The 70,842-nt window shown below is 44.0% G+C and overlaps 3 protein-coding genes across 4 annotated transcripts; 2 read left to right on the top strand and 1 right to left on the bottom strand.

Annotated features, from left to right (window-relative positions):
* Positions 1-15,931: 15,931 nt before the first annotated feature.
* On the top strand, positions 15,932-42,453 carry LOC139396982 (complement C4-like). The gene is made up of 41 exons (XM_071143927.1): positions 15,932-16,430; positions 17,669-17,858; positions 17,980-18,145; positions 18,470-18,540; positions 18,719-18,810; positions 18,984-19,066; positions 19,260-19,347; positions 22,777-22,903; positions 23,090-23,231; positions 23,356-23,468; positions 23,565-23,726; positions 23,894-24,064; positions 24,601-24,792; positions 26,858-27,001; positions 33,803-33,932; positions 34,287-34,358; positions 34,488-34,700; positions 34,888-34,999; positions 35,088-35,158; positions 35,267-35,406; positions 35,510-35,725; positions 35,838-35,898; positions 36,000-36,089; positions 36,170-36,376; positions 36,505-36,580; positions 36,724-36,916; positions 37,271-37,378; positions 37,589-37,751; positions 37,846-38,057; positions 38,706-38,864; positions 39,005-39,067; positions 39,141-39,231; positions 39,336-39,513; positions 39,737-39,827; positions 40,306-40,380; positions 40,470-40,569; positions 40,999-41,088; positions 41,367-41,462; positions 41,573-41,656; positions 41,802-41,934; positions 42,053-42,453. Exons 1-41 carry the CDS (start codon positions 16,363-16,365, stop codon positions 42,192-42,194), a joined length of 5,175 nt encoding a protein of 1,724 aa, XP_071000028.1. The 5' UTR covers positions 15,932-16,362; the 3' UTR covers positions 42,195-42,453.
* Positions 42,454-49,091: 6,638 nt separating this feature from the next.
* On the bottom strand, positions 49,092-61,921 carry LOC139396984 (C-type mannose receptor 2-like). Its single transcript, XM_071143931.1, has 5 exons — positions 61,126-61,921; positions 60,390-60,764; positions 58,089-58,427; positions 57,305-57,417; positions 49,092-50,417 (listed from the first exon to the last, which is right to left on the bottom strand). Exons 1-5 carry the CDS (start codon positions 61,166-61,168, stop codon positions 50,409-50,411), a joined length of 879 nt encoding a protein of 292 aa, XP_071000032.1. The 5' UTR covers positions 61,169-61,921; the 3' UTR covers positions 49,092-50,408.
* A 2,238-nt stretch (positions 61,922-64,159) lies between these two features.
* On the top strand, positions 64,160-69,897 carry LOC139396983 (retinoic acid receptor RXR-beta-A-like). Of its 2 annotated transcripts, none has more exons than XM_071143929.1 (7): positions 64,160-64,332; positions 65,274-65,470; positions 65,697-65,841; positions 67,727-67,906; positions 68,570-68,593; positions 68,972-69,129; positions 69,450-69,897. In XM_071143929.1, the coding sequence occupies exons 2-7, from the start codon at positions 65,330-65,332 to the stop codon at positions 69,657-69,659; spliced, it is 858 nt and encodes a 285-aa protein (XP_071000030.1). In that variant the 5' UTR covers positions 64,160-64,332; positions 65,274-65,329; the 3' UTR covers positions 69,660-69,897. The 2 variants fall into 2 exon arrangements, with proteins under 2 accessions (XP_071000030.1, XP_071000029.1); XM_071143928.1 differs by having other exon boundaries at positions 68,969-69,129; positions 69,450-69,674.
* Positions 69,898-70,842: the final 945 nt, after the last annotated feature.

Raw genomic sequence — 70,842 nt, 5'->3', positions numbered from 1 at the left:
ATTGTGAGCTAAAGATGAAAACCTTTCCTACGAGTATTATTATATTATTTATTGACTGACTATGGCTTTCCAAATCGCCAAACACTGCTATTTGTAAGATTAATTTTAAGTGCATGTTGTTATAAGCTACATAGGGGAAATACCAGAATAAATGATATATTGATTCTGTCTCTTCGCTGCAAAATCTACAGAGCTGAGATTGTTGTATGCCCCATATATATAAACTCAGCAAAAAAAGAAACGTCCCTTTTTCAGGACCCTGTCTTTCAAAGATAATTTGTAGAAATCCAAATAACTTCACAGATCTTCATTGTAAAGGGTTTAAGCACTGTTTCCCATGCTTGTTCAATGAACCATAAACAATTATGAACATGCACCTGTGGAATGGTCATTAAGACACTAACAGCTTACAGACGGTAGGCAATTAAGGTCACAGTTACGAAAACTTAGGACACTACAGAGGCCTTTCTACTAACTCTGAAAAACACCAAAAGAAAGATGCCCAGGGTCCCTGCTCATCTGCGTGAACGTGCCTTAGGCATTCTGCAAGGAGGCATGAGGACTGCAGATGTGGCCAGGGCAATAAATTGCCATGTCCGTACTGTGAGACACCTAAGACAGCGCTACAGGGAGACAGGACGGACAGCTGATGTTCCTCACATTGACAGACCACGTGTAACAACACCTGCACAGGATCGGTACATCCGAACATCACATCTGCGGGACAGGTAGAGGATGGCAACAACAACTGCACGAGTTACACCAGGAATGCACAATCCCTCAATCAGTGCTCAGACTGTCCGCGATAGGCTGAGAGAGGCTGGACTGAGGGTTGTAGGCCTGTTGTAAGGCAGGTCCTCACCAGACATCATCAGCAACAATGTCGCCTATGGGCACAAACCCACCGTCGCTTGACCAGACAGGACTGGCAAAAAGTGCTTTTCACTGACGAGTTGCGGTTTTGTCTCACCACGGGTGATGGTAGGATTCACGTTTATCGTCGAAGGAGTGAGCGTTACACCGAGGCCTGTACTCTGGAGCGGGATCAACTTGGAGGTGGAGAGTCCATCGTGGTCTGGGGCGGTGTGTCACAGCATCATCGGACTGAGCTTGTTGTCGTTGCAGGCAATCTCAACGCTGTGTGTTACAGGGAAGACATCTTCCTCCCTCATGTGGTACCCTTCCTGCAGGCTAATCCTGACATGACCCTCCAGCATGACAATGCCACCATCCATACTGCTCGTTCTGTGCGTGATTTCCTGCAAGACAGGAATGTCTGTATTCTGACATGGCCAGCAAAGAGCCCGGATCTCAATCCCATTGAGCACGTCTGGGACCTGTTGGATCAGAGGGTGAGGGCTAGGACCATTCCCCCCAGAAATGTCCGGGAACTTGCAGGTGCCTTGGTGGAAGAGTGGGGTAACATCTCACAGCAATAACTGGCAAATCTGGTGTGGTCCATGAGGAGGGGATGCTCTGCAGTACTTAATGCAGCTGGTGGCCAAACTGTTACTTTTGATTTTGACCCCCTCTTTGTTCAGGGACACATTATTAAATTTCTGTTTTCCACTTGCCTCCATTTTTGTGTTAGTGCTGCAATCAGTTGTTTGTAAATTTGGATTGAGCAGATATTCCCATATATTTTCGACAGCTGCATATGTGACATAACTCCTCCGTTTCTATTCATAATATCATGAATAAATATAATACCATGTAAAAAAAAAATCCATAGAGATGTTTTTTTTTATTAATCAGTATGTTTGAGTTTAACCATAACATTTGTTGTAATACTTGCTTTATCTTTTATGGGGGATAAAACTGAAATTGTAACCATCTTTGAATGGCTTGTTTAAGAAAGGCCAATACTTTAAACAAAATGTCATTTTCAATTAGTCAGAACCCCCCCTGGGTTGTGCCGTGGCGGAGGTCTTTGTGGGCTATACTCAGCCTCGTCTCAGGATGGTAAGTTGGTGGTTGAAGATATCCCTCTAGTGGTGTGGGGGCTGTGCTTTGGCAAAGTGGGTGGGGTTATATCCTTCCTATTTGGCCCTGTCCGGGGGTGTCCTCAGATGGGGCCACAGTGTCTCCTGACCCCTCCTGTCTCAGCCTCCAGTATTTATGCTGCAGTAGTTTATGTGTCGGGGGGCTAGGGTCAGTTTGTTATATCTGGAGTACTTCTCCTGTCCTATTCGGTGTCCTGTGTGAATCTAAGTGTGCGTTCTCTAATTCTCTCCTTCTCTCTTTCTCTCTCTCGGAGGACCTGAGCCCTAGGACCATGCCCCAGGACTACCTGACATGATGACTCCTTGCTGTCCCCAGTCCACCTGGCCGTGCTGCTGCTCCAGTTTCAACTGTTCTGCCTTATTATTATTCGACCATGCTGGTCATTTATGAACATTTGAACATCTTGGCCATGTTCTGTTATAATCTCCACCCGGCACAGCCAGAAGAGGACTGGCCATCCCACATATGCTCTCTCTAATTCTCTCTTTCTTTCTCTCTCTCGGAGGACCTGAGCCCTAGGACCATGCCCCAGGAATACCTGACATGATGACTCCTTGCTGTCCCCAGTCCACCTGACAGTGCTGCTGCTCCAGTTTCAACTGTTCTGCCTTATTATTATTCGACCATGCTGGTCATTTATGAACATTTGAACATCTTGACCATGTTCTGTTATAATCTCCACCCGGCACAGCCAGAAGAGGACTGGCCACCCCACATAGCCTGGTTTCTTCCTAGGTTTTGGCCTTTCTAGGGAGTTTTTCCTAGCCACCGTGCTTCTACACCTGCATTGCTTGCTGTTTGGGGTTTTAGGCTGGGTTTCTGTACAGCACTTTGAGATATCAGCTGATGTACGAAGGGCTATATAAATACATTTGATTTGATTTGAAATGAGAAGTTGTAATGTGTATAAAGGCAAAAATTCAATTTTTGAACAAAGGATGAGCCTTTCTTAATAATCTACTGGAGAACCATTTTGGGTTTAGTATAATTTAGGTTTGAGTGAAGCTTTTAATGAGAGGTTTAAGCTTTAATGTTTAATCATTTTAGCCCCCCAAACTCAAATTCATTATATAAATAGGCACGTTTCATTTTGTCTGGCTTAGCATTCCAAATAAAATGAAATATTTTCTGCTCATATGATTTAAAAAACGAGTCTTCTAGAGTAGGCAGTGCCAAAGAGTTATTCAATGTGTTTTTCCATAAATAGACAAGTATTTACATGGTTGCAGAATTGTATCTATTTTTGCTAACTTTCTATTGAAATTGATTGTGGAAAGTTTTTTTTTTGTTGAGATGTGAATACCAAGTATGTCTACTTCTCCATCCGCCCATTAAAGTGGTAAACTACAAGGTAGTGTAAACAATGTATTTTTTAACGATCCAATACATAATATGGTACACTTGTCATAATTAGGTTTTAGTCCAGAGAGGCTAGAAAAGTGATCAAGATCTTAAATGAGACTGTGCAGGGATCCAGATTGTGGACTTAAGAAAAAACTTGAGTCGTCGGTATGCATTGACACTGTTTTTATCCCCTGGATTTCTAACCCTTTGATGTTCTTGTTGGATCTCATTTTAATAGCTAGCATTTCAATGGCCATTATAAATAGATATGGAGACAACGGACAGCCTTGTTTTACTCCTCTTAAAGCTCAATACTTTCTGAGAAGTAACCATTATTTACTATTTTACATCTGGGGTTGCTGTACATAACTTTAACTCATTGTATAAGAGATTTGCATTTATTTATAAATTCTAGTCATACTTTATCAAACGCCTTTTCAAAATCTGCTATGAAGACCAGGTCTGGCATCATTGATGTTTCATAATGTTCAATTGTTTCAAGTAATTGCCGTATACTATCTCCTATATATCATCCATTTAAAAAAACCTGTCTGATCAGGATGAACAATATCTGGTAAATCCTTTTTTATTCTATGTGCTATGCATTTCGCCAGGATTTTCGATCACAACATTGAAGTGTAAGAGGCCTCCAGTTTTTTAAATGGGTGGAATGTAAATAATATACATCAAACTCATGATTTCAATTCTTTTGTATTCCATTCCATTTACTCCGTTCCAGACGTTACTGTGAGCCGTCCTCCCCTCAGCAGTCTCCACTGATGCTTAGTACAGGGCAGTACAGTTAAAGAGCTTGTGCAAGCAAGGGAATATCTGGAAAGCATTTTACACATAGACATCGATACTCTGATGACAGAAATAACAAATATTTCTCTCACTGGATGGCTAACTCCAATGGCTGATTAAATGATAAGGCCAGGTCACCTCCTAGGCTAGCAAGTTACTTAATTTTGGAGTGGGAAAAGGTAGGAAAAAGGTGTCAGGACTGGGAACTGAGACCTAGAGGGTCCTGCTGTCCTGTCGGTGGTGAGGCTGTGCAGAGGTGGAACAGAGCCTTACTGTATGCTGCTCACTGTGCGTCTTTGACTAATGAATGTCTTACATCATATACACCCGCGCCTTATGAAAACCACCAGGAGAAATATGCTCAGATTAAATGTATTTCTTAAATCTCGGGAATTAATTGAATGAGGAAGCACATAGCTATGCAGTAGCTAGTACATTAGGAGCATACAGAGCATCTGTAGTATAATTACATTTATGAAGGGTGTGCACAACTACTGTGTTAAATAAATGATTTATTATTTCACAATCATTTATAGATTGTTTCTCATTTTTTTGGGACAGTTTTATGGCTACTGATAAAGCGTTACTAAAACACCCAGACTACAACCATGCTTCTCACCACTATTCATGTGTTGATGTTCCATTGTACTGTACCTCAACTAATTACATGGACAACTAAGTTCTGAAATTAGATTACAACTCGTTAGTAAGTACATTCACTTTTTGTAATTGGAGAACAATACTAGTAAATTCATGACTATTAACATTAGTACTGACTTGGAATGATGTAGATCATTGATCATTCAGCACTGGCCTCTCTTCTCACATACCCCACAGATTTAGGAACGTAGACTGATGATGACCATATTTCATTGTATTTCAAATGTAGTATTCCTATGACTTTATTTAACTATAGATGCTTGACTCTATGTTATTTTAATTGTTCATTCATTAATAAAAAAACGTTTGAATAACATGATCATCCATAAGTTTGTAGGAAAAGGTGAAACTTACCTGGACAATAATTCCCTCCTGTGACTTAGTGTGTATCAGTCTTTTGCACCTCATATAGACTTCTGCCCAGGCATGAAGGAGGGAGGAGGAAGGGAGAGAGAGAGAGAGAGAGAGAGAGAGAGAGGGAGAAAGGACCACCACTAGAAAGAGGGTAAAGTCTGCTCCTACTTCTATACCCCCATACTTGACCATACTGTTCATGCTACTCTACACTACACTTACATGTACATAAACACAGTCAACAGGTGTTGTTTTTTACTCAACATCATCAGACCTGATGTATTACAGCCATCAATAACAGAAAGCCTGATCCAGACACCGTCCTCTAGTCTCTAAGACTAGAGCCTTGTTCAGTCAGAAACATGTTTAGCTAGAGTGTGAAACAACAACACTACTGCATATTTAGCACACACACACACACACCCTCTCCGCCCCCCAAAATAATAATACTCATGCTTTTTGTTTGGGGGGGGGGGGGGGGGTTGTGGTCCCCCCAGATAGCAAATTAACAGGTCATAGGCAAAGCAATGTTTTTTGAATTACAGGAAATTTGCTTTAAAACTGCAAAATGTTCTCTGTGTTGAATAGCAGAAAATGAACCACAGGTATTGGCCGGCGAGCTTGTGCCACAGACCTGCAGTACTGTCTGTGTGAATGGCGTTTCTGTTGGAGGTAATATGATAGAACTACAGGGGTGTTATGTAAGTGACTGAATAGCTAGCAGATCTAACAGATGCTGTATGAAGGAGGCATTGCGTCTTTTACCCACATTACCACCCACCAGCCCACCTTTTGTAAACCACATACACACACTTCACGTGCGCACGCCTGCACACACCCGTATTTGCACAATCAAACACATTTGCGTACGCAGACACACATAAACACACACAGACACAGCACAAAATGGGCACAAACATACACAAATACCCCCCACACACCAACAGCTGCACAAACCTGAGTGGTTATGGTACAGTACAATGGATCTTTACACCTCCCTGCCTCTTGAAAACACTCCCGACACCAGAATGTCCCCCGGACCATTTTCAATGCCTTTATCTCAATGACCTGCACTGAAAACACACTGGAAACATACTGGAAAACTACAGCCTCAATATAATATCCTCCTTTTCTGTCATGTCCCCTATGGGTGAGACATCGCTACGTCCCTAATGGCACCCTCGTCCCTATGGGATGCAGCCAATGACTCCAGTGATAAAATTTACTGGGTCAACCTCACACACGCTCCACTTGGGTGGTCTGTTCTCAGCAGCACCTCCATCTGGTGGCAACTTCCAACAGCGACTCCGCCCTCTTTCCCCATCTCTCTCTCACTCTCTCCCCATCTCTCTCTCTCGCTCTCTCCATCCACATCGTTCTCTCTCTCCCCATCTCTCTCTCGCTCTCTCCATCCACATCGTTCTCCCTCTCTCCATCACTCTCTCTCTCACTCTCTCTACATCTCTCTCTCTCCACATCTGTCTCTCCTCTCTCTAACTCACCATGGACCACCCGCCAACTGCTGACCTTGCCTTGGCATTTGGAGAATGGGTGAAACCAGACAGGCATGGCTGAATGCACTATAGACTACATCACAAGCATGTCCCGTGGTTCTGGTTCAGCAGTCGACTGCACTTTGGGAATCTTTGATTAGAGATCTTGTGGTGAAAGAAGATGTCGGTCGTTTTATCTGTACTGACGTCATTGTTATTATCGAGTCCTACTGAATGGCACCAAAGACTACTCTTAATTGTGAATATGCCTACTACTTTGTTCTTGGCCTAGTTATTGGGAATCCATTTTTGTGTGGAATGTTTATACAACTAATGTGGATACAGCATCATCCTACTTCTGACACACACCAAACAGTCTGGCATTGTATAACATGTGAAGAACCACAGAGGTTTGATCAAGGTCATAAGGATAATTGACAGTCTATGTAGATGATATTGTATATAGAGAAACACACACCAAACAGTCTGGCATTGTATAACATGTGAAGAACCACAGAGGTTTGATCAAGGTCATAAGGATAATTGACAGTCTATGTAGATGATATTGTATATAGAGAAACACACACCAAACAGTCTGGCATTGTATAACATGAAGAACCACAGAGGTTTGATCAAGGTCATAAGGATAATTGACATTCTATGTAGATTATAGTGTATATAGAGAAACACACCTTAGCGTTTACTGTACAGTAGCATAAACACAGACAACACAGACAGCCTGGTGGATGCCAGGATGCAAATTCTAGATTCAAACCATTTAGGAGAAAAAAATAAACATGTATGAATTTGAGATGTGCTGAAGGTGTTAGTCGAGAAACCGCCAAATAAGGTTTGTCTGAAGTGAACATGTGAGATGTTGAGGTATGTGTGTATTTGCTTACCCTTTATTGATTCACGTTTAATGAGAAGTCTAATGGCAAAAACAGTACGGCCATTGACCTGGCTATGATTGAAGTGATGGCCAGTACTCCCATGCTGCTTACATTGGAACGGGGTTCTGACATTAAAATAATATCAGCATATAAACCCTGGACTGTTCCTCTGCAGCTCCACCCATAACCCTCCTTCTTCCCTCCCTCTTTTCTCTCTTTTCTCTTCTCTCTCTCTCTTTCCCTCTCCCTCTCTCTCTCTCCCTCTCTCTCTCTCTCTCTTTATCTCTCATTCACTCTCTCTCTCCACCCCTCCTTTTCCCCCTCACTCCCTCTCTCCTCATCTCAATAAAGGATATCTGAACTGTTTGCTTGCCTACCTGTATGTCAGTCCCAGTGTTAGGTCTTGTAAGTTAATGATTCATCCACTGACTGACTGTCAATACAGTAGTGTGCTAGCTACCCCACCCTGACCCGAGATGCTGGGAAAGGTGGTGGGTTTGGCAGGGGGTGGTAAAGGGTAGTGGAGGTGCGGGGGGGGGGGGGCTTACTGTGAGTACAGAGCTCTCTCTCTCAGGTCCTCAACTGCCTCGAGGAGAGAGAAAAAAAACTACATACAAAATAAGCATGAAAGGGAAGGAGAGGGTGTACATGGATGGGCCTTTTTTCCCCTTCACTGTATGCAGTATGTTAGAGGTAGAGTTTTTACTCTCCTATGTACAGTATGTTAGTGGTAGAGTTTTTACTCTCCTTCACTGTATGCAGTATGTTAGAGGTAGAGTTTTTACTCTCCTATGTACAGTATGTTAGTGGTAGAGTTTTTACTCTCCTTCACTGTATGCAGTATGTTAGAGGTAGAGTTTTTACTCTCCTATATACAGTATGTTATAGGTAGAGTTTTTACTCTCCTTCACTGTATGCAGTACTCTCCTATATACAGTATGTTAGTGGTAGTTTTTACTCTCCTATATACAGTATGTTAGTGGAATAGTTTTTACTCTCCTATATACATTATGTTAGAGGTAGAGTTTTTACTCTCCTTCACTGTATGCAGTATGTTAGAGGTAGAGTTTTTACTCTCCTTCACTGTATGCAGTACTCTCCTATATACAGTATGTTAGTGGTATAGTTTTCAATCTCCTATATACAGTATGTTAGTGGTATAGTTTTCAATCTCCTATATACAGTATGTTAGTGGTATAGTTTTCAATCTCCTATATACAGTATGTTAGAGGTAGAGTTTTTACTCTCCTTCACTGTATGCAGTACTCTCCTATATACAGTATGTTAGTGGTAGTTTTTACTCTCCTATATACAGTATGTTAGTGGAATAGTTTTTACTCTCCTATATACAGTATGTTAGAGGTAGAGTTTTTACTCTCCTTCACTGTATGCAGTATGTTAGAGGTAGAGTTTTTACTCTCCTTCACTGTATGCAGTACTCTCCTATATACAGTATGTTAGAGGTAGAGTTTTTACTCTCCTTCACTGTATGCAGTACTCTCCTATATACAGTATGTTAGAGGTAGAGTTTTTACTCTCCTATATGCAGTATGTTAGTGGTAGAGTTTTTACTCTTCTTCACTGTATGCAGTACTCTCCTATATACAGTATGTTAGAGGTAGAGTTTTTACTCTCCTATATGCAGTATGTTAGAGGTAGAGTTTTTACTCTCCTTCACTGTATGCAGTACTCTCCTATATACAGTATGTTAGAGGTAGAGTTTTTACTCTCCTTCACTGTATGCAGTACTCTCCTATATACAGTATGTTAGAGGTAGAGTTTTTACTCTCCTATATACAGTATGTTAGAGGTAGAGTTTTTACTCTCCTTCACTGTATGCAGTACTCTCCTATATACAGTATGTTAGAGGTAGAGTTTTTACTCTCCTTCACTGTATACAGTACTCTCCTATATACAGTATGTTAGAGGTAGAGTTTTTACTCTCCTATATGCAGTATGTTAGAGGTAGAGTTTTTACTCTTCTTCACTGTATGCAGTATGTTAGAGGTAGAGTTTTTACTCTCCTTCACTGTATGCAGTACTCTCCTATATACAGTATGTTAGAGGTAGAGTTTTTACTCTCCTATATGCAGTGTGTTAGAGGTAGAGTTTTTACTCTTCTTCACTGTATACAGTATGTTAGAGGTAGAGTTTTTACTCTCCTATATGCAGTATGTTAGAGGTAGAGTTTTTACTCTTCTTCACTGTATACAGTATGTTAGAGGTAGAGTTTTTACTCTCCTTCACTGTATGCAGTACTCTCCTACATACAGTATGTTAGAGGTAGAGTTTTTACTCTCCTATATACAGTATGTTAGAGGTAGAGTTTTTACTCTCCTTCACTGTATGCAGTACTCTCCTATATACAGTATGTTATAGGTAGAGTTTTTACTCTCCTATATACAGTATGTTAGAGGTAGAGTTTTTAATCTCCTTCACTGTATGCAGTACTCTCCTATATACAGTATGTTAGAGGTAGAGTTTTTACTCTCATATATACAGTATGTTAGTGGTAGAGTTTTTACTCTCCTATATACAGTATGTTAGTGGTAGAGTTTTTACTCTCCTTCACTGTATGCAGTATGTTAGTGGTAGAGTTTTTACTCTCCTTCACTGTATGCAGTACTCTCCTATATACAGTATGTTAGAGGTAGAGTTTTTACTCTCCAATATGCAGTATGTTAGAGGTAGAGTTTTTACTCTCCTTCACTGTATGCAGTACTCTCCTATATACAGTATGTTAGTGGTAGAGTTTTTACGCTCCTATATACAGTATGTTAGTGGTATAGTTTTCAATCTCCTATATACAGTATGTTAGAGGTAGAGTTTTTACTCTCCTTCACTGTCACGTTCTGACCTCTATTTCCGTTGTTTAGTATTTATTTAGTATGGTCAGGGCGTGAGTTGGGTGGGCAGTCTATGTTTGTTTTTCTATGTTTGGGGCATTTCTATGTTTTCGGCCTAGTATGGTTCTCAATCAGAGGCAGGTGTCATTAGTTGTCTCTGATTGAGAATCATACTTAGGTAGCCTGGGTTTCACTGTGTGTTTGTGGGTGATTGTTCCTGTCACTGTGTTTGTTGTCACAGGATAGGCTGTATAGGTTTTCACGTTCCGTTTGTTGTTTTGTAGATTTGAGTTATTTCATGTATCGTTCAGTTTTCCATTAAAGAACATGAATAACCACCACGCTGCTTTTTGGTCCGCTTCTCCTCCTACAGACGAACGTCGTTACAGAATCACCCACCCACCAAGGACCAAGCGGCGTGGTAAACAGAGGCAGCAGCAACAGCAGCAGCAGGAGAAGCGACTGGTACAGCAGGAGCAACAGCAGCAGCAGGAGAAGCGACTGGTACAGCAGGAGCAACAGCAGCAGCAGGAGAAGCGACTGGTACAGCAGGAGGAGCAACAGCAGCAGCAGCAAAATCAGCAGCAGGAGGAGCAACAGCAGCAGCAGCAAAAGCAGCAGTGGGAGAGGCTGCACTACTTGGAGAGATGGACTTGGGAGGAGATTCTAGACGGGAAAGGACCCTGGGCAGAGCCAGGAGAATATTGCCGCCCCAAGGCCGAGCTGGAGGCAGCAAAAGCAGAGAGGCAGCATTATGAGGAACTAGCACGGCAGAGCGGATGGAAGCCCGAGAGTCAGCCCCAAAAATTTATTGGGGGGGGGCACAGGGGGAGTGTGGCAGAGTCAGGAGTCAGACCTGAGCCAACTCTCCCCGTTTATCGTGAGGAGCCAAGGAGGAGCTCGGAACCAGAGCTGGTGTTGGAGGTGAGCGAAGCAGAGACTGTGAAGGAGTTAATGGGGAAATTGGAGGAGAGAGAGATGAGGGACTTGCTGGTTTGGTGCATGAGGCACGACATTCGCCCGACGGAGCGTGTCAGGGATTTAATGGCTCCGGGGTCAGCTATCCATACTCATCCTGAGGTGCGTGCGAGGGGTCTGGTGAAGACTGTGCCAGCCTCACGCACCAGGCCTCCTGTGCATCTCCCTAGCCTTGCACGTCCTGTGCCATCTCAGCACTACAGTGCTCCTAGCAGTGCTAACTGTGGCGGGCATGGTGCTGGTCAGGCACCGTGTTATGCAGTTGTTCGCACGGTGTCCCCAGTACGCGTGCTTAGCCCGGTGCGCTACATCCCAGCTCCCCACATCTGCCGGGCTAGGGTGAAGATCCAGCCAGGGCGGTTGGTGCCAGCCCTGCTCTCAAGATCTCCAGTACGCCTTCACGGTCCGGTCTATCCGTCACCACCTTCACGCACCAGCCCTCCGGTGGCAGCCCCCCGTACCAGGCTGTCTCTCCGGCCCATCCTTACAGGGGCTTCCTCCTCTCCAGCGCTGCCGGAGCCTCCCGCCTGTCCGGCGCCTCTGCCGGAGCCTCCCGCCTGTCCGGCGCCTCTGCCGGAACCTCCCGCCTGTCCGGCGCCTCTGCCGGAGCCTCCCGCCTGTCCGGCGCCTCTGCCGGAGCCTCCCGCCTGTCCGGCGCCTCTGCCGGAGCCTCCCGCCTGTCCGGCGCCTCTGCCGGAGCCTCCCGCCTGTCCGGCGCCGCTGCCGGAGCCTCCCGCCTGTCCGGCGCCGCTGTCGGAGTCTCCCGCCTCTCCGGCGCTACCAGGGCCTTCCTCTTCTCCGGCGCTGCCGGAGTCTCCCGCCTGTTCGGCGCTACGAGAGCTACTCAGTCCAGCGCTGCCGGAGCTTCCCGTCTGCCCAGCGCCAGCTGAGCTTCCCGTCTGCCCAGCGCCAGCTGAGCCTCCCGTCTGCCCAGCGCCGCCAGCGCCGCCCGTCTGCCCAGCGCCGCCCGTCTGCCCAGCGCCGCCAGCGCCGCCCGTCTGCCCAGCGCCGCCAGCGCCGCCCGTCTGCCCAGCGCCGCCCGTCTGCCCAGCGCCGCCAGCGCCGCCCGTCTGCCCAGCGCCGCCAGTGCCGCCCGTTTGCCAGGAGCCGCCAGTGCCGCCCGTTTGCCAGGGGCCGCCAGTGCCGCCAGTCAGCCAGGGGCCGCCAGTGCCGCCAGTCAGCCAGGGGCCGCCAGTGCCGCCAGTCAGCCAGGGGCCGCCAGTGCCGCCAGTCAGCCAGGGGCCGCCAGTGCCGCCAGTCAGCCAGGGGCCGCCAGTGCCGCCAGTCAGCCAGGGGCCGCCAGTGCCGCCAGTCAGCCAGGGGCCGCCAGTGCCGCCAGTCAGCCAGGGGCCGCCAGTGCCGCCAGTCAGCCAGGGGCCGCCTGTGCCGCCAGTCAGCCAGGGGCCGCCCGAGCAGCTGCCCCTCTGTCCAGAGCAGCTGTCGCCCCTCTGTCCCGAGCAGCTGTCCCTCTGTCCCGAGCAGCTGCCGCCCCTCTGTTCCGAGCAGCTGCCGCCCCTCTGCCCCGAGCTGCTATCGTCCCTCTGTCCCGAGCAGTTGTCCCTCTGTCCCGAGCTGCTGCTTCCCCTCTGTCTCGAGCTGCCCCTCTGTCCCAAGCAGCCCCTCGGTCCAGTGGGGTCATTGAGAGGGGTGGTCATGGTGAGAATGCCACGGAGGCGGACAATAAGGCGGACTAAGACAATGGTGAAGTGGGGTCCGCGTCCCGCGCCAGAGCCGCCACCGCGGACAGACGCCCACCCAGACCCTCCCCTAGAGGTCAAGGTTTTGCGGCCGGAGTCCGCACCTTTGGGGGGGGGTACTGTCACGTTCTGACCTCTATTTCCGTTGTTTAGTATTTATTTAGTATGGTCAGGGCGTGAGTTGGGTGGGCAGTCTATGTTTGTTTTTCTATGTTTGGGGCATTTCTATGTTTTCGGCCTAGTATGGTTCTCAATCAGAGGCAGGTGTCATTAGTTGTCTCTGATTGAGAATCATACTTAGGTAGCCTGGGTTTCACTGTGTGTTTGTGGGTGATTGTTCCTGTCACTGTGTTTGTTGTCACAGGATAGGCTGTATAGGTTTTCACGTTCCGTTTGTTGTTTTGTAGATTTGAGTTATTTCATGTATCGTTCAGTTTTCCATTAAAGAACATGAATAACCACCACGCTGCTTTTTGGTCCGCTTCTCCTCCTACAGACGAACGTCGTTACATTCACTGTATGCAGTACTCTCCTATATACAGTATGTTAGTGGTAGAGTTTTTACTCTCCTATATACAGGATGTTAGTGGTAGAGTTTTTACTCTCCTATATACAGTATGTTAGTGGTAGAGTTTTTACTCTCCTATATACAGTATGTTAGTGGTAGTTTTTACTCTCCTATATACAGTATATTAGTGGTAGAGTTTTTACTCTCCTATATACAGTATGTTAGTGGTAGTTTTTACTCTCCTATATACAGTATATTAGTGGTAGAGTTTTAACTCTCCTATATACAGTATGTTAGAGGTAGCGTTTTTACTCTCCTATATACAGTATGTTAGAGGTAGAGTTTTTACTCTCCTATATACAGTATGTTAGAGGTAGAGTTTTTACTCTCCTATATACAGTATGTTAGAGGTAGAGTTTTTACTCTCCTATATACAGTATGTTAGAGGTAGAGTTTTTACTCTCCTATATACAGTATGTTAGAGGTAGAGTTTTTACTCTCCTATATACAGTATGTTAGAGGTAGAGTTTTTACTCTCCTTCACTGTATGCAGTACTCTCCTATATACAGTATGTTAGAGGTAGAGTTTTTACTCTCCTATATACAGTATGTTAGAGGTAGAGTTTTTACTCTCCTATATACAGTATGTTAGAGGTAGAGTTTTTACTCTCCTATATACAGTATGTTAGAGGTAGAGTTTTTACTCTCCTATATGCAGTATGTTAGAGGTAGAGTTTTTACTCTTCTTCACTGCATGCAATACTCTCCTATATACAGTATGTTAGAGGTAGAGTTTTTACTCTCCTTCACTGTATGCAGTACTCTCCTATATACAGTATGTTAGTGGTAGAGTTTTTACTCTCCTATATACAGTATGTTAGTGGTAGAGTTTTTACTCTCCTATATACAGTATGTTAGAGGTAGAGTTTTTACTCTCCTATATACAGTATGTTAGAGGTAGAGTTTTTACTCTCCTATATACAGTATGTTAGAGGTAGAGTTTTTACTCTCCTTCACTGTATGCACTACTCTCCTATATACAGTATGTTAGTGGTAGAGTTTTTACTCTCCTATATACATTATGTTAGAGGTAGAGTTTTTACTCTCCTATATACATTATGTTAGAGGTAGAGTTGTATCTGTGTCTGGCCAGAAATTAGTGATATGCAATGCTGGTTGCACTTTTATCCAATTCAATTATTATGTGACTTTATATGGGGCGGCAGGTAGCGTAGTGGTCAGAGCGTTGTTCTAGTAACCGAATGGTTGCAAGAACAAATCCCCGAGCTGACAATGTAAAAATCTGTCGTTCTGCCCCTGAACAAGGCAGTTAACCCACTGTTCCTAGGCCGTCATTGAAAAAAAGAATTTGTTCTTAACTGACTTGCCTGGTTAAATAAAGGTAAAAAAACATATATACACCACGGCCTAGGACAGGATAATGTCAACAGGTTTTGTTTGTTGCACAGACAGATGCATTGCTCAACTGATGTTGCTCAGTTTTTGCAGCCATTACAGGCCTGTGATATTGACAGTTATAGGGTAAAGGTATATTTACACTTTAGACAGACGGAGTTTGGCATTCACCCGACTGGCATTTGTGTGATAACAGCAACAGACAAGTGAAAGTTTCCAGAGTTTGTCATTGGATGAATCACATAATCATAACCAGAGCAGATACACACTTGTTTTTAAATGTAATGGTACCGGGAATCTAAGAACACACATACTGTACCATACAAACACAATAGCCTTAACTAACATAATTAACAGGATTGGCTTTTGATTCATGTAAATTGTAAGGTATTGTGGAATTGAATAAGAGAATATAAAACAAAACCCACCAAACTGTTGATCCTAAAAGTGCAACTACTGCTTTACTTTGCCTCAGAGAATATTATTATAATGGCACTGACTAGAACACAGAGAATAGTATCATGCTGGCACTGACTAGAACACAGAGAATAGTATCATGCTGGCACTGACTAGAACACAGAGAATAGTATCATGCTGGCACTGACTAGAACACAGAGAATAGTATCATGCTGGCACTGACTAGAACACAGAGAAAAGTATCATGCTGGCACTGACTAGAACACAGAGAATAGTATCATGCTGGCACTGACTAGAACACAGAGAATAGTATCATGCTGGCACTGACTAGAACACAGAGAATAGTATCATGCTGGCACTGACTAGAACACAGAGAATAGTATCATGCTGGCACTGACTAGAACAGGCCTCAGAAATCTAAGAAATCACATGATCTCAGGGAAAACCACAATTGCACTGACCAATGGGAGCATAGACTGTCATTGTGAAATGGAAGAATCCCTCTCCAAAGTTCCCCAGGTTTTGACTGCTTAAGCCAAACAGTTAAATAAACTGCTCTGTTTGTACCACCAGATCTAATCCTGTGAAGAGTATTTTGAAGAATAATATCCCAAAGAGGACTTTCTTATTTTAGTTGTAATCCTTTTTTGCCCATCTTGAACCAACCAGTTGAAGAGAACTATAGAACAGTTGTCTTTTCAATGAAGTTGTGCCAATTTCTTGATTATTGATGATTAACAGTAAGTGGCATCCTGCCTCAATCAGGCAGTGACTACAAATTACATAACTTTTGTCTCAGAGGGAGAGGGGAAGGGAGGAGCATAAGAGATTGACATGGGGATTGAGAAAGAGAGAAAAGGGAGAGATCTATCTATATAAGCTGAGTGAATAAAACTGTGAAGATAGGGTCTGTGGACAGAGCAGGAGGAGAGACAGTGAACAAGAACCATGGGCTCTCCCGTCTGTCTTATGGTGCTCTTCATTTTGGCTGCTGAGTCTGTACATGGACAGGACAGGTAAATGTTTCAACAATATCTTCATGAAACATTTCACCATGCAATATCAGTGCCTTCCTGTGTCCTGTATGTGCATGTAGCTTTAACTTGAACTGACTTGTACTTATGTTTTAGCATGGTCACATACACTGTAAAAAAGGATTCAGGTGGTTAGTCAATTATACTTCAAAATATCATTGTTTTGACATAAAAAAGAGAAGTGGTCATCTTTACTTGAATATAATTAGTACTTTACATTACTTGTTCAATCAACCAAAAAATACTATTCCCAAAAAATAATGAATTCAGCAGAAGATAAATGCAGCATCTACACAACTGTTTGTGTGTAAAAACAACTACAAGGAAAATTGTGTTTAACTTACTCAATTATCATAGTATTTCCTTTCAACTAAAGAATTTTAAGTTCTTCCAACAACTTGTCATGTGGCTCTTTTTTTAAAAACTTTACGATACTTTTACACAATGTTGTTTGCAAAAAATCCCATTTCTACGTTAGTATCAAACAGTTTGATATGCTATGAGGTGTAATGGATCAAGATGAACGGATATCCAAACCGTAGGGCAAATTGACATTCAATTATGTGACCACCCATTCTCACTATTAGTTAGATCATGCTACAATGCTTACAACTTTACCTCCAGTTAGTGCTAGTGGAATAAACTCTGCTCTCAACAATTCCTGTTTCAGGAGATAAAGATGCCAAGCGATGAAAAACAGACATATTTAACACAAACCCTGTTTAACACGATCAATGAAAGTAACTAAACAGAAAGATTAAGTAGATCAAATGAAGTTGTCTCTTAGTCATTAGTTGTCTCTTAGTCACTAAGTTGTCTCTTAGTCATTTTTATACTGGACTTAATATATGAGTGTTTGTGAAACACTAAAATGTAAGTATATTATACCTAAAAATACCTCATGTTGGAAATCCTCAAAAAGCTGATGGAAATAGTTGCCTACATTTTTTAAAGTGGAACTAGCACAATATGTTTTACAGTGCGAGACGTTTATATTAGTTGTATTCTAATCTAATGTTTCAACTCAGATTAATCTGAGTACTTCAATGCCTCTGAATGACTTGCACATTTAGCCTTTTGATATACTGGTGTTCGACAAACATAAATAAAACATCTTTAGGTTTTTGTCTCTGATCTTAAAGTGATACTTTACATTCTAGACTTTTAAAAGTATTGGGTGGTAGATACAGTCTTCTAAATGCTACCTTCTCTTGGCTCAGGTTCTTTATCTCAGCTCCCAATGTGTTCCATGTGGGGGTGAAGGAGCGTGTCTATGTCCAGCTGGGTAAAGCCCTCCTGAATAAACGTGTTACCCTTTACCTGGAGCATGAGGAAACTTCACATCTGATGTCTCAAAAGAGCAGCACTGTGTGTTCTGAGGAGGGACAGATCCAAACTGTGGAACTAGAGGTATGACTTAGTGAGACTTGCCTTGATAAAAGGAATGACCATACAGACTATATCACAAACAAGAAAAAGGAGATACACTAGGTCTTATTGGTTTCATTTCAATGTTTTTCCCACCTTGCAGGTAGAAAGGGACAAGCTGCCCACCTTTGGGGATATTCCCTATCTTCTGCTGGTGGCTGAGATGGATGGGGTGACAGACAGAAAGATGGTGAGGGTCCTAGTCTCCCAACACAGAGGCTACATCTTCATTCAGACTGACCAGCCTATCTACAACCCTACACAGCAAGGTACATCTACAGTCTACATGAAATAGAACCCGATCTTAAAGGGATACTTGGGATTTTGGCAATGAGGCCCCCTTATCTACTTCCCCCCCCCAGAGTCAGATGAACTGGTGGGTATCATTTTTATGTGTCTGTGTCCAGTATGAAGCAAGTTAGAGGTAGTTTCACGAGCCAATGCTAACTAGCGTATCTGCTAAGACACCTATAGGCATCTGACTCTGGGGAAGTAGATAAAGGACCTCCCAGTCAAAATGCCCAAGTACAACTTTAATATTGGTCAAAGGTTTACAATTAAGATATTATATTAGGATTATTTTTTTTTACCAGTGAGATACAGGATATTTACCCTCAACCACTCAATGAAGCCCCATGATGACGTTTTTCAGATCTCTATTTTTGTGAGTACAAACTTGAAATTTTTGACCACATTCCGTTGTTACATTTCATTTGATGAAGTGTTGAAATGTTTATCATTGTGGTGGAGATCTCTGATGCGAAAAAGCTTGTTTTGATGTTTGAAAGAGTTGTGAAATAGTAACTGATTTGTATTGTAACTGATTTGTATCTCCTTGGTAGAATGCTGCGGGCAACCGGATAATGAAGACTCTTAAGAGAGCTACGGATGGAATATTCACCAATATCCCTTTTAATATCCCTGATGTCTCAGAGTACAGTCATATATTATGTGCTATGGAAATTTCACAATTATTCAATGTTAGCATCTATTAATTGACTGATATTGTGCAACTATCCTTATTTGATCAATCGATGACATGATTTACTTAAACAATAGATTATAATAAGACAACCTAATATCATACCTGGTGTGTTTTTATTTTAGAATGGGTGTCTGGAGGATCGTGGCTCATTACCAAGGAGATGAAAAGAATGCTGTTACTCGAGAATTTCAAGTCAAGAAATTTGGTTCATATTTTCTCTTTTTATCTCCTTTGCTCAACTTACTCTCTATTTACCATTTGAATATTTCAAGTTTAAAGCCAATCTTTCTTAAAATATTTTACTGAAAATGTATTCATGCTATTATTTATACATTTTCTTACACATGGAGAAAGGATAAGAAATGTTTTGTTGTTCTGAACATGTTTTTTTGTTTCAGTGCTGCCGAGCTTTGAGGTGACCGTCATACCTAAGCAAAGCTACTTTCTATTGAACACTGAACAGTTCACCTTCACAATTTTAGCCAAGTAAGATTTAATCCTGATATCAACTGTTTCCCCCTACAACATCTAGCTCCTTACAAAGTGCTGAAAATAAAATGTCAAGTCAAATTGTATTTGCCACTTGCGCCGAATACAACAGGTGTAGTAGACCTTACAGTGAAATGCTGAATACAACAGGTGTAGTAGACCTTACAGTGAAATGCTGAATACAACAGGTGTAGTAGACCTTACAGTGAAATGCTGAATACAACAGGTGTAGTAGACCTTACAGTGAAATGCTGACTACATCAGGTGTAGTAGACCTTACAGTGAAATGCTGACTACATCAGGTGTAGTAGACCTTACAGTGAAATGCTGAATACAACAGGTGTAGTAGATCTCACAGTGAAATGCTGAATACAACAGGTGTAGGTAGACCTTACAGTGAAATGCTGAATACATCAGGTGTAGTAGACCTTAGAGTGAAATGCTGAATACATCAAGTGTAGTAGACCTTACAGTGAAATGCTGAATACATCAGGTGTAGTAGACCTTACAGTGAAATGCTGAATACATCAGGTGTAGTAGACCTTACAGTGAAATGCTGAATACATCAGGTGTAGTAGACCTTACAGTGAAATGCTGAATACATCAGGTGTAGTAGACCTTACAGTGAAATGCTGAATACAACAGGTGTAGTAGACCTTACAGTGAAATGCTGAATACATCAGGTGTAGTAGACCTTACAGTGAAATGCTGAATACATCAGGTGTAGTAGACCTTACAGTGAAATGCTTACTTACAAGCCCTTAACCAACAATGCAGTTTTAAGAAAATACCAACAAAAAAAGTAAGAGATAAGTAAGAATAACAAATAATTGAAGAACAGCAGTAAATAACAATATGGTGCTATATACAGGGGGTACCGGTACAGAGTCAATGTGGAGGCTATATACAGGGGGTAAAGGTACAGAGTCAATGTGGAGGCTATATACAGGGGGTACCGGTACAGAGTCAATGTGGAGGCTATATACAGGGGGTAAAGGTACAGAGTCAATGTGGAGGCTATATACAGGGGGATACCAGTACAGAGTCAATGTGGAGGCTATATACAGGGGGTAAAGGTACAGAGTCAATGTGGAGGCTATATACAGGGGGTACCGGTACAGAGTCAATGTGGAGGCTATATACAGGGGGTAAAGGTAAAGAGTCAATGTGGAGGCTATATACAGGGGGTAAAGGTACAGAGTCAATGTGGAGGCTATATACAGGGGGTAAAGGTACAGAGTCAATGTGGAGGCTATATACAGGGGGTAAAGGTACAGAGTCAATGTGGAGGCTATATACAGGGGGTAAAGGTACAGAGTCAATGTGGAGGCTATATACAGGGGTAAAGGTACAGAGTCAATGTGGAGGCTATATACAGGGGGTAAAGGTACAGAGTCAATGTGGAGGCTATATACAGGGGGTACCGGTACAGAGTCAATGTGGAGGCTATATACAGGGGGTAAAGGTACAGAGTCAATGTGGAGGCTATATACAGGGGGTACCGGTACAGAGTCAATGTGGCGATTATATACAGGGGGTAAAGGTACAGAGTCAATGTGGAGGCTATATACAGGGGGTAAAGGTACAGAGTCAATGTGGAGGCTATATACAGGGGGTAAAGGTACAGAGTCAATGTGGATTCTATATACAGGGGGTACCGGTACAGAGTCAATGTGGAGGCTATATACAGGGGGTACCGGTACAGAGTCAATGTGGAGGTTATATACAGGGGGTAAAGGTACAGAGTCAATGTGTCAATGTGGAGGCTATATACAGGGGGTAAAGGTACAGAGTCAATGTGGAGGCTATATACAGGGGGTAAAGGTACAGAGTCAATGTGGAGGCTATATACAGGGGGTAAAGGTACAGAGTCAATGCGGAGGCTATATACAGGGGGTACCGGTACAGAGTCAATGTGGAGGCTATATACAGGGGGTAAAGGTACAGAGTCAATGTGGAGGCTATATACAGGGGGTACCGGTACAGAGTCAATGTGGAGGCTATATACAGGGGGTAAAGGTACAGAGTCAATGTGGAGGCTATATACAGGGGGTACCGGTACAGAGTCAATGTGGCGATTATATACAGGGGGTAAAGGTACAGAGTCAATGTGGAGGCTATATACAGGGGGTAAAGGTACAGAGTCAGTGTGGAGGCTATATACAGGGGGTAAAGGTACAGAGCCAATGTGGAGGCTATATACAGGGGGTAAAGGTACAGAGTCAAAGTGGAGGCTATATACAGGGGGTAAAGGTACAGAGTCAATGTGGAGGCTATATACAGGGGGTAAAGGTACAGAGTCAATGTGGAGGCTATATACAGGGGGTAAAGGTACAGAGTCAATGTGGAGGCTATATACAGGGGGTAAAGGTACAGAGTCAATGTGGAGGCTATATACAGGGGGTAAAGGTACAGAGTGAATGTGTGGGGGCACCTGTGTCAAGGTAATTGAGGTACTATGTACATGTAGGTAGAGTTATTAAAGTGACTATGCATAGATAATAACAGAGTAGCAGCAGCGTAGAAGGAGGGTGGGGGGGGGGGGGGGGGGGGGGGTCTGGGTAGCCATTCAGGGTAGCCATTTGATTAAATGGTCAGGAGTCTTATGGCTTGGGGGTAAAAGCTGTTTAGAAGCCTTTTGGACCTAGACTTCGTGCTCCGGTACCGCTTGCCGTGTGGTAGCAGAGAGAACAGTCTATGACTAGGGAGGCTCTAGTCTTTGACAATTTTTAGGGCCTTCCTCTGACACCGTCTGGTATAGAGGTCCTGGATGGCAAGAAGCTTGGCCCCGGTGATGTACTGGGCCGTACGCACTACCCTCTGTAGTGCCCTGCAGTCGAAGGCCGAGCAGTTGCCATACCATGCAGTGATTCAGCCCATCAGGATGCTCTCGATGGTGCAGCTGTAAAACATTTAGAGGATCTGAGGACCCATGCCAAATCTTTTCAGTCTCCTGAAGGTGATTAGGTTTTGTTGTGCCCTGTTCACGACTGTCTTGGTGTGCTTGGACCATGTTAGATTGTTGGTGATGTGGACGTCAAGGAACTTGAGGCTCTCAACCTGCTCCACTACAGCCCCGTCGATGAGAATGGGGACGTGCTCGGTCCTCCTTTTCCTGTAGTCCACAATCATCTCCTTTGTCTTGATGACGTTGAGGGAGAGGTTGTTGTCCTGGCACCACACGGCCTAATGCTGTTGTGTCATCAGCCAACTTAATGATGGTGTTGGAGTCGTGCCTGGCCGTGCAGTCATGAGTGAACAGGGAGTACAGGAGTGGACTGAGCACGCAAATGTAACTTTAGTTCGGGCTATGTGGTTCTCATTGAGACATTCACCCAAGTACAAGTCCTCTAAATGTTTATCAAATCTATGAATATGTCATAGAACTCTGTCAGTTGGTCTGACCTCACTGTATTTCCCCCTCAGGTACTCCTATGGTAAGAGTATAAAGGGAGCTTTCCACTGCCGGTTTGGACTGAAGGAGAAAACACAGGGGCCAGATGGTAAAAAAGACAAGATTGTCTTCATCAGAGGATTGGAGCTGACTGGATCGGTGAGAGGATAAATGTGTCATATTTCAATCAAAACATCTGTACTCTTCGATCAGAGAAGAAGACTAAAGTTCTGGGAGCTCTGAAGGACAACTGACCTATTTCTACATAAAGTTACAACATTTTGGTTTAAGCAAAGCTTGAGTTATGGTTTGACCAAAAACCTGTCGCTTGCCTTTTTCTCTCAGATAAAAGATGGAGAGGGGTCGGCGGTTCTCCAGGAATCCAAGCTCCGAGAGCAACTCAAATCCAACCTCAACACCACCCTCTCAGACGTGGTCCTGAGCGAAGCACAGCTTTACATGGCCGTGTCTGTCACTGACATCATCAGTAAGGCATCAGTTGTTGTTCTTAGTTTGAACAAAAATAGGCTTTTGAAATGTGGTACAGTCATACAGTAGGTACAAGACAACTAAACGATATTGGTAGTGTACTGACTTTATCCCTTCACCAGGTGGTGAGCTACAGGAAGCAGAGGTGTCTCTTCCTGTTGTTTCCCAGCGTTACACTGTAGACCTGTCCCGTACCCGCTCTCACTACATCCCTGGAGTTCCTCTCAGTGTAGTGGTAAGCCTCAATTTGGATGACAGAGATACGTTAGATTGAACAATGTCTATCTGTGAAATGATGAACTGTATATTGTTTTGTCCGGTGATCTGTTAGGTGGTGGTCCGTCTCCCAAATGGTTCCCCAGCTGTTGGAGAGCCAGTGAGAATGCGTCTGCCAGAACTCCAGGATGGAGACCAAACTGTAAAGACTAACCAGCAGGGCGCAGTGTGGCACGATTTTAACCTTCCCAATCTTGATCGTGACATTACTGTGGAGGTAAGTATAACAAAATAGTCCAAATAAAACTGTAGCTTCTAGCAGTAGCTTCAAGCAATACAGCAATGGGCTGTGAACTAAACACTGAAGGAATCATATGAAACTAAAGACTTTGGATTGGTTCTCTCTTCTTTTATCCCTTGTTTTCCCCTCTCTGTTTCCATCAGGTGACTGTAGATGACCAGACAATAACCAAAGGCGTCAAACGTACATCATCTCCTGGCAACACCTATCTGAGCGTGAGCGTGAGCCAAACGTTTCTGACGCTGGGTCAAACCCTTTCCGTTGTATTCAAAGTCTTCAATGGGCCACCAGAGGATGGGTTTATTTACTACATGGTGAGAGATATATGCCCAATGTATGACCATATTAGAGACACATATTTCCCTCAGATTACACAGATCCACAAAAAATTGAAAACCAACACGATTTTGATAAACTCTCATATCTACTGGGTGAAATACCACAGTGTGCCATCACAGCAGCAATCTTTGTGACTTGATGCCACAAGTAAAGGTCAACCAGTGAAGAACAAACACCATTGTAAATACAACCCATATTTATGCTTATTTATTTTCACTTTTGTACTTTAACCATTTGTACATCATTATAACACTGTATATGTACATAATATGACATTTGTAATATCTTTATTCTTTTGGAACTTCTGTGAGTGTAATGTTTACTGTTCATTTTATTGTTTATTTCACTTTTGTATATTATCTACTTCACTTGCTTTGGCAATGTTAACATGTTTCCCATGCCAATAAAGCCCCTTGAATTGAATTGAATTGAAATCACAAGGAACAGGACATGGTGGAAAAGTTCTATAACTGAGAGGAAAAACAATCACTTCTCTGTTTTTAATCGTCAGGTTTTCAGCCGTGGAGTGCTAACAAAACAGGGTTCTGTCAAATCAGGGGACTTAACAAAGGTTCAGCTTCCAATCACGCCTGATATGACCCCCTCCTTCCGTCTGATTGGCTACTACTATGATCAGAAAGGTGACATCATTACTGACTCTGTGTGGGTAGACGTCGACGATGCTTGTGAGGGGACAGTGAAGGTGAGTGAACAGTGACTGGAGTAGATCAGCATCAGCATTGACCGAGAGAGTTGTGGAGAATCAGACAGCAATGTGGCCAAAGCCTGTTAGAAACACAAAACAAAGAAAGAGAAATAAAGGGTTTAATCTATGCTGACTGTTAATAAGTTACAATTCATTTCAGAGTCATTTACTAATGATACGTATTTGGTGTTATCATCCTAATCTTTTCCTATGTATATTCATATGCTCTAGGTATATGTATATTTATATGCTCTAGGTATATGTATATGTTCTAGGTATATGTATATTTACAGTGCCTTGCGAAAGTATTCGGCCCTCTTGAACTTTGCGACCTTTTGCCACATTTCAGGCTTCAAACATAAAGATATAAAACTGTATTTTTTTGTGAAGAATCAACAACAAGTGGGACACAATCATGAAGTGGAACGACATTTATTGGATATTTCAAACTTTTTTAACAAATCAAAAACTGAAAAATTGGGCGTGCAAAATTATTCAGCCCCCTTAAGTTAATACTTTGTAGCGCCACCTTTTGCTGCGATTACAGCTGTAAGTCGCTTGGGGTATGTCTCTATCAGTTTTGCACATCGAGAGACTGACATTTTTTCCCATTCCTCCTTGCAAAACAGCTCGAGCTCAGTGAGGTTGGATGGAGAGCATTTGTGAACAGCAGTTTTCAGTTCTTTCCACAGATTCTCGATTGGATTCAGGTCTGGACTTTGACTTGGCCATTCTAACACCTGGATATGTTTATTTTTGAACCATTCCATTGTAGATTTTGCTTTATGTTTTGGATCATTGTCTTGTTGGAAGACAAATCTCCGTCCCAGTCCCAGGTCTTTTGCAGACTCCATCAGGTTTTCTTCCAGAATGGTCCTGTATTTGGCTCCATCCATCTTCCCATCAATTTTAACCATCTTCCCTGTCCCTGCTGAAGAAAAGCAGGCCCAAACCATGATGCTGCCACCACCATGTTTGACAGTGGGGATGGTGTGTTCAGAGTGATGAGCTGTGTTGCTTTTACGCCAAACATAACGTTTTGCATTGTTGCCAAAAAGTTCAATTTTGGTTTCATCTGACCAGAGCACCTTCTTCCACATGTTTGGTGTGTCTCCCAGGTGGCTTGTGGCAAACTTTAAACAACACTTTTTATGGATATCTTTAAGAAATGGCTTTCTTCTTGCCACTCTTCCATAAAGGCCAGATTTGTGCAATATACGACTGATTGTTGTCCTATGGACAGAGTCTCCCACCTCAGCTGTAGATCTCTGCAGTTCATCCAGAGTGATCATGGGCCTCTTGGCTGCATCTCTGATCAGTCTTCTCCTTGTATGAGCTGAAAGTTTAGAGGGACGGCCAGGTCTTGGTAGATTTGCAGTGGTCTGATACTCCTTCCATTTCAATATTATCGCTTGCACAGTGCTCCTTGGGATGTTTAAAGCTTGGGAAATATTTTTGTATCCAAATCCGGCTTTAAACTTCTTCACAACAGTATCTCGGACCTGCCTGGTGTGTTCCTTGTTCTTCATGATGCTCTCTGCGCTTTTAACGGACCTCTGAGACTATCACAGTGCAGGTGCATTTATACGGAGACTTGATTACACACAGGTGGATTGTATTTATCATCATTAGTCATTTAGGTCAACATTGGATCATTCAGAGATCCTCACTAAACTTCTGGAGAGAGTTTGCTGCACTGAAAGTAAAGGGGCTGAATAATTTTGCACGCCCAATTTTTCAGTTTTTGATTTGTTAAAAAAGTTTGAAATATCCAATAAATGTCGTTCCACTTCATGATTGTGTCCCACTTGTTGTTGATTCTTCACAAAAAAATACAGTTTTATATCTTTATGTTTGAAGCCTGAAATGTGGCAAAAGGTCGCAAAGTTCAAGGGGGCCGAATACTTTCGCAAGGCACTGTATATGCTGTAGGTATATGTATATTTAAATGCTCTAGGCATATGTATATTTATATGCTCTAGGTATATGTATATTTACATGCTCTAGGTATATGTATATTTATTTATATGTTCTAGGTATATGTATAATTTATATGCTCTAGGTAAAGTCAAAAGATGAATATCTACCTGGAAACACGGCGAAGCTGGAGATAGACTTAAATGGTCAGAAGGCCAAAGTTGCCTTGCTGGCTGTGGACAAGGCTATTTATGCTCTCAATGCCCAGAACAAACTCACCCCCAAACAGGCAAGCTACTATTATTTGAATATTATTATTTTATTTGTTGGGTGGGGGCACATCAGCTTTAATATTGCAGAAATATTGTAGCTTCCATCAATGTAATTGTCTGCATCATTTCTAATCCCCTTATATATATTTCTTTGAATATACAGTACCAGTCAGAAGTTTTAGAACACCTACTCATTCAAGGGTGTTCTTTATTGTTGCTATATTCAAATTATAGAATAAAGGTGAAGACATCAAAACTATGAAAAAACACATATGGAATCATATAGCAACCAAAAAAGTGTTAAACAAATCAAAATATATTTTAGATTTTAGATTCTTCAAAGTAACCACCCTTTGCCTTTATGACAGCTTTGCACACTCTTAGCATTGTCTCAACCAGCTTCATGAGGAATGCCTTTCCAACAGTCTTGAAGGAGTTCCCTCATATGCTGGGCACTTGTTGGCTGTTTTTCCTTCACTCTGCTGTCCAACTCATCCCAAACCATCTCAATTGGGTTGAGGTTGGGTTATTGTGGAGGCCAGGTCATCTGATGGGCTCCATCACAAATAGCCCTTACACAGCCTGGAGGTGTGTTTTGGGCCATTGTCCTGTTGAAAAACAAATGATAGTCCCACTAAGCGCAAACCAGATGGGATGGCGTATCTTTGAAGAATGCTGTGGTAGCCATGCTGGTTAAGTATGCATTGAATTTTAAATAAATCATCAACAGTGTCACTAGCAAAGCACCCCCACCCCATCACACCTCCTCCATGCTTCACGGTGGGAACCACACTTGCGGAGATCATCCGTTCACCTACTCTGCGTCTCACAAAAACACGGCGGTTGGAACCAAAAATCTCAACTTTGGACTCATCAGACCAAAAGACAGATTTCCATCTGGTCTAATGTCCATTGCTCGTGTTTCTTTCCCCAAGCAAGTCTCTTCTTCTTGTTGGTGTCCTTTAGTAATGGTTTCTTTGCAGCAATTTGACCATGAAGGCCTGATCTCCTCTGAACAGTTGCTGTTTAGATGTCTGTTACTTGAACTCTGTGAAGCATTTATTTGGGCTGCAGTCTGAGGTTCAGTTAACTCTAATGAACTTATTGTCATGTACTGTCATGTTGTGTCTTGTTTCTGTCCTTTCTCTTCACCCTGTCTCCCTCTGCTGGTCGTGTTAGGTTACCTTTTCTCCCCCTCTTTCCCCCAGCTGTCCCTTGTCTTCTCTGACTACCTCGTTCACCCCTTTTCCCACCTGTTCCCTTTTTCCCTCTGATTAGGTCTCTATATCTCTCTCTCTTTCTGCTCCTGTCTTTGTCGGATTCTTGTTTGTGTTAGTCATGCCTGAACCAGACTATCGTCATGTTTGCTGCAACCTTGTCCTGTCCTGTCGGAATCTGCCGGTCCATCTGAGCCTACCTATGTTTGGTTATTAAAGAAGCTCTGTTTACATTAATTCGCTTTTGGGTCCTCATTCACGCACCGTAACAGAAGAATCCGACCAAGAATGGACCCAGCGACTTCGGATCCTCTCCACTCAGCCGTCGAGATCCAGGGAGCGATGCTAGGCAGACACGAGCAGGAATTGTCTGCTGCTCGACATGCCGTTGAGACCCTGGCCACCCAAGTCTCCAACCTCACAGAACAGGTTCACCATCTCCGCCTCGATCCACCGGCCACTTCCAGGGCTTTCGAATCTCCGGAGCCCAGAATCAATAACCCGCCGTGTTACTCTGGGGAGCCCACTGAATGCCGCTCGTTCCTCACCCAGTGTGATATTGTGTTTTCTCTCCAGCCCAACACTTACTCCAGGAGCACTGCTCGTGTCGCCTACGTCATATTTCTCCTTACTGGACGGGCTCGTGAGTGGGGCACGGCAATCTGGGAGGCAAGGGCTGAGTGTACTAACCAGTATCAGGACTTTAAGGAGGAGATGATACGGGTTTTTGATCGATCTGTTTTTGGGGAGGAGGCTTCCAGGGCCCTGTCTTCCCTATGTCAAGGTAATCGATCCATAACAGACTACTCTATTGAGTTTCGCACTCTTGCTGCCTCCAGTGGCTGGAACGAGCCGGCTTTGCTCGCTCGTTTTCTGGAGGGTCTCCGCGCAGAGGTTAAGGATGAGATTCTCTCCCGGGAGGTTCCTTCCAGCGTGGATTCCTTGATTGAACTCGCTATTCGCATTGAGCGACGGGTTGATCTTCGTCACCGAGCTCGTGGAAAGGAGCTCGCGTTCTCCGTTGCCCCCCTCTCCGCATCACTACCATCTTCCTCTGCCGGCTCGGGTGCTGAGCCTATGCAGCTGGGAGGTATCCGCATCTCGACTAAGGAGAGGGAACGGAGAATCACCAACCGCCTCTGTCTCTATTGCGGTTCTGCTGGTCATTTTGTCACTTCATGTCCAGTAAAAGCCAGAGCTCATCAGTAAGCGGAGGGCTACTGGTGAGCGCTACTACTCCTGTCTCTCCTTCAAGATCCTGCACTACCTTGTCGGTCCATCTACGCTGGACCGGTTCGTCAGCTTCCTGCAGTGCCTTAATAGACTCTGGGGCGGAGGGCTGTTTTATGGACGAGACATGGGCTCGGGAACATGACATTCCTCTCAGACAGTTAAGGGAGTCCACGGCCTTGTTCGCCCTGGATGGTAGTCCTCTCCCCAGGATTCAGCGTGAGACGCTACCTTTAACCCTCACTGTTTCTGGTAATCATAGCGAAACCATTTCTTTTTTAATTTTTCGTTCACCTTTTACACCTGTTGTTTTGGGCCATCCCTGGCTAGTTTGTCATAATCCTTCTATTAATTGGTCTAGTAATTCTATCCTCTCCTGGAACGTCTCTTGTCATGTGAAATGTTTAATGTCTGCTATCCCTCCTGTTTCCTCTGTCTCTTCTTCACAGGAGGAGCCTGGTGATTTGACAGGGGTGCCGGAGGAGTATCACGATCTGCGCACGGTGTTCAGTCGGTCCAGGGCCACCTCTCTTCCTCCACACCGGTCGTATGATTGTAGTATTGATCTCCTTCCGGGAACCACTCCCCCCCGGGGTAGACTATACTCTCTGTCGGCTCCCGAACGTAAGGCTCTCGAAGATTATTTGTCTGTAGCTCTTGACGCCGGTACCATAGTCCCCTCCTCCTCTCCCGCCGGAGCGGGGTTTTTTTTTGTTAAGAAGAAGGACGGGTCCCTGCGCCCCTGCATAGATTATCGAGGGCTGAATGACATAACAGTGAAGAATCGTTATCCGCTTCCTCTTATGTCTTCAGCCTTCGAGATCCTGCAGGGAGCCAGGTTTTTCACTAAGTTGGACCTTCGTAACGCTTACCATCTCGTGCGCATCAGGGAGGGGGACGAGTGGAAGACGGCGTTTAACACTCCGTTAGGGCACTTTGAATACCGGGTTCTTCCTTTCGGCCTCGCTAACGCTCCAGCTGTCTTTCAGGCATTAGTCAATGATGTCCTGAGAGACATGCTGAACATCTTTGTTTTCGTTTACCTTGACGATATCCTGATTTTTTCACCGTCACTCCAGATTCATGTTCAGCACGTTCGACGTGTCCTCCAGCGCCTTTTAGAGAATTGTCTTTTTGTGAAGGCTGAGAAGTGCTCTTTTCATGCCTCCTCCGTCACATTTCTCGGTTCTGTTATTTCCGCTGAAGGCATTAAGATGGATCCCGCTAAGGTCCAAGCTGTCATTGATTGGCCCGTCCCTAAGTCACGCGTCGAGCTGCAGCGCTTTCTCGGCTTCGCGAACTTCTATCGTCGTTTCATCCGTAATTTCGGTCAGGTGGCAGCTCCTCTCACAGCCCTTACTTCTGTCAAGACGTGCTTTAGGTGGTCCGTTTCCGCCCAGGGAGCTTTTGATCTCCTCAAGAATCGTTTTACATCCGCACCTATCCTTGTTACACCTGACGTCACTAGACAGTTCGTTGTCGAGGTTGACGCGTCAGAGGTGGGCGTGGGAGCCATTCTTTCTCAGCGCTCCCTCTCTGACGACAAGGTCCACCCTTGCGCGTATTTTTCTCATCGCCTGTCGCCGTCGGAACGTAACTATGATGTGGGAAACCGCGAACTGCTCGCCATCCGCTTAGCCCTAGGCGAATGGCGACAGTGGTTGGAGGGGGCGACCGTTCCTTTTGTCGTTTGGACTGACCATAGGAACCTTAAGTACATCCGTTCTGCCAAACGACTTAATGCGCGTCAGGCGCGCTGGGCGCTGTTTTTCGCTCGTTTCGAGTTCGTGATTTCTTATCGTCCGGGCTCTAAGAACACCAAGCCTGATGCTTTATCTCGTCTCTTCAGTTCTTCAGTAGCCTCCACTGACCCCGAGGGGATTCTCCCTGAGGGGCGTGTTGTCGGGTTGACTGTCTGGGGAATTGAGAGGCAGGTAAAGCAAGCACTCACTCAAACTCCGTCGCCGCGCGCCTGTCCTAGGAACCTTCTTTTCGTTCCCGTTCCTACTCGTCTGGCCGTTCTTCAGTGGGCTCACTCTGCCAAGTTAGCCGGCCACCCTGGCGTTCGGGGTACGCTTGCTTCCATTCGCCAGCGTTTTTGGTGGCCCACCCGGGAGCATGACACGCGTCGCTTCGTGGCTGCTTGTTCGGTCTGCGCGCAGACTAAGTCCGGTAACTCCCCTCCTGCCGGCCGTCTCAGGCCGCTTCCCATTCCCTCTCGACCGTGGTCTCACATCGCCTTAGATTTTGTCACCGGACTGCCTTCGTCAGCGGGGAAGACTGTTATTCTTACGGTTGTCGACAGGTTCTCTAAGGCGGCTCATTTTATCCCCCTTGCTAAGCTTCCTTCTGCTAAAGAGACGGCACAAATCATCATCGAGAATGTTTTCAGAATTCATGGCCTTCCGTCAGACGTCGTTTCGGACAGAGGTCCGCAATTCACGTCTCAATTTTGGAGGGAGTTTTGCCGTTTGATTGGGGCTTCCGTCAGTCTCTCTTCCGGCTTTCACCCCCAGTCTAACGGTCAAGCAGAACGGGCCAATCAGACTATTGGTCGCATCTTACGCAGTCTTTCTTTTCGCAACCCTGCGTCTTGGTCAGAACAGCTCCCCTGGGCAGAATACGCCCACAACTCGCTTCCTTCGTCTGCGACCGGGCTATCTCCTTTTCAGAGTAGCCTCGGGTACCAGCCTCCGCTGTTCTCATCTCAGTTCGCCGAGTCCAGCGTCCCCTCCGCTCAGGCTTTTGTCCAACGTTGCGAGCGCACCTGGAAGAGGGTCAGGTCTGCACTTTGCCGTTATAGGGCGCAGACTGTGAGAGCTGCTAATAAGCGTAGAACTAAGAGTCCAAGATATTGTCGCGGTCAGAGAGTTTGGCTCTCCACTCAGAACCTTCCCCTTAAGACCGCTTCTCGCAAGTTGACCCCGCGGTTCATTGGTCCGTTCCGTATTTCTCAAATCATTAACCCTGTCGCAGTGCGACTTCTTCTGCCGCGATATCTTCGTCGCGTCCACCCGGTCTTCCATGTCTCCTGTGTCAAGCCCGTTCTTCGCGCCCCCGCTCGTCTTCCCCCCCCCCCCCATCCTTGTCGAGGGCGCACCCATCTACAGGGTCCGTAGGATTTTGGACATGCGTCCTCGGGGCCGTGGTCATCAGTACCTAGTAGATTGGGAGGGGTACGGTCCTGAGGAGAGGAGTTGGGTTCCCTCTCGGGACGTGCTGGACCGTGCGCTGATCGATGATTTCCTCCGTTGCCGCCAGGCTTCCTCCTCGAGTGCGCCAGGAGGCGCTCGGTGAGTGGGGGGGTACTGTCATGTACTGTCATGTTGTGTCTTGTTTCTGTCCTTTCTCTTCACCCTGTCTCCCTCTGCTGGTCGTGTTAGGTTACCTTTTCTCCCCCTCTTTCCCCCAGCTGTCCCTTGTCTTCTCTGACTACCTCGTTCACCCCTTTTCCCACCTGTTCCCTTTTTCCCTCTGATTAGGTCTCTATATCTCTCTCTCTTTCTGCTCCTGTCTTTGTCGGATTCTTGTTTGTGTTAGTCATGCCTGAACCAGACTATCGTCATGTTTGCTGCAACCTTGTCCTGTCCTGTCGGAATCTGCCGGTCCATCTGAGCCTACCTATGTTTGGTTATTAAAGAAGCTCTGTTTACATTAATTCGCTTTTGGGTCCTCATTCACGCACCGTAACACTTATCCTCTGCAGCAGAGTTAACTCAGAGTCTTCCTTTCCTGTGGCGGTCCTCATGAGAGCCAGTTTCATCATAACACTTGATGGTTTTTGCGACTGCACTTGAAGAAGCTTTCAAAGTTCTTGAGATTTTGACTGACCTTCATGTCTTAAAGTAATGATGGACTGTCGTTTCTCTTGGTTTATTTGAACTATTAGTGCCATAATATGGACTTGGTCTTGGCTATCTTCTGTATACCACCCCTACCTTGTCACAACACTACTAATTAGCTCAAACGCATTAAGAAGGAAAGAAATTCCAGAAATTAACTTTTAACAAGGCACACCTGTTAATTTAAATACATTCCAGGTGACTACCTCATGCATCTGGTTGAGAGAATGCCAAGAGTGTGCAAAGCTGTCATCAAGTCAAAGGGTGGCTACTTTGAAGAATCTAAAATATGAAATATAGAAAAGAAAAACCCTTGAATGAGTAGGTGTGTCCAAACCTTTGACTGGTACTGTATATACACATATACAAGCTACTATTTACTAAAGAATAATTATACATATTGTCTCCTCAACATTATTTCCTCTAAAACGCACTCCTTATAATGTACAGGTATAAATATATTCTATGCAATAAAGACCAAGCGGCTCTTTTTGACTAATAGTGTGAATATTTTGTGTGCTGTTCACAGGTATTCTCGTCCATGCAGTCCTATGACCTTGGTTGCTCATACGGTGGCGGCTCAGATACAGCCTCTGTGTTGAACGACGCTGGCTTGTCATTCATCTCCAACTCTCATGTGCTATCTAGGATGAGGAAGGGTATGACGAACGTAGTGTGATTAAACAATACAGCTGTCTAGTGTCTACACTACTTCTTCTTTGGTCCATAGTTTCTGAATGATGTTCTCTGGGATAGGGTTAAAACCCCTTTAGGAGGTAGACGACTTAACATTTCACAGACATGGATCCACTAAACTAGACATGACATTGTCTGGGACTTAAATCCCAACCTTCAACATAAAGGAAAAACAAATAGAAAAAAAACACCAACTCAGACGTACATTTCAACAAAGCATTAATGACATCATAGTTGCTCAAAACCTACATGTTCCCACAATATGTTGATGTTTTATGTTGATGGTCTTCACCCTACTGTATGTGTGTTTGTCTTAGGGTTTAACTGTGAGTCAGGCTTCAGACGACAGAGGCGTTCTCTGGACCTCCAGAAGCAGATGGTGTCCATAAGTATTACAACGTTACTTTACTATTGACTGTCACTAACTGCTGCCTGAGGTGGTGGGAGAGACTGTTCATCAGTCCTGGCAGGTACGAACTAAAACCTTTTGTCACTACCTCACCATCTCCAACTCCCAGAATCCAGTTACTCAGACGCCAAGCTGCAGGAGTGTTGTTCTCATGGCTTGTCCCTGATCCCCATGCTGAGGACGTGTCAGCAGAGAGCCGAGAGAGTGGCACGAGCCAATAAGGACCGTGTCTGTGTCAAGGCCTTCCTGGACTGCTGCATAGAGGGAGAGAAGTTGAGGGAGAAGAAGAAACGAGACGACGCCCAGAGAGGACATGGCAGGAGTGAGGATGACTTGATTGTTGGGGATATTACCATTCTAACATGTATAACATGGTAACAAAATGATAACAGACACTATCCTTTAGACAGACATGTCTGACTTGTTATAACTTAAAAGGATTGGATGAGAATACGATCTTAAAAGGTTATATTATTGTGACACCTTTAGTCTACACTCTCTCCTCTCAGCTGCTAGTGCCACAGACATCGAAGACTTCTTTGACACAACCAATCAGCAAATACGCAGAAGTTTCCCCCCAAGCTTTGCATTCGCAGTGGTCGATATAAACGGCAAAGGAAGGTGAGAAATGGACATTTAGACACACAGTATATCGGCGCCATGTGTCTGAAACACTATTGTAATTTGTCTCTCTCTCTGTCTCCCTTAGTCATACTGTGGCTCTGCCTGATTCCATCACCACCTGGGAGATACAGGCTGTCAGCTTGTCTGCTTCTCATGGTAACATCCTCCTCCTCTATTGGTTCATATTCCTGTACCTAGACAGTAAGGAACGTGTGGTGTCATTCTGGAGAGTAATGGACCTGTCTGTGTGTGTCCCTCCTGCAGGCATCTGTGTTGCAGAACCACATGAGTTCCGTGTGTTTAAGAAGGTTTTTGTCTCTCTGAGGCTGCCGTACTCAGTCAAAAGATTTGAGCAAATGTCTATTGCTCCTGTTGTCTACAACTATTGGGACGAGGCTGCACAGGTACAGTTGAATCACTTTCTGTAGTACTACAGTTGAACACTTCAGAAGCATAAACAGAAATATGAAATGCCATACAGCTGATGGAGCACTTCCTCCTTCTCAGATTGCACTCCACATGGAGAGAAATGACAAGCTCTGTTCACCAGGCTCCAGTTCCATCAAAACCTATGTCAACATCACCGTGGAGGCCCACTCCTCCAAAGCAGTCACATTCTCTGCAGTACCCATGGAAACCGGCCCCATACCCATCAAAATACGCCTTTATGACATAGAGAATGAGGACGGCAGTGATGCTATTGAAAAGATTCTGAATGTTAGAGTAAGTATACAAAAAATATCGGGGAAAATTACTACTACAAAAAATTTGAACTGAAGATCCATTACTGTAAAGCTACTGCATTTATGTAATATGATAGTTTCTCATATTTTAGACGGAGGGAACAGAGAAGAGAGTGGAGGAAACTCATTTTGTTGACCTGAATGCCAATATTGGTGAGATTGCTAACAGAATATCTATGATGACAGCATTTTATTCACGTAATAGTTTATGGCATAAAAAGCACCAACCAGCTTCTCTCATTCTCTGTTGTCAGGGAAGAGTCGCCAATCTTTCACGATTGATGGAAAGTTACCAGACAACACAGTCCCTGGCTCCAGCACCAATATCTTCGTCAAGATGGAAGGTCTGACTCATTTTACCCTCCAATCATTTCTCTTCACAACAGTATTGTCAGTTTAATATCCAATCTCATCCATTCCCCAGGGGAGCTGTTTGGCAAGTCCACTTCCAAGACCCTGCTCTCTCCCGATGGGGTTAGCAGCTTGCTCAATGCTCCTCATGGATGTGCAGAGCAGACTATGAAACGTATGGCCCCCACAGCCCTGGCCCTCCGCTATCTGGACCTTAGCCAGCGCTGGTATGAGCTGCCCCCTGGCATCAGAGATACAGCTCTCCAGTTCACAGAGCAAGGTGTGGGAGAACTGTAATGAAGATGTTTTATTTTCAGTAAGAAACACAAAATACAATATCTCTCTCTGTCTCTCTCTCTCTCTTTCTCTCTCTCTCTCTCTCTCTCTCTCTCTCTCTCTCTCTGTCAGGCTATATGAGAATTTTGACTTTTAAAAAGGGTGATGGATCATATGGAGCTTGGACGCACCATCCCACCAGTTACTGGTCAGTACATCTCTCTTTACGTTGCTTGTTTTTGTGGTACTGTAGTTTTCTGTCTGTCTGGAATAAAAGCCTGTAAACACTGCAACTCTCCAGGACTGGAGCTGGCCGATCCTATCACAGTGTTTGTTACCCTTCCTCTCTAGGCTGACGGGCCTTGTTGTGAAAGTGATGTCTCTGGTGGCAGAACGTCAGAATGCAGGCGGTGGAGAGAAGGGGAGATGGGCACAGGGTGTGTCTGAGCAGCATATCATTGATTCAGTCAGATACCTCCTGGTTAAACAGAAGGAGGATGGATCATTCTCGGACCCTAACCCAGTCATACACCGGGAAATGCAGGTAAAGGATTATTCAGAACACTAGTTTTAACATGAAGATCACTTTATTGGGCAGTTTCACACAAGGTCCAACCGAAATTTGACTTCCGCTTTTAACCCAACTCCTCCGAAAGACACACATAACATAGACAGGTTTTGGAGAGGTGTGGGAGGCTTCCACACTGGACGCCTGGGGAGCTGTTGTTGCGTGGAGGTTAAGTGCCTTGCTTAAAAGCACAACAGCAGGCAAAGGCATCTAGGATTTCATTCCAGCAACCCTCTGGTTGCCAACTCAGTCAGACGCAGGACTCGAACTGGCAACCCTCCTGTATTTTCTCTTTATCTGTTGAGTTGAGTTGTCTCTTTTTCTCTCTAGGGAGGCATTAGAGGGATAGAGGGAGATGTCTCCATGACTGCTTTCATAACTGTGGCTCTAAATCGCTCCCTCCCTTTCCTGACAGACAACAAGGAGCGTAGCGATACGGTAAGATAGGTGGACGTATTTCCTTATTAACTCACAAGTGTTTAGTATAGTGTACTTTTTTATTGTGTTACCAATTAACCGACTTCAACCGAATCATCTGTCTAAATCAGCCATCTCTATCCTGGAGAAGAAGAAAAACAGAGACATCAAATGCTCCTATTTTTAACCAGAATGGCTAGCTGCTCTGTGTTTGTGTTTGTGTTTGTGTAGAAAGCCATTATCTCCAAAGCCACCGGCTACCTGCTCTCACGTGTTGAGGGGCTACAGAGGCCCTACGCTGTGGCCATAACAGCCTACTGTCTGTCAGTCTGTCTGACTGACCGGAAACAGGCTGAGCCTTCCTGGGAAAAACTCAAAGGACTGGCAACTGAAGGTATTGTCCTATTACACTCCTGTTATAGGTCAGAATGGTGTGGGCTGATGGGGGATTGCTGCTGACATTGATATTCATTGACTGCTCTTGACAGGGAAAGACAATTGCCGTGGGTGGTATGCTAACGCTGGCATGGTGAATGAGGAAAAGAAACATTATGTACCGACAACAGAGGCCATAACAGTAGAGACTACAGCCTATGCCCTGTTAACTGCAGTGGCTCATAAGGACGCAGAGTGGGCAGACTCTGCAGCCTGCTGGCTGACTTCACAGGAGAACTATGGAGGAGGTTTCAAGTCCACACAGGTGAGATATACTGTACTGATGGAGGAGACTTCAAGTCCACACAGGTGAGATATACTGTACTGATGGAGGAGACTTCAAGTCCACACAGGTGAGATATACTGTACTGATGGAGGAGACTTCAAGTCCACACAGGTGAGATATACTGTACTGATGGAGGAGACTTCAAGTCCACACAGGTGAGATATACTGTATTGATGGAGGAGACTTCAAGTCCTCACAGGTGAGATATACTGTACTGATGGAGGAGACTTCAAGTCCTCATAGGTGAGATATACTCTACTGATGGAGGAGACTTCAAGTCCTCACAGGTGAGATATACTGTATTGATGGAGGAGACTTCAAGTCCTCACAGGTGAGATATACTGTATTGATGGAGAGCCAAACAATGCCAAAACATGATGTGGCTGCTTCATTGCCTCCTAGTGCATGTAGTTTCCTTGTTCCTAGTTAGCATGTTTTGCTAATTTTCCACCTTCATATTCAGTCCAACAATACTGATATTCTACTGATACAGTGACCCAAGGGTGAGAGTCCCACTCATTGAGAGTCGATGGACATTTTACATTCTACACCATTTGGTAGAAATAACATGCTAAATGTCTACCTTCAATTTGTATCCAGTCTATGCATTCATCTTAATGTCTTTAGGATACTATAGTGGCTTTGGAGGCTCTCTCTGAGTATGCACTGAACAGGCCCCAACCTCCCATCACAGAAGTGGAGGTACAGTTCACTATTCCAGGGAAGAGCGACATTCAGAAGCTGTCATTGGACAACAAGGGGGATAAAGTAGAAACGGAGCTGAAGGTATACCCACTCCAACACACACACACACACACACACACACACACACACACACACACACACACACACACACACACACACACACACACACACACACACACACACACACGTAACTCTCTCTCTCTCTGTCTCTACTTGGCCAGAGACTGATTGGTAATCCTATCATTAACGTAGCCCTAACGGGACAGGGAAAAGCCAAGATGAAGGTGAGCGTCTTTCTCATCAAAATATATTTATTGATGTTCATTCAAACTGGTAATATATTGATCTGTCTGGCAGGTTACGAAAGCTTACCATCTACTGGACTCCTCAGACGACTGTAACCTTCTGTCAATCACAGTCAAAGTAGAGGGGAGAGTAGAGTACACTGGTGAGCGTACAGCACTACTCTGATTCAGTGCTCCTTTTACTACAGGTTAGGATGTGTGTGACAGAGTTCCACAAGTACACTATGATAACACTTTGTTTCATCAGCCCAGATTGTTGAAGACTACAACGACTATGAGGGTGACTATGGAGACGGAGAGAAAAGGGAGGAAGAGGATGTCCCCCGATCAGCGATTGAGTGGTTTGACGCTCGCAGCAGACACAGAAGAGATACTCAGCAAAGCCGGAATTCTGAAAACGATGTTGAATACGAAGTCTGTGTGAGGTATGTTAAACAGAGAGGTCTGTGTGAGGTCAGTTAAACAGAGAGGTCTGTGTGAGGTCAGTTAAACAGAGAGGTCTGTGTGAGATCAGTTAAACAGAGAGGGAACTGATTCTGTCATGAATATACAAATAACAGAAGATTTATGACTGGGAGGAATATTTTGTGACGGCCTAGGCGATAGGGCAGTGGTTTTTCAGTAAGCTAACTAACTTATATTCTTTAGTCATAGTCTGACCAGGAATCTCACAGGAATGTCCATAGCCGACATCACACTGCTCAGTGGCTTTGAGGCACAGACAGACGACCTGGACAAGGTGAGTCTTCATCATCATATAGAGTCTATATAAACACGTTACCAACCCCCTCCCTTTACTTTTCTTTAGTAACCAATGTTCTGTCAGTCTCTCCCCTGATCTTCCTCTCTCCCTTCCCCCTTTTCATCCCCTGATCTTCCTCTCTCCCTTCCCCCTTTTCATCCCCTGATCTTCCTCTCTCTCTTCCCCCTTTTCATCCCCTGATCTTCCTCTCTCCCTTCCCCTTTTCATCCCCTGATCTTCCTCTCTCCCTTCCCCCTTTTCATCCCTCCATCATTCCTTCCTCTCTCCTTTCCCCCTTTTCATCCCTCAATCATTCTTTCCTCCCTCCTTCCCCCTTTTATCTCTCCATCATTCCTTCCTCTCTCCCTTCCCCTATTTCATTCCTCGATCATTCCTTCCTCTCTCCTTTCCCCCTTTTCATCCCTCGATCATTCCTTCCTCCCTTCCTCTTTCTCTAACTGTTGTCTCTCCACAGCTAAAGAACCCTGATGAACAATACATCTCTCACTACGAGGTCTCACATGGCAAAGTGCTGTTGTACTTTAATGAGGTGAGACTCACACAGACACGAATACACAAGCAACTCGGTGGAACAGTGTGAAATCGAAAATCCCAAAGGTTTTTTCTGTCTCTGTCCAGATTGAGGAAAGGGAGTGTGTAACGTTTAGGGCTGTGCAGACAGTAACTATAGGTTTACTGCAGCCTGCTCCGGCCACATTCTATGACTACTATGAACCAGGTATACAAGGCTTTCTTTTCACATTTATTCTGTACTTTTTTTTGTTACCTTGATAGATTTTTTTGTATCTGTCAAATAGTCTTCTGAATATATTAGCCATCACTAAAAAATAATGCATAATTTGACTATCTCTCCCCATCTGCCACTGTCTCTCTCTCTTCCTCCCGGTCTGTCTGTCTTTGCTAACATACACCTTCCTCCCTCCCCTCTCTCTCTCGCTCTCTCTCTCTCTCCTACTCTCTCTCTCTCTCGCTCTCTCTCTCTATCCTCTCTCCCTCCTCTCCCTCTCTCTCTCCCTCTGTCCCTTCCTTCCTCCCCTCTCTTTCTCCTCTATCTCTCTTTCTCTCTCGCACACACACACACACACACACACACACACACACACACACACACACACACACACACACACACACACACACACTATCACAGACAGAAAGTGTACTACTTTCTATGCTGCACCAAAAAGAAGCAAGATGGTTTCAACATTGTGTTCAGGGGATGTGTGCCAGTGTTCAGAGAGTAAGTTATTATTTCTATCACTATCGCCAACATTCTCTGTTACCATTTTGAAGAATTCTCTCACTGTTATGGCACCAGACCTGGGTTCTAATAGTGTGGAGAATTTGATTGAGCCTGCCTGTAGGGCCTTAAAGGCGGGATTTGACCATTTTGGGACTATTCCATTGGTTCTGGTTTCATTGGTTAGGGTCTGTATGACACTAAAGAAAGTCCCATTGGTTCTGGTTTCATTGGTTAGGGTCTGTATGACACTAAAGAAAGTCCCATTGGTTTTTTAGGGCCCTGCCACAAAGAGAAGGACACTTTTGGACCACTGAAGCTAGAGAAGAAAGATCGTTTTGAACATGCTTGCTATTCCCCCACTGTGGATTACGGTCAGTAGACAATTTAGCTATGAGTATGACACAGGTCAATAATTTAACAGTTACAGTATGGGACAAATAAGGTGAAGCTAGTAATTCATTTTAAATCTGGTTTGTTTTAGGTTTCATTGTCCAAGTCATCAGTATGTCTGTGAAGAGTAACTTTGAACTCTACACAACTAATGTGACGAAGGTACTCCGAGCCAGTAAGTGATAAAACCATTATTCCAATCCTGACTTGAGATCTCTGTCTGTGACTAGAATGTTCATGAAGACGTAACCATAGATAGTACATGTACTTCTTTCTACGGTCATGGTAACTATGGTAACTCTGTGCCCTCTTTCTGCCAGCCGGAGATGTGAAGCTGGAGGAGAGCAAAGTGCGAGTGTTCGCCAAGAGGCTCCAGTGTAAAGGACAGCTAGAGACAGGGAAGACATACCTCATCATGGGCAAAGATGGCTCCACCACCGACTCGAATGGCCAGTAAGTTCTGGCTATGATGTCATAAGACAACTGAAGATGTTTTTACCCCTAAGGTCTTACTCTGTGAGAATTGGACTTCCCTGGTAAATGTCTCACCATTTCTCTGTTTGACTTTTAGGATGCAATACCTTTTGGAATCAAATACCTGGATTGAACAAGTGCCCAATGAGAAAAAGTGCCAAGGAACAAAGAACAGGCCTACATGCAACAAATTTAAAGACTTTGAATCTGAGTACATGTTAAATGGCTGCACCCAGTAACTGGTTCACTGACATGTTAACATGCATACTCAACACATCATCTAGAAAATTAAATGTTTTTATCGAGTCATGTAATTTAAAGATTTTGTATCTGAGTGCATGTTGAATGGCTGCACCCAGTAACTGGGTTACTGACACGTTAACATGCATACTCAACACATCATCTAGAAAATTGTTTTTATCGAGTCATGTAATTTAGTGTTTGTAACATCCACTTTCAATACTTATCAAGATCAATGAAATGGCATTTTAACCACAACATGTAATTCAGTCTTTGACCAACTTTACCAACAATATGAAGGAAATGAGAAACATAAAACATCCATAATGTTTACAGGTTTATTTAATAATTGTGTTTAAGCACATGGCAATAAATACAAGGAACATACACTGACAATATTTTTTTGTTTATTTTGTTTCACCTTTACTTAACCAGGTAGGCCAGTTGAGAACAACTTCTCATTTACAACTGCAACTTGGCCAAGATAAAGCAAAGCAGTGAAACAAAAACAACAACACAGAGTTACACATAAACAAACGTACAGTCAATAACACAATAGAAAATCTGTATACAGTATGTGCATATTAAGTAAGGAGGTAAGGCAATAAATCGGCCAAAAGTGGCGAAGTAATTACAATTTAGCAATTTACACTGGAGTGATATATGTGCAGATGAGGATGTGCAAGTAGAAATACTGGTGTGATATATGTGCAGATGAGGATGTGCAAGTAGAAATACTGGTGTGATAGATGTGCAGATGAGGATGTGCAAGTAGAAATACTGGAGTGATATATGTGCAGATGAGGATGTGCAAGTAGAAATACTGGAGTGATATATGTGCAGATGAGGATGTGCAAGTAGAAATACTGGTTTGCAAAAGAGCAGAAAAACAAAAAACAAATATGGGATGAGGTAGGTAGTTGGTTGGATGGGCTATTTACAGATGGGCTGTGTACAGCTGCAGTGATCGGTAAGCTGCTCTGACAGCTGACGCTTAAAGTTAGTGAGGGAGATATAAGTCTCCAACTTCAGTGATTTTGCAATTCGTTTCCGTCAATAGCAGCAGAGAACTGGAAGGAAAGGCCGTCAAAGTAGGTGCTGGCTTTGGGGATGACCAGTGAAATATACCTGCTGGAGCGCATGTCACAGGGGAGTGTTGCTACGGTGACCAGTGAGCTGAGATAAGGCGGAACTTTACCTGCAAAGACTTATAGATGACCTGGAGCCAGTGGGTTTGGCAACAAATATGTAGCGAGGACCAGCCAACGAGAGCATACAGGTCACAGTGGTGGGTAGTATATGGGGCTTTGGTGACAAAATGGATGGCACTGTGATAGACTACATCCAATTTGCTGAGTAGAGTGTTGGAGGCTATTTTGTAAATGACATCGCCGAAGTCAAGGATCGGTAGGATAGTCAGTTTTACGAGGGTATGTTTGGTAGCATGAGTGAAGGAGGCTTTGTTGCGAAATAGAAAGCCGATTCTAGATTTAACTTTGGATGGTAGATGCTTAATATGAGTCTGGAAGGAGAGTTTACAGTCTAACCAGACACCTAGGTATTTATAGTTGTCCACATATTCTAAGTCAGAACCGTCCAGAGCAGTGATGCTAGTCTGGTGGGCGGGTGAGGGCAGTGATCGGTTGAAGAGCATGCATTTCGTTTTACTAGCATTTAAGAGCAGTTGAAGGCCACGGAAGGAGTGTTGTATGGCGTTGAAGCTCGTTTGGAAGTTTGTTAACACAGTGTCCAAAGAAGGGCCAGATGTATACAGAATGGTGTCGTCTGCGTAGAGGTGGATCAAAGAATCACCCACAGCAAGAGCGACATCATTGATATATACAGAGAAATGAGTCGGCCCGAGAATTGAACACTGTGCCACCCCCATAGAGACTGCCAGAGGTCTGGACAACAGGCCCTCCAATTTGACACACTGAACTCTATTTGAGAAGTAGTTAGTGAACCAGGTGAGGCAGTCATTAGAGAAACCAAGGCTGTTGAGTCTGCCGATAAGAATACGGTGATTGACAGAGTCGAAAGCCTTGGCCGGGTTGATGAAGACGGCTGTACAGTACTGTCTTTTATCGATGGCGGTTGTGATATCGTTTAGCACCTTGAGCGTGGCTGAGGTGCACCCATGACCAGCTCGGAAACCAGATTGCATAGCGGAGAAGGTACGTGGCATTCGAAATGGTCGGTGATCTGTTTGTTCACTTGGCTTTCGAAGACTTTAGGAAGGCAAGGCAGGATGGATATAGGTCTGTAACAGTTTTGGTCTAGAGTGTCACCCCCTTTGAAGAGGGGGATGACTGTGGCCGCTTTCCAATCTTTAGGAATCTCAGACGATACAAAAGAGAGGTTGAACAGACTAGTAATAGGGGTTGCAACAATGGCAGCGAATAGTTTTAGAAAGAGAGGGTCCAGATTGTCTTGCCCAGCTGATTTGTAGGGATCCAGATTTTGCAGCTATTTCAGAACATCAACTGTCTGGATTTGGGTGAAGGACAAGTGGAGGGAGGGGGGGGGGGGGACTTTGGCCAGTTTCTGCGGGGGGTGCAGAACTGTTGGCCGGGGTTGGGTAGCCAGGTGGAAAGCATGGCCAGCCGTAGAGAAATGCTTATTGAAGTTCTCGATTATCGTGGATTCATCAGTGGTGACAGTGTTTCCTAGAGAGGAGGTACTCTTATTCTCCATGGAGTTTACAATGTCCCAAAACCTTTTGGAATTAGTGCTGCAGGATACAAATTTCTGTTTGAAAAAGCTAGCCTTTGCTTTCCTAACTGACTGTGTGCATTGGTTCCTGACTTCCCTGAAAAGTTGCATATCGCAGGGACTATTCGATGCTAGTGCAGTACGCCACAGGATGTTTTATTGCTCGTCAAGGGCAGTCAAGTCTGGAGTGAACCAAGGGCTATATCTGTTCTTAGTTCTACATTTTTTAAAAGGGGCATGCTTTTTAAGATGTCATCCTCTACTGACAGAATGAGGTCAATATCCTTCCAGGATACCCAGCTCAGGTTGATTAGAAAGGCATGCTCACAGAAGTGTTTTAGGGAGCGCTTGACAGTGATGAGGGGTTGTCGTTTGACCGCGGACCCATAACGGACGCAGGCAATGAGGCAGTGATTGCTGAGATCCTGGTTGCAAACAGCAGAGGTGTATTTAGAGGGCAAGTTGGTCAGGATGATATCCATGAGGGTGCCCATGTTTACGGATTTGGGATTGTACCTGGTAGGTTCATTGATAATTTGTGTGACATTGAGGGCATCTAGCTTAGATTGTAGGATGGCCGGGGGTGTTAAGCATATCCCAATTTAGGACACCTAGCAGTACGAACGCTGATGATAGAGGCCTTGGACACATATGGTGTCCAAGGCACAGCTGGGAGCTGAGGGGGGTCTATAACAAGCGGCAACAGTGAGGGATTTATTTCTGGAGAGAAGGATTTTTAAAAGTAGATGCTCGAACTGTTTGGACATAGACCTGGATAGTATGACAGAACTCTGCAGGCTATCTCTCCGCCCCGTTTAGTCATTCTGTCTTTGTTTTGTGTTTTATTTTTAAATTGTACCTCCTTTTTTCCCCCAATTTCGTAGTATCCAATTATTAGTAGTTACTATCTTGTCTCATCGCTACAACTCCCGTACGGGCTCGGGAGAGACGAAGGTCAAAAGTCATGCGTCCTCAGAAACACAACCCAACCAAGCCGCACATCCAACCCGGAAGCCACCCGCACCAATGTGTCGGAGGAAGCACCATGCACCTGGCGACCTTGGTTAGTGTGCACTGTACCCGGCCCGCCACAGGAGTCGCTGGTGCGCGATGAGACAAGGATATCCCTACCGGCCAAACGGAGCTAGGGTTAGTAATACTGATAGTCTGTTAGTCGGACTAATAGTCTGTAGATAATCTGTAGAGCATCTGCAGATTAATTATCCCAAAAAAGTGTTCCCGAGGGTTGTCAAATGGCTCGATTCGATCCGTATAGCGGAAATTCAGAGCTATAGCTTGATTTAATTTAAAGGCAATGTTCCGGCGTTAGTGGAGACTGCATTCAGTGAAAAGGCTGCATTTACATTTCCTTTACATTTCAATAGCGCTGAAGTTCGGTGATATAGATTTAATCGAGCCTTAAAGCTTGAAGGCGGCAGGTAGCCTGGTGGTTAGAGCCTTGGGCCAGTAACCGTAAAGGTTGCTGGATCGAATCCCTGAGCTGACAAGGTAAAAATCTGTCATTCTGCCCCTGAACAAGGCAATTAATCCACTATTCCCCGGTAGGCCGTCATTGTAAATAAGATTTTTTCTTAACGGACTTGCCTAGTTAAATGAAGGTTAAAAATAAATAAAGCCGTTCAATCAGTTCTCAGGAAAAAGTACACTGTTGATTATATCAGTTAAAATAAGCCTAATTTTGATAAAAATGTAATACCCTCAGTAAGGAATAATGGAAATTAAAGGAGATCTTTTAACTCTGATTGGGAGAACAGCTGGTCCAAACATATTTATTGAGATTAAAACATTTTCAGACAAGAATGTATCACACATACAATGAAAATGTTTAACTGCTGTGTCAATGTAGCAGTTGTTTAAAATTGTCACGGCCGTCGTCGGAATGAGACCAAGGGGCAGCGTGGTGGGCGTACATTTTATTTTATTTGTTATGTCGCCAACAAAACAAGAAATAACAAAAACGACCGTGAAGTTTACAAGGGCTATAGTGCCCATAACAATGATAACTTCCCACAATAACCAAAGGGAAAAGGGTTGCCTAAGTATGATTCCCAATCAGAGACAACGATAGACAGCTGTCCCTGATTGAGAACCATACCCGGCCAAAACATAGAAATACAAAAACATAGAAAACAGAACATAGAATGCCCACCCATATCACACCCTGACTGTCAGCGATTGGGTGCAGAGTGAAAACGGAGTCAGGCGCAGGACACAGGTATGGAGTAATCCAACTGAGTTTACTCAAAGAATAAAGCAAAATTCCAAAAATGGAACATACAACAAAACTCTAACACAAACACAACCACTAACGACATAAACAATCACGGACAGAACAGAAATGTATGTCAGATGGTTAACTAGGGAATGTAATGAGGGAATGTAAAACAGGTGTGTATGTAATCAGACAAAACAAAACAGAAAAATGGATCGGTAGTGACTAGAAAGCCGGTGACGTCGACCGCCGAACACCACCCGAACAAGGAGAAGGGCCGACTTCGGCGGAAGTCGTGACACTGACCAAACCAAATAGAGACATAAAAAGGCTCTCTTAAGTTCAGGGCATGACAGTACCCCCCCCCCCCCCCCCCCCCCAAAGGTGCGGACTCTGGCCGCAAAACCTGAACCTATAGGGGAGGTTCCGGGTGGGCATCTATCCCTGGTGGCGGCTCTGGTGCGGGACATAGACCCCGTGCCACCTCTAGCTCACCCCACTTTGGTGGCACCTCTGGCGCGGGGACCCTCGTCGCCGACTCCGGACTGGGGACCCTCGCCGCGGGCCCCGGACTTGGGACCCTCGTCGCCGACCCCGGACTGGGGACCCTCGCTGCTGGCCCCGGACTGGGGACCCTGGCTGCGGGCCCCGGACTGGGGACCCTCGCTGCGGGCCCCGGACTGAGTACCATCGCTGGCGGCTCCGGACAGGAGGCCGTCGCTGGAAGCTCCGGACTGGAAGCCGTTATTGGAGGCTTCGTGCCATGACTCCTCGCTGGAGGCTTTGTGCCATGGATCATTGCTGGAGGCTTCTTGCCATGGATCATCACTGGAGGCTTCTTGCCATGGATCATCACTGGAGGCTTCTTGCCATGGATCATCACTGGAGGCTTCTTGCCATGGATCATCACTGGAGGCTTCGTGCCATGGATCATCACTGGAGGCTTCTTGCCATGGATCATCACTGGAGGCTTCTTGCCATGGATCATCACTGGAGGCTTCTTGCCATGGATCATCACTGGAGGCTTCTTGCCATGGATCATCACTGGAGGCTTTGTGCCATGGATCATCACTGGAAGCTTTGTGTCATGGATCATCACTGGAGGCTTCTTGCCATGGATCATCACTGGAGGCGTCGTGCCATGGATCATCACTGGAGGCTTCTTGCCATGGATACTCACTGGAGGCTTCGTGCCATGGATCATCACTGGAGGCTTCTTGCCATGGATCATCACTGGAGGCTTCGTGCCATGGATCATCACTGGAGGCTTCTTGCCATGGATCATCACTGGAGTGGGGCAGCTGGAGTGGGGCGACATACTGGAGGCTTGGTTCTTGGCGGAGGCACCGGATACAGTGGGCCATGGAGACGCACAGGAGGTCTCGAGCGTAGAGCCTGCACAACCCGTCCTGGCTGGATGGTTATCTTCGCCCTGCAAATGCGGGGCTCTGGCACAGGATGCACTGGGCTGTGCGGGATATCCTGGGGAGAAGAAACGCACTGGAGACCAGGCCCGCTGAGCGGGCACCATCCTTCCTGGCTGGATGCTCACCCTAGCCCGGCAGATGCGGGGAGCTGGGATGTAGCGCACCGGGCTGTGAACGCGCACTGTAGACACCGTCCACTCCATCGCATAACATGGTGCCTGACCAGTACCCCGCTTCTCCACACGGTAAGCACGGGGAGTTGGCTCAGGTCTATAACCCGACTCTGCCAATCTCCCCGTGTGCCTCTCGTGCCTGCTACGTTGTCGTTCCTCCCTTGCTACTTCCGCCTGTTTCCATGGCAGGGTCTTGTCCCCTGCCATAACCTGCTCCCATGTCCAAGATGTCATCCACTCTCTCTTCTCCCGGCCCAGGATCCATGCTCCTCCTGGCCACGCTGCTTGGTCCCTTGGTGGTGGGAAGTTCTGTCACGGCCGTCGTCGGAATGAGACCAAGGTGCAGCGTGGTGAGCATACATTTTATTTTATTTGTTAAAATGTCGCCAAAAAAAACAAGAAATAACAAAAACGACCGTGAAGCTTACAAGGACTATAGTGCCCCTAACAAGATAACTCCCCACAATGATCAAAGGGAAAAAGGCTGCCTAAGTATGATTCCCAATCAGAGACAACAACAGACAGCTGTCCATGATTGAGAACCATACCCGGCCAAAACATAGAAATACAAAAACAGAAAACAGAACATAGAATGCCCACCCAAATCACACCCTGACCAAACCAAATAGAGACAAAAAAAAAGGCTCTCTAAGGTCAGGGCGTGACAAATATACAGTCTACTGATGTGTCAATATAGCAGTTGTTTAATATACAATCTACTGCTGTGTCAATGTAGCATTTGTTTAATTTACAATCTACTGCTGTGTCAATGTAGCATTTGTGGCAGACAGTGCAGCAGCAAGCATGTAATGCAAACTCTTATTCATAAAATGGAGTGCCAAACAAGAACTCAACAATAACACACTAAAACATACAGAACCATACCCATACAGCTATCTATCGTTGTTTTATTGCTCTTTAATCAGAACAACAGTTTTCAGCTGTGCTAACATAATTGCAAAAGAGTTTTCTAATGATCAATTAGCCTTTTAAAATGAGAAACTTGGTTTAGCTAACACAACGTGCCATTGGAACACAGGAGTGATGGTTGCTGATAATGGGCCTCTGTAGATATTCCATAAGAAATCTGCCATTTCCAGCTACAATAGTCATTTACAACATTAACAATATCTACACTATGTTCCTGATCAACTTGATGTTATTTTATGGACAAAAATGTGCTTTCTTTCAAAAACAAGGACATTTCTAAGTGACCCCAAACTTTTGAACGGTAGTGTACATTTTTCACGTTGCACAAGAAACATACATAATACAAAAGTTGTCCGAATCAGGGATGTATCAACCCCTCACCACTGTCCCCAGAACATTTGTAGCAGATGAAGTTGAGCCTCTGGTTCTCCTCCAGACTAACCCATTGCTGCCTCCCGGTGGTCTCTACAGCCCCTGCAATCCCACAGTCCTGCTGGCTGTCTGAGCCGTGCCCGGGGGCCCAGTTCTGGTAGCAGCCTGCATCAGACCTGATCCAGAACCAGAAGTGGAATGAACAGGTGAAGCGCAGGCCCACCCAGACGTGGGATGAGGTGGCGTTGGCAGCCCTCTCTGTCACCCAGTACTGAAGCAGCTCTGTAGTGATCGAGACCAGGTCAACGTGGTGCTCTCTGCAGTAGCTCAGGGCCTCGTTCCACGTCATGTTCTCATGGATCAATATCAGGTTGTCTGAGAGAAATAAAGATATTAAAGATAGATAACATGGAGCCCATTCAACAAAATGTAGATTTGCATGCATTTATACCTCTGCTCTGTAATATAACATCTTTGAAATAACATAAATCCACAGCCAAACAAAAAATAGACTATTAGGCTTTCAACATGTCAATAATTGTGATATAATGATGAAAGTTACCTGGACTTAAACCTTGACTGTTTTCATTTGGCATAACAGTGGAGAGACTGACAGGCCCTGTAGTACTGTATGGGGCAGTCTCAGCCACTGTGGTTATATGTAGGGCAGAAGTATGTTCAGTAGTCACTTGTGTAATGCTGTGTTGCATTTCTGTGTCTGCAGTCTCAGTTGTTGATTGATGTTTTACATTCTCAGTAGTAAGGTGTTTAGTAGTCGCCTCTTCAGTTGAAACATGCACAGTGGTATTGAATGTACTTGGTAAAGACGTTGAGGAAATGTTTTGGACATTAGCATTAGAAGCTCTTGTAGGTGAGAAATCAGTAGTCACTTTCTCTGTAGTTGAGTGTTCAGTAGTTAACATTTCAGTTGAAGCATGTACTGTGGTAGTTGGTACAGACGTAGAGATAATGCTTTGAAAAGGTACAGTAAGTGCACTTTCTGTATTTAGGTGTTCAGTAGTTAACTGTTCAGTTGAAACTTGGTCTGTTCTATTGAATGTAGTTGGTATAGACGTTGGGGGACTGTTTTGAACAGGAACAGTAGTCAGTGGGTCAGAGGTTAGGTGTTCAGTAGAAACATGCACTGTGGTATTGAACGTAGTTGGTACTGGTGTTGAGGGAGTGTTTCCAACAGTTGTTTCAGGTAAGTAAGCAGTAGTGGCTTGGTTAGCGGTTGAGCGTTCAGGAGTTGCCTCTTCAGTAGAAACACGCACTGTGGTATTGGATGTAGTTGGTTTTTGAACAGGGACAGTAGTCAGTGGGTCAGAGGTTAGGTGTTCAGTTGAAGCATGTTCTGTGGTGTTGAATGTAGTTTGTACTGGTGTTGAGGGGGTGTTTTGAACAGGTTCAGTAGTCAGTGGGTCAGAGGTTAGGTGTTCAGTAGTTAACTGTTCAGTTGAAACATGTTCTGTGGTATTGAATGTGGTTGGTACTGGTGTTGAGGGACTGTTTTGGACGTTTGAAGCAGAAGCACTTGTAGGTAAGTAACCAGTAGTTGCTTCCCCTCTAGTTGAGTAACCAGTAGTTAACATTTCAGTTGAAGCGTGTTCTGTGGTAGTTGGTGCAGACAATGAGATAATGCTTTGAACAGGTACAGTAGTCAGTGGGTCAGAGGTTAGGTGTTCAGTAGTTAACTGTTCTGGTGAAGTATGTTCTGTGGTAGTTGGTGCAGACAATGAGATAATACTTTGAACAGGTACAGTAGTCAGTGGGTCAGAGGTTACGTGTTCAGTAGTTAACATTTCAGTTGAAGCGTGTTCTGTGGTAGTTGGTGCAGACGATGAGATAATGCTTTGAACAGGCACAGTAGTTTGATGTTGTGTAGTTACGTGTTCAGTAGTTAACTGTTCAGTTGAAACTTGCTTTGTGGTAGTGAATGCATCTGGTACAGACGATGAGGGAATGTTTTGGACAGGTGCAGTAGAAGCACTTTTAGGTAAGTAACCAATAGTCACTTGATCTGTAGTTTGGTTTTCAGCAATTAACTGTTCAATTGAAACATCCTCTGTGGTAGTGAATATAGTTGGTACAGGTGTAGAAGGAGTGTTTTGAACAGGTTCAGTAATCGCTTGATCAGAGGTTAGGTGTTCAGTAAAAACATGCACTGTGGTATTGAACGTAGCTGGTTTTTGAACAGGCACAGTAGTCAGTGGGTCAGAGGTTACGTGTTCAGTAGTTAACATTTCAGTTGAAGCGTGTTCTGTGGTAGTTGGTGCAGACGATGAGATAATGCTTTGAACAGGTACAGTAGTCAGTGGGTCAGAGGTTACGTGTTCAGTAGAAACATGCACTGTGGTATTGAACGTAGTTGGTACTGGTGTTGAGGGAGTGTTTCCAACAGTTGTTTCAGGTAAGTAAGCAGTAGTGGCTTGGTTAGCGGTTGAGCGTTCAGGAGTTGCCTCTTCAGTAGAAACATGCACTGTGGTATTGGATGTAGTTGGTTTTTGAACAGGTACAGTAGTCAGGGGGTCAGAGGTTAGGAGTTCAGTAGTTAACTGTTCTGGTGAAGTATGTTCTGTGGTATTGAATGTGGTTGGTACTGGTGTTGAGGGGGTGTTTTGAACAGGTACAGTAGTCAGGGGGTCAGAGGTTAGGAGTTCAGTAGTTAACTGTTCTGGTGAAGTATGTTCTGTGGTATTGAATGTGGTTGGTGCTGGTGTTGAGGGGTTGTTTTGAACAGGTACAGTAGTCAGTGGGTCAGAGGTTAGGTGTTCAGTAGTTAACTGTTCTGGTGAAGTATGTTCTGTGGTATTGAATGTGGTTGGTACTGGTGTTGAGGGGTTGTTTTGAACAGGTACAGTAGTCAGGGGGTCAGAGGTTAGGTGTTCAGTAGTTAACTGTTCTGGTGAAGTATGTTCTGTTGTGTTGAATGTAGTTGGTACTGGTGTTGAGGTCGTGTTTTGAACAGGTACAGTAGTCAGTGGGTCAGAGGTTAGGTGTTCAGTAGTTAACTGTTCTGGTGAAGTATGTTCTGTGGTGTTGAATGTAGTTTGTACAGACGATGAGGGAGTATTTTGGACAGGTGCAGTCGAGGTACTTGTAGGTATGTAACTAGTAGTCACTTGGTCTGTGGTAGTGAATATAGCTGGTACAGATGTAGGAGTGTTTTGAACAGGTTCAGTAATTACTTGATCAGAGCTTGTGTGTTCAGTAGAAACATGCACTGTGGTATTGAAAGTAGCGCTTGTAGGTATGTAACCAGTAGTTGCTTGCTCTCTAGTTAATGTAGTTGGTACAGGCATTGAGATATTGCTTTGAACAGGTACAGTAGTTGCTGGGTCAGAGGTTAGGTGTTCATTAGCTAACTGTTCAGATGAAACATGTTCTGTGGAAATCAATGAAGCTGGTACAGATATAGAGATATTGCTTTGAACAGGTACAATAGTCGCTTGGTCAGACGTTAGGTGTTCAGTAGTCAACTGTTTAGTAACATTCACTGTGATATTGAATGTAGTTGGTTTTTGAACAGGTACAGTAGTCAGTGGGTCAGAGGTTAGGTGTTCAGTTGAAGCATGTTCTGTGGTGTTGAATGTAGTTGGTACAGGTGTTGAGGGGGTGTTTTGAACAGGTACAGTAGTCAGTGGGTCAGAGGTTAGGTGTTCAGTAGTTAACTGTTCAGTTGAAGCATATTCTGTGGTATTGAATGTGGTTGGTACTGGTGTTGAGGTCGTGTTTTGAACAGGTACAGTAGTCAGTGGGTCAGAGGTTAGGTGTTCAGTAGAAACACGCACTGTGGCATTGAATGTAGTTGGTACTGGTGTTGAGGGAGTGTTTCCAACAGTTGTTTCAGGTAAGTAAGCAGTAGTGGCTTGGTTAGCGGTTGAGCGTTCAGGAGTTGCCTCTTCAGTAGAAACATGCACTGTGGTATTGGATGTAGTTGGTACAGGCGTTGAGGTCGTGTTTTGAACAGGTACAATAGTCGCTTGGTCAGACGTTAGGCGTTCAGTAGTCAACTGTTTAGTAACATTTACTGTGATATTGAATGTAGTTGGTTTTTGAACAGGTACAGTAGTCAGTGGGTCAGAGGTTAGGTGTTCAGTTGAAGCATGTTCTTTGGTGTTGAATGTAGTTTGTACTGGTGTTGAGGGGGTGTTTTGAACAGGTACAGTAGTCAGTGGGTCAGAGGTTAGGTGTTCAGTAGTTAACTGTTCAGTTGAAGCATGTTCTGTGGTATTGAATGTGGTTGGTACAGGTGTTGAGGGACTGTTTTGGACGTTTGAAGCAGAAGCACTTGTAGGTAAGTAACCAGTAGTTGCTTCCTCTCTAGTTGAGTAACCAGTAGTTAACATTTCAGTTGAAGCATGTTCTATGGTAGTTGGTGCAGACGATGAGATAATGCTTTGAACAGGTACAGCAGTCAGTGGGTCAGAGGTTACGTGTTCAGTAGTTAACATTTCAGTTGAAGCGTGTTCTGTGGTAGTTGGTGCAGACGATGAGATAATGCTTTGAACAGGTACAGTAGTCAGTGGGTCAGAGGTTACGTGTTCAGTAGAAACATGCACTGTGGTATTGAACGTAGTTGGTACTGGTGTTGAGGGAGTGTTTCCAACAGTTGTTTCAGGTAAGTAAGCAGTAGTGGCTTGGTTAGCGGTTGAGCGTTCAGGAGTTGCCTCTTCAGTAGAAACATGCACTGTGGTATTGGATGTAGTTGGTTTTTGAACAGGTACAGTAGTCAGTGGGTCAGAGGTTAGGTGTTCAGTAGTTAACTGTTCAGTTGAAGCATGTTCTGTGGTGTTGAATGTAGTTTGTACTGGTGTTGAGGGGTTGTTTTGAACAGGTACAGTAGTCAGTGGGTCAGAGGTTAGGTGTTCAGTAGTTAACTGTTCTGGTGAAGTATGTTCTGTGGCATTGAATGTAGTTTGTACAGATGATGAGGAAGTATTTTGGACAGGTGCAGTCGAGGTACTTGTAGGTATGTAACTAGTAGTCACTTGGTCTGTGGTAGTGAATATAGCTGGTACAGATGTAGGAGTGTTTTGAACAGGTTCAGTAATTGCTTGATCAGAGCTTGTGTGTTCAGTAGAAACATGCACTGTGGTATTGAAAGTAGCGCTTGTAGGTATGTAACCAGTAGTTGCTTGCTCTCTAGTTAATGTAGTTGGTACAGGCATTGAGATATTGCTTTGAACAGGTACAGTAGTTGCTGGGTCAGAGGTTAGGTGTTCATTAGCTAACTGTTCAGATGAAACATGTTCTGTGGAAATCAATGAAGCTGGTACAGATATAGAGATATTGCTTTGAACAGGTACAATAGTCGCTTGGTCAGACGTTAGGCGTTCAGTAGTCAACTGTTTAGTAACATTTACTGTGATATTGAATGTAGTTGGTTTTTGAACAGGTACAGTAGTCAGTGGGTCAGAGGTTAGGTGTTCAGTTGAAGCATGTTCTGTGGTGTTGAATGTAGTTTGTACTGGTGTTGAGGGGGTGTTTTGAACAGGTACAGTAGTCAGTGGGTCAGAGGTTAGGTGTTCAGTAGTTAACTGTTCAGTTGAAGCATGTTCTGTGGTATTGAATGGGGTTGGTACTGGTGTTGAGGGACTGTTTTGGACGTTTGAAGCAGAAGCACTTGTAGGTAAGTAACCAGTAGTTGCTTCCTCTCTAGTTGAGTATCCAGTAGTTAACATTTCAGTTGAAGCATGTTCTGTGGTAGTTGGTGCAGACGATGAGATAATGCTTTGAACAGGAACAGTAGTCAGTGGGTCAGAGGTTAGGTGTTCAGTAGAAACATGCACTGTGGTATTGAACGTAGTTGGTACTGGTGTTGAGGGAGTGTTTCCAACAGTTGTTTCAGGTAAGTAAGCAGTAGTGGCTTGGTTAGCGGTTGAGCGTTCAGGAGTTGCCTCTTCAGTAGAAACATGCACTGTGGTATTGGATGTAGTTGGTTTTTTAACAGGTACAGTAGTCAGGGGGTCAGAGGTTAGGTGTTCAGTAGTTAACTGTTCTGGTGAAGTATGTTCTGTGGAATTGAATGTGGTTGGTGCTGGTGTTGAGGGGTTGTTTTGAACAGGTACAGTAGTCAGGGGGTCAGAGGTTAGGAGTTCAGTAGTTAACATTTCAGTTGAAACATGTTCTGTGGTAGTTGGTGCAGACGATGAGATAATGCTTTGAACAGGTACAGTAGTCAGTGGGTCAGAGGTTAGGTGTTCAGTAGAAACATGCACTGTGGTATTGAACGTAGTTGGTACTGGTGTTGAGGGAGTGTTTCCAACAGTTGTTTCAGGTAAGTAAGCAGTAGTGGCTTGGTTAGCGGTTGAGCGTTCAGGAGTTGCCTCTTCAGTAGAAACATGCACTGTGGTATTGGATGTAGTTGGTTTTTTAACAGGTACAGTAGTCAGGGGGTCAGAGGTTAGGTGTTCAGTAGTTAACTGTTCTGGTGAAGTATGTTCTGTGGAATTGAATGTGGTTGGTGCTGGTGTTGAGGGGGTGTTTTGAACAGGTACAGTAGTCAGGGGGTCAGAGGTTAGGTGTTCAGTAGTTAACTGTTCTGGTGAAGTATGTTCTGTGGTGTTGAATGTAGTTTGTACAGACGATGAGGGAGTGTTTTGGACAGGTGCAGTCATAGCACTTGTAGGTATGTAACTAGTAGTCACTTGGTCTGTGGTAGTGAATATAGCTGGTACAGATGTAGGAGTGTTTTGAACAGGTTCAGTAATTACTTGATCAGAGCTTGTGTGTTCAGTAGAAACATGCACTGTGGTATTGAAAGTAGCGCTTGTAGGTATGTAACCAGTAGTTGCTTGCTCTCTAGTTAATGTAGTTGGTACAGGCATTGAGATATTGCTTTGAACAGGTACAGTAGTTGCTGGGTCAGAGGTTAGGTGTTCATTAGCTAACTGTTCAGTTGAAACATGTTCTGTGGAAATCAATGAAGTTGGTACAGGCATAGAGATATTGCTTTGAACAGGTACAATAGTCGCTTGGTCAGACGTTAGGCGTTCAGTAGTCAACTGTTTAGTAACATTTACTGTGATATTGAATGTAGTTGGTTTTTTAACAGTAGTACCATGTTTGGTAGTTAGGTGTTTTGTAGATAACTGTTCAATTGAACCTTGGTCTGTGGTAGTGAATGTAGTTGGTACTGGTGTAGATGGAGTGTTTTGAACAGGTAAGCCTACAGTAGCCGCTTGGTCAGAGGTTGGTAAAAGATCTAAAAGAACATGTTGGATCTGCACAAAATGGGTAGTTGTTAGCTTAGGTGTTACTTCATCTGTAGTTGACTGTTCAGCAGTGGCAAGCACAGTAGCTGCGGGAGGAGTTGTTTGTGGCCCAGTATGTGTGGTTGTAGGTGGCATCTGGGTAGTTGGTCGCTTCATTTCTGTAAGGAATATATACAAATACATTAGAAACAAGGGTCAAATGTATTTAATTCATAACAAACACATTAAATCATGTTTACATACTGCTTTACTCATCTCATATGTATATACTGTATTCTATTCTACTGTATTTTAGTCAGTAGTTAACTGTTCAGTTGAAGCATGTTCTGTGGTGTTGAATGTAGTTTGTACTGGTGTTGAGGGGGTGTTTTGAACAGGTACAGTAGTCAGTGGGTCAGAGGTTAGGTGTTCAGTAGTTAACTGTTCAGTTGAAGCATGTTCTGTGGTATTGAATGTGGTTGGTACTGGTGTTGAGGGACTGTTTTGGACGTTTGAAGCAGAAGCACTTGTAGGTAAGTAACCAGTAGTTGCTTCCTCTCTAGTTGAGTAACCTATGCCACTCTGACATGGCTCATCCTAATATTTCTATATTCTTTAAATCCTTTCTTTTACTTTTAGGTTTGTGTGTATTGTTATGAAATGTTAGATATTAGTGCACTGTTGGAGTTAGAAACACAAGCATTTCCTGCAATAACATCTTAATTAATGTGACCAATACAATTTGATTTGATTTTGTATCTTAATTGTTTTCTCTGTTTCTATTTGTTTTCTTAAAAGTTGCTACCGGTCAAAATTTGAATCCCATCTAACAAAAATGTACCAAACTCACCACCATGGCAGACAAACCCCCAACTGATGTTGCACCACTGGTCATTCCACTTGTTATCGTTGAGTATAACAGAAGTACAGTTCTGGTCCCCTCTGAAGTTGTCAGGCTGATTGGTCTTCCAGAAGCGGTATGAGGAGTTGCTCCCATCTGACCACTTCCATGGGTCTTTGAAGAGACCAATCCACATGCTCTGGGACAGTGACATGTTCTGGACGTGATGGTTTTCCTCTCTGGACCGTATGCTGGCCAGGTCTGTGTACGTACCCCGGCAGTGGTCTTGAGCCTCTCTCCAAGTCTTGCTGTCATCAATGAAGATGTGACTGTTACTAGCGTTTTTCCCTGTCAGAGGATAGAAAATACAGAACATTTGCATGGAGCATTGGAGATATAGGGGGGTGCAGGGTGGAGCATTGGAGATATAGCGGGGTGCAGGATTGAACATTGGAGATATAGTGGGGTGCAGGGTTAAGCATTGGAGATATAGGGGGTGCAGGGTGGAGCATTGGAGATATAGGGGGGTGCAGGGTTAAGCATTGGAGATATAGCGGGGTGCAGGGTTGAGCATTTGAGATATAGCAGGGTGCAGGGTTGAGCATTGGAGATATAGCAGGGTGCAGGGTTGAGCATTGGAGATATAGCGGGGTGCAGGGTTGAGCATTGGAGATATAGCGGGGTGCAGGGTTGAGCATTGGAGATATAGGGGGGTGCAGGGTTGAGCATTGGAGATATAGCAGGGTGCAGGGTTGAGCATTGGAGATATAGCAGGGTGCAGGGTTGAGCATTGGAGATATAGCGGGGTACAGGGTTGAGCATTGGAGATATAGCGGGGTGCAGGGTTGAGCATTGGAGATATAGCGGGGTGCAGGGTTGAGCATTTGAGATATAGTGGGGTGCAGTGTTGAACATTGGAGATATAGTGGGGTGCAGGGTTGAGCATTGGAGATATAGCGGGGTGCAGGGTTGAGCATTGGAGATATAGTGGGGTGCAGTGTTGAACATTGGAGATATAGTGGGGTGCAGGGTTGAGCATTGGAGATATAGCGGGGTGCAGGGTTGAGCATTGGAGATATAGCGGGGTGCAGGGTTGAGCATTGGAGATATAGCGGGTGCAGGGTTGAGCATTGGAGATATAGCAGGGTGCAGGGTTGAGCATTGGAGATATAGCGGGGTGCAGGGTTGAGCATTGGAGATATAGCGGGGTGCAGGGTTGAGCATTGGAGATATAGCGGGTGCAGGGTTGAGCATTGGAGATATACCGGGGTGCAGGGTTGAGCATTGGAGATATATTGGGGTGCAGGGTTGAGCATTGGAGATATATTGGGGTGCAGGGTTGAGCATTGGAGATATAGCGGGGTGCAGGGTTGAGCATTGGAGATATAGCAGGGTGCAGGGTTGAGCATTGGAGATATAGTGGGGTGCAGGGTTGAGCATTGGAGATATAGCAGGGTGCAGGGTTGAGCATTGGAGATATAGCGGGGTGCAGGGTTGAGCATTGGAGATATAGCGGGGTGCAGGGTTGAGCATTGGAGATATAGCGGGGTGCAGGGTTGAGCATTGGAGATATAGCGGGGTGCAGGGTTGAGCATTGGAGATATACCGGGGTGCAGGGTTGAGCATTGGAGACATATTGGGGTGCAGGGTTGAGCATTGGAGATATATTGGGGTGCAGGGTTGAGCATTGGAGATATAGCGGGGTGCAGGGTTGAGCATTGGAGATATAGCAGGGTGCAGGGTTGAGCATTGGAGATATAGCGGGGTGCAGGGTTGAGCATTGGAGATATAGCAGGGTGCAGGGTTGAGCATTGGAGATATAGCGGGGTGCAGGGTTGAGCATTGCCCACACAATTTTTTTACATTTTATTTTATTTCACCTTTATTTAACCAGGTAGGCAAGTTGAGAACAAGTTCTCATTTACAATTGCGACCTGGCCAAGATAAAGCAAAGCAGTTTGACACATACAACAACACAGAGTTACACATGGAGTAAAACAAACATACCGTCAATAATACAGTAGAACAATAAGTCTATATACAATGAGCAAGTGAGGTGAGATAAGGGAGGTAAAGGCAAAAAAAGGCCATGGTGGCGAAGTAAATACAATGTAGCAAGTAAAGAAATCATTATGCTCACGCAATCACCCAACTGTCATGTTTAACAGTTGAAATAGCAGTAAGCCAGCTTTAAAACAGGCAAAAAATGTCTGACTGCCCATCCAGACATATCATCCTGGAATCGGCCCTGGTTTGAATCTGATATGGGGTTGAAATTGCTATAAATAGAATAGATGTAGGATTACTCACAATCAAAGCAAACAAAACCTCTTTTGATTTGGCAGTTATCCTCAAACCACTGTCCGTTTGGATCCATTGCAGCACAGCTGTCTTGAGTATTGTTTTGCTTCAGCTCTGCTGCCCTCCAGTTGAAAAACTCAATCTTTCTCTGATCTGGTAGTGACCAGTGCCACTCAAATTCATCTCCAAACTCCAGTCCTATCCAGACACTGGCTGTACCATTCGGTACCAATTGTACAAGTCTATCCAGATCCCCTGAGTTGTAGATGGTTGCCAAGTCAGTGTAAATGTCTCTACAGTAAGTCTGGGCTTGGCTATAATTCATTTGAAGGCTAATATAGTGATACTGAGGAGGGGAGATACTCAGAGTCAGGTAACACAGTCCTGTAAAATACAAGCAAAAACCATTAGAGAGCAAGTTAATCATATCTCCTTGCTGCATGCATAGGTTTCACACACACATCCTATTAATATCACAGAATATCTACATATAATACACATCACGTTGCTTTTCATGAACAGAGAGAACTATGAAAGGATCCTGAAAAATGGCCTGCCGTTTGAAAGTTACCCATGTGTTGATTGGGTAACAGACGATCAGTCTTTTATGTATGAGGTACTCCCAACACTTACACCTCTTTCTGAAGGATTTATATTTTAATGCCTTATTCAATGATGCCTAAATTATCACAATGACTCCAACAAATAACTTTGATGTTATTGAAAGCACTGAAGAATTACATACCTGAGACGGACAGGAGACGGAACAGTGCAGTGCTCCTCATCATGACTGTGGCTTTTCACTAGTCTTCAGAATGGGTTGTCAAACTGAAATCGTTGTAACTGTCCATTACTAACATTCAGATCTAACCAAAACATACAAACTGTGACACCCTGTGTTCTAGTCGAGTACAAAATCATCTGAAATGGAGGCAACTGACACTCGTTGTAACTTAGTTGACTGACTTATTAAGACTCCCTAGTAGTAGGTGTTTAAGAATGTGACCGTTCTTGTTTATAAAGATAACACATGTTTTAGGTTCACCCTTGCCGCAATGTTCCCAGACAAGGTAGTGCATCAGGTTTAGATCTGTCACTCTTATACATAGAGCCCACATGATGAGGCTGTGACAGGTGGTAAGAAAAACATGTCAGTCAAGAACACGGAAGTGTGTCACCAAAAACCTTATGATAACTGACAAAATGTACATAATCACAGTGTGAAACTGTTGAGATACACTGATAATGGAAAAGTCATTGCTAGGCCTATTCTCCTACAGATAAAAAGCAATTGTCCCAGAACGGTCCATTTTGTATTGAAAAATAGAATGCTAGTTGACAGTCCAAGTCATTAGTAAGGTGTTAGGAATGAGGTTGAGCAATTCAGGTTACTCTGTATGAAGATACCTTCCCAAACAGGTGACAATGTACTGTAGTTACTGTCTTTTGCTGGTCTGACAAATGAGCGTGAAACAAAATGATTAATGAAGTTAGCGACAGAATTGTTCACTCAAGGGCATGACGTATTGTCACGCCCTTGACTGAACAGACCTATTGTTCCCCTTTAAAGAACATGGAAGTTTAACTCTGCTTAATGCAAAAGACTAGGAGCCCACACTACAGCACCAGTCAAAAGTTTGGACAACTCATTCAAGGGTTTTTCTTTATTTATTTTTTTACAATTTTCTACATTGTAGAATAATAGTGAAGACATCAAAACTATTAAATAACACATATGGAATCATGTAGTAACCAAAAAAGTGTTAAACATCAAAATATATGTTATATTTGAGATTCTTCAAAGTAGCCACAGTTTGCCTTGATGAAAGCTTTGCACACTCTTGGCATTCTCTCAACCAGCTTCACCTGGAATGCTTTTCCAACAGTCTGGAAGGAGTTCCCACATATGCTGAGCACTTGTTGGCTGCTTTTCCTTCACTCTGCGGTTCAACTCATCCCAAACCATCTCAACCTTCTTGGTCAAATATCCCTTGCACAGCCTGGAAGTGAGTTGGGTCATTGTCCTGTTGAAAAACACAAATTAGGTGGGATGGCGTATCGCTGCAGAATGCTGTGGTAGCGATGCTGGTTAAGTGAGCCTTGAATTCTAAATAAATCACTGACCGTGTCAACAGCAAAGCACCTCCACACCATCACACCTCGTCCTCGATGCTTCACGGTGGGAACCACACATGCGGAGATCATCCATTCACCTACTCTGCGTCTCACAAAGACAAAGCGGTTGGAACCAAAAATCAAAAATTTGGACTCACCAGACCAAAGGACAGATTTCCACCGGTCTAATGTCCATTGCTCATGTTTCTTGGCCCAAGCAAGTCTCTTCCTATTATTGGTGTCCTTTTGTAGTGGTTTCTTTGCAGCAAGTCAACCATTAAAGTCTAATTCAAGCAGTCTCCTCTGAACAGTTGATGTTGAGATGTGTGTTACTTGAACTCTGTGAAGAATTTATTTGGGCTGCATTTTCTGAAGCTGGTAACTCTAATACACTCTGGGTCTTTCTTTCCTGTGGTGGTCCTCATGAGAGACAGTTTCATCATAGTGCTTGATGGTTTTTGCGACTGCACTGTCAAAGTTCTTTAAATTTTCTACATTGACTGATCTTCATGTTCTTGCCATAATATGGACTTGGTCTTATACCAAATAGGACTATCTTCTGTATACCATCCCTACCTTGTCACAACACAACTGATTGGCTCAAACACATTAAGAAGGAAATAAATTCCACAAATGTACTTTTAACAAGGCACACCTGTTAATTGAAAAGCATTCAAGGTGATTACCTCATGAAGCTGGTTGAGAGAATGCAAAAGAGTGTGTAGAGCTGTCATCAATGTAAAGGGGGGATACTTTGAATCTTAAATATAAAACATATTTTGATTTGTTTAACACTTTTTTGGTTATTACATGATTCCATATGTATTATTTCAAACTTTGATGTCTTCACTATTATTCTACAATGTATAAAATAGTAAAAATAAAGAAAAACCCTGGAATGACTAGGTGTGTTCAAACTTTTGACTGGTGCTGTATGTGAGAATGATTCCCATGTTACATGTCTCAAATTTAAAATCTAAATCAGAATTAATAAAGCACACAACCACCAGGAAAAAACGAGCAAATAAAGTAGAAAATAGAAGACTTAACTGAACCTCTATCATCTCCCGAGGCTGCTTACCCAACTTTGCATATACAGTAGGCTCAACTTCCTAGATTTGCATAGGCTACACCAAAATATACAATTTGCATTTCCTCTCAAAATAATCACATGATGAGAAAAGTGAATAAACAAACAGACACTGAGACATATTGGTCGCATGTTTTATACTTTTTTTTAAAGGATTATTTAACCCTAAACATATTTGAGATTAAGAATCATTGTGAAATAAAGCAGTCTAAATGTCTTACAGGCATGTGTCAAATGTAGTTTAACCAGCTGTCCTCCTGTCAAACCACCACCATTATTCAACCATGAAATGTATTAGGAAGAGGCTTTTGCAGAATAATCTTTCATTATCAGCTGATAAATATCCCAAATTGAGGTCCACAATCGATGTAGTCTACATTGATTTACATATATTCATAGTAGGCTAGTAGTATAGTTACACTTGTAAAATGTAATGTTGTTTAATTTGTGAATCTGTTGATTTTCCTTAATATATTAGGTACAGTGTATAGAGAGAAATTGAAACGTTAGTCCTACCACTGGTGAATGTTGCAACTGTTCTGCCCAGAGACATTGTGGCTCTAAAGACACTGTCACTGGCATTGAGCCAACATGGCTTCCTTTCCGTGTAAACAACAACAGCATCAAGTAAACGGGGTTTGAGTGTAGGCCTATTACCTCGCATTTGGTCCGTCTCTTGGATTTCGCAAATAATATGCAACTAGAAATAGTTATGTAACCTACAACGATGTGCCGAAGGTGTTTCTAGTGAGTATATTGCGTTCCCCCCAATTGTAACTCGCGAATTTATATTTTTGAGGCCAACATTAGCATTAGTTAACTAGACAGCTAACGTTAGCTCGCTGGCTAGCTACCACCAATGATTTTGAAACAGCTAGCTAGCCGGCAAGTTATCTAGCGAAACATGGTGTGAGTTTTTAAACGGTTGATGCTTGCTGTGATATTTAATTGCTTACAATCATCGTATACATTTGTTTAGTTTACATACAGTAGCTACGTGCTAACTAAAGTTAGCTAACGTCTGGTCTAATTTGCCATTGCTTTCTAACGTTAGCCAGAAGTACATGTTAGCTTTTTTATCATTGCCAACGCTGGATTAAAGTGATCTCTCATTTGCCCACTTGGATGACACCAGTGTTTATAAAAATGTTTAGCTAGCTAAAGTCAACTGACCGTCTTAAATTTAACTACCTAGCGAGGCAACTCGTTAGCCAACTACCGAACATAGCTAGCTAGCTACGACATTTGTTTTATTTTAGCTAGCTAGTAACTAACGTTAGTAATGTGGAGGAAGGCCTGTCAAATCTAAGGTCAGTTGATACGATTAAGGAGTATGTATCATTATTACAGTACCGGGCATACCCCATTCCATGGTAGCTAGCAAGCTAACATGTCAGTTATTTAGGCCTTTCTAGTTTTAATTAAACAGTTTAACGTTACCTAGCTAGTTAGTAGGAACAACCTAACTAGCTAGCAGGGACAACCTAACTAGCTAGCTACCGGTAAGGAAGTTGTTAGATCAAATAATTACCAGTGAGAATACTGAATGTCTTACAATCAGCTGAATATCTTCCTACAAATGCCTACAAGTGGCATTTATGTGAATACATTTCGCTGGCCACATGATGATGTAGCTAGTCTTGAAAAATAGTTATCAATTGTGATAATTTAACCTTCAACCCCAACAGATTATTGTCCTTCAGACAACTCAACATCCTCTTCTCCGCTGGGTAGCTCAATAGCCATGTCATCGCATCAGCCCACCAGTTCAGCCTCCAACAGTCCCACCAGCACCTTTGGCTCGCCTTTCTCAGTCATCAGCCCCTCACTGGGCTCCCCTGGTGTGGCACCCTCCATGGGTTATGGGCCTATTAGCAGTAGCCAGGTGAGAAACACGCTTTCATCTTTGCATTTAAATGATCCTACTCTGTATGCGTTTATTCTCTTGCATTATTTCCAAGCTCAGACTAGTGCTGAAGTTTGTTGCTGCGCACAGAAAGGCTGACATTTAGGCTAGCCTACGTAGCCTAGATGTTTATTTTTTTTAATCAGTCATGATAACAGCATTGTTATATATATATTTTTTTTCTCCACTTTTTGTTTGTGCACAGATCAACTCTACAATGGGGATGCACTCAATCAGCAGCTCGGATGATGTCAAACCCCCGTTTGGCTTGAGGCCTATGTCTGCACACAGCCCTGGGATAATGCTCTCCCAGAAACGCATGTGTGCCATCTGTGGAGACCGCTCCTCTGGTGAGTGCTGTGCACTAAGAGCAGGGTTATTAGAGGTGAAACGTCGGGCCGGGGACTTATTTTAAATCCCTGGCAATTTCAGAGAGGATAATCCTTTTTGTCAGCTGTCTTCAGCTGTGTGTCCTGACCTTTCCCCATCAGTCTAACCAATGTTCTTTACTGGCCTGTTTGATTCTATGTCACTATATAAACAATAAAGGCACTTGATACGCTGCAGATTCATTAATTAGTGAAGCTCTGCGTAACTGCTCATTAAAAACAAAATCTGTCCTCATTCCTACATAGTGTACCACGGTAATATCACGCTACCAAAACATCATGATACTTAGAATACCGTAGTACTGTTTCATATGATACTACTGACTTTTTCAGCCCTCTAAAGAACGTGCCTGTTATTAAATGTTTATAAAGTCAGTTTTGTTTATAAATTCAGTTGAATTTGAGAAATAGTCACTAGTCTCTTGTATGCGCATGTCACGTGTGGCAGCTGTGACCTGCGCATACTGCTTCTCTTAGCTTTCCCTACCTGCCCGCCCCTCACTCACCTGCTTCTCTTAGCTTTCCCTACCTGCCCGCACCTCACTCACCTGCTTCTCTCCGTCCATTCTTAATGCGCGTCTATTCTGCCATCAAATATAATTTAGCCGTGATGGCGAGCGGGGAAGCAGACCCAGACCCTGACGAGTCTTCTGTTGTTAGATTTCTTACATTGGAGCAGCGTGCAATGTTGATGTATTGTATCATTTCATTGCCTGTTATAACCAAGAGCACAGACCAGTCTGAGTAGACTTCAAGTTCACGGTCATGCAGCCGCTGAGTGTCAGAGAGGGAAAATGGAGGACCGCTTGGCGACAGGCATCCTTGCTGCTTTACAGCAAAAAAACGTCTTGTCTCTAAAATAAGTCCCATATTACCAGAGATGCCTTTTGCGCACATTTTATATAATACAAATAAATGAATTGCGAGCCATTTTAAACTAATACCGGGTCGCTAATTATTGTTTTGATAACAAACAATGTTCAGTCATGTTACCTAGCTAGCTAACAACCTGGTACCTTGGCAGTAGGTTTAGGACAATTTTGATTGGAACAGGAAGAAAGGAAAAGGGTCTGCTACTCATGAGATGTGCTTCAAAAGGTAGGATTCATATACTGTTGGCCTGATGGATGACTAAACTATATCAACAAATCTATTTCTTTCTGGTACTCCTTAAATTCTGTTTGGTGCCGGATGTTTTTAAAAGTTGGGAGCAGTGTGTGTTTGTGGGAGACAGCAAGTGGTGTGTGTGTGTTTGTGCCTGTTAACTGAAGAGTTAGGGTTTCATGCAGTGTTTTCCTCTTACTGAGACAATGACTTGCAGATCATTATGCATGTACAGTATATCACTGGAGGTTGGTAGCACCTTATTGAGAAGGACGGGCTCATGGTAATGGCTGGAGCAGAATGGTATCTAACACATGTTTTCTATGTGTTTGATGCCATTCCATTTGCACAGTTCCAGTCATTATTATGAGCCGTCCTCCCTTCAGCAGCCTTCACTGATGTATATTCCTCCAGACAAATCACAGGTAGGCCTTTGCACAACTTAGCAAATCAGACATTCTATGCAGTATTCTATTATACAGTGATCAGTGTGACGCTACATTTAATGTGTTGTATTGAGTAGAAGTGATGGGATGGGGCGAACAGGATTCTAGGTCACTGATTGAATATCTTTTTATTTTTTTCATTTTAAATGTGTTCACTGCGGTACTGCTTTTATGAGTTTATTCATGTATGAATGTGTGTCTGTGATTTAAAAAAAAAAAAAAAACTTTTTTTTTAGCTGGCCTGGTGTCGTATCGTTTTTAAAATGTTGGTGTGACAAGTCTCCCCCTTCCCGCAGGTAAGCACTATGGTGTGTACAGCTGTGAAGGTTGCAAGGGCTTCTTCAAACGCACAGTGCGCAAGGACCTGAGCTACACCTGCAGGGATAACAAAGAATGCCTGGTGGACAAGCGCCAGCGCAATCGCTGCCAGTACTGTCGCTACCAGAAGTGTCTGGCTATGGGCATGAAGAGGGAAGGTAAGGAAGGACTGAACGTCTGGCTATTATCATGAAGAGGGAAGGTAAGGAAGGACTGAACGTCTGGCTATTATCATGAAGAGGGAAGGTAGAGAAGGACTGAACGTCTGGCTATTATCATGAAGAGGGAAGGTAGAGAAGGACGTCTGGCTATAATCATGAAGAGGGAAGGTAGAGAAGGACTGAACGTCTGGCTATTATCATGAAGAGGGAAGGGAGGGACTGAACATTTGGAGCAGAGCCTAATGGTTTTGGGCCATCCATATTTTTCAACTTTGAGAGTTTGTAGGAGTGCTTTTGAAAGGGCAACATGAAAAAAATTGGAGGGAGCGATTGAGAAATGTGTTTTTTTATACCTGCAGAATCTCAAACTTGACTACATTTTCTTTAATGAATTACATTTTAAATTGATTTGTGACGTAGGCCGTTGTAAAATGGTCTAGTTCAAAGGCCTGAATCATTTGATGAAATTATTGAATTATGTTGAATGTAGACCTAGCCCAGTAAAACCTTTGACGATAACTTCTATTTGATCATATTGTGTGGGGGGATGGTACGTTGTTTTCAAAGTCATTAACAAAACAGGGGGAGAGCGTAGGTTCATATAACTAACCCCTCTCTTCCTTTTCTTTCCCCCTATTCTTTCTCTCCCTCTTTCTATAGTGGTCCAAGATGAACGTCAGAAATGTAAGGATAAAGACATTGGGAGAATGGAGAGATGATAAATTATATGATTGGATGTGGTATTGAGAGAGTGCAATTAAATAACAAATGCTTGGCACACACTGGTAGGCTAATTCTCACAACACATTGGCTAAGAAATGAATGCATTGTTATATGAAAGTATACCAATTTGACCTTTCACCCTGTTTGGATGAAGCCTAACAGGAGTTAAGATGGGCACAACTTCCTCCTTTCCTTTCTTCTGTCACTTTGTCTTTTCTAACCTTGTGACTCCCTCCCGCCCCTCTCTCTTATTAACCCACGCCCCTCTTCCTGTCTCCCGTCTCTCCCTCTCCCCTCCTGGCTCTGTGGTGTGGTTGGATGCATGGCGGGGTGCAGCAGTCCAGGAGGAGCGTCAGAGGATCAGGGAGCGAGAGGAGGGACTGGAGTGCAGCAGTGCTGTGAACGAGGAGATGCCCGTGGAGAAGATCTTGGAGGCAGAGACGTCCGTGGAGCAGAGGGCGGAGCTCCACTCTGATACAGGCTCCGCTGGTAGCTCTGTGAGTATACAGGGCTATACTGTTGACTGGATCAGTAATAGGGTTGCAAAATTCCCATATTTTCCAGAAATCCCTGTTGGAGGAGTTCTTCTGTGTTTATTCCTAAAAGGAGTTATCTGCCTCTGATTCATAGCCTACTACTCAGCTCTTGGGATGAATATTATTTAAAAACGTTAGATAAACTGCTGTCTCTTTAGCATGGCGTTTTAAAGTGTTTTCTTTCCTACTAGTGATTATTGCATTATTTCTAGCTTCAGCATTGGCTTTTAGGGTCTGTTATTGCATTTTATGGGATTTTTGTATCTTTTTTTGTGTTTTAGCCCCATGATGCGGTGACAAACATCTGCCAGACTGCAGACAAGCAGCTGTTTGCGTTGGTGGAGTGGGCCAAGAGGATCCCCCACTTCTCCGAGCTGCCCCTGGACGACCAGGTCATCCTCCTGCGTGCAGGTACCATTGTCTGGAGGGAGGGAGACAACAGGAGGCTGGATGTGATATGCACTGTCTCAAAGAATAGAGTTTACAAGTGATTTTCTGTTCCTGTATTCATTCAAGAGGCAACCAGAGTAGTGCATATGATAGTGTACATTTATCTACCAGTGAGGAGCCCAAAACGACTGATCATAGAGAAGGAGCTGCCCCTATTGTGAGATTATTCCTAACCGCTATCAATTGTATTACATGCACATATATCCTGCTATTATAAAACAAGACCATATATCCTGCTATTATAATACAAGACAAGTACATTAGAGTGTCTAGTTTGTGAAACAGACGCCTCAATCCTCAACTAGCAGCTTCATTAAATAATACCTGCAAAACACCAGTCTCTACGTCAACAGTGAAGAGGCGAAAAGAGATGGCTCCTTAATTAATTTTTTGAATATTTAAAATAATAAGTAACATAAAAAAAAATGGTTTAGTACCCAACTCTGTGGGGGGGGGGTGTGTTTTAATATATACTGTACCAGTCAAAGGTTTGGACACACCTACTCCTTCAAGGGCTTTTCTTTATTTTGACTATTTTTCTACATTGTAGAATAACAGTGAAGACACAACTACGAAATAACACATGGAATCGTGTAGTAACCCAAAAAGTGTTAAACAAATCAAAATGTTTTATATTTTAGATTCTTCAAAGTAGCCACCCTTTGCCTTGATGAAAGCTTTGCACACTCATGGCATTCTCTCAACCAGCTTCACCTGAAATGCTTTTCCAACAGTCTTGAAGGAGTTCCCACATATGCTGAGCATTTGTTGGCTGCTTTTCCTCTGCGGTCCAACTTATTCCAAACCATCTCAATTGAGTTGAGGTCAGGTGATTGTGGAGGCCAGGTCATCTGATGCAGCACTCAATCACTCTCCTTCTTGGTCAAATAGCCTTTACACAGCCTGGAGGTGTGTTCAAATCAAAGTTTATTTGTCATGTGCGCTGAATACAACAGGTTTAGGTAGACCTTACAGTGAAATGCTTACTTACAGGCTCTAACCAATAGTGCAAAAAATGTATTAGGTGAACAATGGGTTGGTAAAGAAATAAAACAACAGTGAAAAGACAGGCTATATACAGTAGCGAGGCTATAAAAGTAGCGAGGCTACATACAGACACCGGTTAGTCGGGCTGATTGAGGTAGTATGTACATGTAGATATGGTTAAAGTGACTGCATATATGATGAACAGAGAGTAGCAGTAGCGTAAAAGAGAGGTGGGTG

The sequence above is a fragment of the Oncorhynchus clarkii genome, unplaced genomic scaffold (assembly GCF_045791955.1).
Source record: "Oncorhynchus clarkii lewisi isolate Uvic-CL-2024 unplaced genomic scaffold, UVic_Ocla_1.0 unplaced_contig_9316_pilon_pilon, whole genome shotgun sequence".
Classification (NCBI taxonomy): Eukaryota; Metazoa; Chordata; class Actinopteri; order Salmoniformes; family Salmonidae; genus Oncorhynchus; species Oncorhynchus clarkii.
This window is presented reverse-complemented; position numbering and strand designations above follow the sequence as displayed.

What these genes read in the sequence shown, in the direction of transcription:
- LOC139396982 (XM_071143927.1), top strand. Translation starts at nt 16,363, where the DNA reads ATGGGCTCTCCCGTCTGTCTTATGGTGCTCTTCATTTTGGCTGCTGAG. An exon ending in AATATCCCTGATGTCTCAGA is followed by an intron (nt 18,811 to 18,983) that starts GTACAGTCATAT and finishes TTTTTATTTTAG; the next exon opens with AATGGGTGTCTGGAGGATCG. An exon ending in ATCGTGACATTACTGTGGAG is followed by an intron (nt 23,727 to 23,893) that starts GTAAGTATAACA and finishes TGTTTCCATCAG; the next exon opens with GTGACTGTAGATGACCAGAC.
- LOC139396984 (XM_071143931.1), bottom strand. Translation starts at nt 61,168, where the DNA reads ATGATGAGGAGCACTGCACTGTTCCGTCTCCTGTCCGTCTCAG. An exon ending in AGGTTTTGTTTGCTTTGATT is followed by an intron (nt 58,428 to 60,389) that starts GTGAGTAATCCT and finishes ATCCTCTGACAG; the next exon opens with GGAAAAACGCTAGTAACAGT. An exon ending in GGGGTTTGTCTGCCATGGTG is followed by an intron (nt 57,418 to 58,088) that starts GTGAGTTTGGTA and finishes TATTCCTTACAG; the next exon opens with AAATGAAGCGACCAACTACC.
- LOC139396983 (XM_071143928.1), top strand. Translation starts at nt 65,330, where the DNA reads ATGTCATCGCATCAGCCCACCAGTTCAGCCTCCAACAGTCCCACCAGC. An exon ending in GGCCTATTAGCAGTAGCCAG is followed by an intron (nt 65,471 to 65,696) that starts GTGAGAAACACG and finishes GTTTGTGCACAG; the next exon opens with ATCAACTCTACAATGGGGAT. An exon ending in CAGGCTCCGCTGGTAGCTCT is followed by an intron (nt 69,130 to 69,449) that starts GTGAGTATACAG and finishes TTTGTGTTTTAG; the next exon opens with CCCCATGATGCGGTGACAAA.